The following is a 72,089-nucleotide window of genomic DNA, read 5'->3' on the forward strand; positions in this document are numbered from 1 at the left end:
AAAGGGGAGTTTATTCCCCTACATTATAGGAATTTTATACACCTTAAATGGAGAAATATATTTAAGTCAAGATACAACCAAAAGGAAATCACATTTCCACAATGACTTCCCCCTAAACTAGGAAAAACCAAGGAAAATGAACACAATAAAAATAACAAAAAAGGGATCTACTAACTCTAGGGTTGGTATGATCATATGATAAATCATGTATATTAATAATTATATAAAAATGAATTGATGTCATACCCAGTGGTAGTAGAACTATGAGAACAATAGAAGAATGCATAAGAGATAAGCACGAAATTCTTTTGGGGTTAGCATTAGAAAGACCAAAAAATATAGATGGTTCTTTGAATCATCCCCAAGATGACAACACAAAGACACATTTATGACAACAACACATGCATAACATTACATGTATACACCATATAAATGAATAATAAATAAATACATGAATGTCACTAGAGGTTGATCCCTTTATCACCTTGTGTTAATTGAGAAATAAAATTTGTCTAAATAAATCTAAAGAAAGCATATCAAAGAAACAAATCATAGGGAAACCATAACACAAACAAGAAGACACAAAAACAAATCCACTATTCAAGAGGAGCTAGACAATCTTATTATTTTTCCCACTTAATTATCATTTTTTTGGGAAGGTGTTTAGCTGTTAGATAACTAAGAGGGGAGGGGGGGTGGTTGAATCAATTATAACTAGTTATCCTACCTTAAAACACTTTTCACAATTTAGACTTCTTAAACTTTTAGATCATTAACTCAATAACTGGATCTAACATCACCATTCAAATTGATATAAAGTTTGCATCAAATTATCACCTTATTGTTCCTTAATATACCGAGTATTAGAGTAAACATCCTACTTATACTTAGTTACAACATTAAATAGTTAAAATTAAATAAATATGGAACACAATAAGCATTCACACATTTTAACACAAGTATTTAATGTGGAAACCCCATAAAGGGGAAAACCACCTAGGAATCGATACCCCAAATATTTTCACTCTTCTGAAGTGAGATCTATTAAGGTCCAACCTTGCTAAAGGTTACATACACATTAATAATGTGACATGGTTAGAGGATTTATACCAAATATCATCTAGAACTTATCACTCCTTGACATTTCGAAAGAGTGTCCTGCTCTAAGGACTTGTAAAACATTACTATTGAATATTACCATATAGGAGTTCAAAAGACTGTTAGATCCACTCAGTTAAGAGATTTTTCTGATACAATGGTAAGAAAGAAACAATGAAATGATATGTTAGGTTTTATTGTTATCTTGCTTTTTTAGATCTCTACTTCCCTCATTTCTTTTGATCCCTTTCTAGCTGATTCTCACACTTAACACTTCAACTTAGTACTTCCTTTTCTTGATCTTTCCAATACTGTTATGCTCAATTTACCTTATTCTTTATGTATCTTGATCAAATTTAAAATCAACATCATCACTAATAAACTCCTCATTTCATCCCTTAGATAGAAAACATTTGTCATTCCTCTAGAATCTTCCAAGTTTTTTTGCTTAATCATAATAGTTAGATCTTAATAGGATTAGATTCATTGAGTCTAGATGCTTGATAAATAGACATCCACTTTGAAATTTGTGCTCTATTTGAAACTGATAAATCTCCTTTGAATTTCTCCAGCCAATGATCTCATAAATGACTCCATCCTTATCCTTGTAACTTCTCGAGTATTCTTAATTTTCATCAAATTTCAGCCTTGGATAATATTTTCTAAACTTGTTCTTCCTATTCATAATAGATTGACATTAAAACTCACTTAGTCAATACTAGACTTGGTTAACACTTAACATCTTCACTTCTTTATTAAGTGCTTAGTAACAACTATAGTATCTTAGTTAATACTATATTCCATCATTCATCAACCAAAATGTCTTGCTTATTCATCTATATTGAGATCAAGTAAAGAAATCAAACGAACATTATGGTATTAGAATCTAGCTCATTCAAGTGCTCATTTAATACCTTACACTTATCAACACTTACATTATCATACTTTCTTCAAATCCTCATCATCAATCAATTGATATGGAACTCTATTGAATTAGCATAATGTCTAACCAATAAAAGCTTGAAATCAATGACAACATAAAAATTCATATGACTCTTATATATATACATTAATCAACATTATTAGTTGGGGATAACTATCCCCCCCTTTGGAATTGATAGAAACACATAAATATAAGATATTACATTACATCATGAAATAATCAAATGCCAACAAATCTTCAACTCTCTAAGTTCATTTAGGTTCTCTATAATGGGTTCAACAGTTCCACTTTGATAATTTCTCCCTCGTTGGGTGTACTTTATTTTTCAACAAAATCTTCAATATTTCCAACTCTCTCCATTTGACTCCATTATGATTCATCTACATTACTAGTTCATCTCTTTTATTATTTTTCTCCCACTTACTAGTTCATCTCCTCTGTTGACAACAATGCCAAAGATAACTATAAGTTTCAACCTAAAACCTATAAAACCTTGTAGTAATACCTTGTACCTTACATATGTACCTATTACATTAGCATCATTACAATATCTTTCATAACTTTAGGAAAAAATCCCTATATAGTGAACTTATTGCATCAACTCTAGAAAGATATATCACATCATCCATGAATTAATATAGTATGCATCCTTTCTTAGTGAATCTTGGATAAAGGAAGGGCCTCTTAGATACTCAAAAGAATCCTTAGGTAGGTTTTGTGAATATATCTATAGTTTCACCCTTAGAATTCACATACTCCAATCTTGCCTCTCTTGTACTTTCTCCCTCAAGTAATGATACTTGATAGATATGTGCTTTGTTTTTGCATGCATCATAGGTTTCTTGGATATGTTTATTGCACTTGTGTTATGGAAATAGATAATAATAGGGTTAGTAAATTCTTGCATTCTTTCCAATAGTTTCTTGATCCAAACTATGCTTGAATAGTTAATAGCAACAACAACATACTCGACTTTAGCTATACACTATGATATACAACTCTCCATGTAATCAATCTTTCTCTTAAAAAGAAATCTTCACCACTAGTATTCTTTTTGTCATCAACATTACCATCCCAATCAACATCAGTGTAAACTCTCAGTTAACAATTACTTTTTGATTTGTAGCACAATCCATAGTCTTCTATACCTTTTAGGTATTTGAATATCCTTTAAATTGCGATTATGTGTGTTTTCTTAGGATTAGAGGAAAACCTTGCAATGATACCAATTGCATATGTAATATCAGGTTGATCAATGTATACAACATACTATAATTTGCCAATAATTGATATATATTGTGTCTCATTCATGTCACCAGTAGTATCATCTTTAGATAATTCACATCTAGCAACCATAGGCGTGCCAACTAGCCTTGAATCATCCATACCAAATATCTTCAAGATCTCCTTAATGTACTTAGATTGAGTCACATATATACCAACTTCTATTTGATGAACTTGCAAACCAATGAAAATTTAATTTCACCAAACATAGAAATCTCAAACTCCTTGCTCATTTTATCAGCAAGTAATTTACACAAAAAATCATTACCACCAAATATTATATCATATATTGTATCATTTAAAAATTGAAACAATTCCATGTGAAGAGTTAAGAGTGTTTAGCCCTCTGAGTAAGTGGTATGACGTCATGTCAATCACCTTGAATATGTATTTTCATGGATTTGGCTATTTTTTCCCTGATCTACTTCTCCCTCCCTCTCTCTCTCTCTATTTCCAGCCTATTTCTGACAACTTTCTTTGGGAAACTAAGGACTTTAACTTTCTATAGGATGAAATGAAGGGTTAAGGTTGACCTTGACTCTGAACTAGGTCAAGAATAACCTTGACCTTAACCAAGGGCAAGGTTGACCTCGTCCTTGACCGTAGGTCCAATTTTCAAGTTCTAGGAGTTTCAAGATTTTGGGCTTTGGAAAGTTTCATTTTCCCACTTTTGGGTCAATTGTTTTGGGTTCCAAATTGGTAAACTCTTAAATTTCATTTAATCTAGGTCCATTTCTAGAGGTTAAGGTTAATTGGGATTTATTGCTCCCATGCCAACCTTCTCCAGAAGTTTGTGCCCTAGATCTTTATACAAGGAAGCCTCCTCCTCTCATTTTCTCTAAGACACATTACATTTTGAGGCACAATTGTTCCTTGCTATCTGGGTCAAGGTTGACTAGGCTCAGAAAAGAAAAAGATTTATGTGTTTTGAAGATATCACAATTTCGGTTCAGGAATGCAAAAATCAATAGTTTTCTAATACTATTTGACAGAGTTTTCAACAAGTTCTTTTTGAAGGTAAGTACTTTCATTTCTTTATTTCAATACTAGTATTTCTAGATTTACATTCCATCCTCTTACAATTCAAATGTATGTGTAAAAATATGGGTTTAGGGTCTCTTTCATCTACATTATTCTAAACCTTAGTCATCCATATTTTTATCATATACATTTTGGTGAACTCGACAAGCTTACCCCCTCTCTTTTGTGGAATTAGATGTTGTATTTTGTTTTTGGTGTTAGATTTCATTTTATATTATCTTGTTGGTGTTAGGTTTTTATTTTATGTTAAATCTTGCATGCTAATTAGATTTCTTTCATTTATATTTCAAAAATACAAAATCTCTTTAAAAATACAAAAATATTTACATTTTCATGCTTTTAATATTTCAATATGTATGATTGTTGTTTTGAATACTTTGATGAGGCTTTTATTGCAAAAGAAGATAGATTTCCTAATGAGGTACATGGTAGTGAGGATGAAAATGGTTTGGATAAGATCTCTGTTGATCCTATTCCTATTTCACACTCCTCCACAACCTCTCCAATTGACTTTTACCTTAGGGTGTGTGCATAGTTTCCTTCATGTTCCACTATTTACAATATTGATAAACCTAAAATGATATTTCCTAGTGTGTGTGATGTTTCTTTTTCCTCTTCTAAATTACCTTGTAAGGATATATTAGAGCAAGAAGATGACTTTAATCTATCTCTCCATCATATTTCTCTTTATGGACATGAGTTGAGGATTGATGTTAATTCTTTCTATGAGCCTACTTTAGAATATAATTTACCTTCTTCTCCCTTTTGGGATTAAGCTTTATTGATTTATGGTGCTCCTACAATGTGCTTTATCGATAGGGATGATAATCCTCCTATTTGGGATGAACCTTTGGATTTGGACATTGATTACTCTCTTCCTCATGAAACCATTGTGATTGAATCTACCTTTTTGGGATGAAACCTTGGATAAAGACATTAATTTATCCCCTCCTCATGAAGAAGCGTTGATACAAGGGGGTGATTTATTAATGGATGACATATTCATACATGATGATAACTCTTTTTCTAAAACACACTCTCCTTATGTAGACATTTTAGTGAAACAAGACGACATCATAGATGCTTTATCACCATTTGAGTTTCCTTCTACTGATGAGGCATTAGTGGCAAATGATATGTTTTACCTTAATGCTCTCTCTCTTAGTGATGATCTTATGGAGAATCAAGATTCTACCTCACTTTCTCCTAGGATGTCTTCTTTCTTTCCTTCTTGTGAATTTGTTTTTAGTGTTGAAACAACTAACATGGTTTATCCAGAACCTTGGTTGACTATCAAATGTTGTCCTTGCATTACTATCAAAGGTAAATCTATGGAGTCTTTGGAGTCTTTAAGTGACCAAAGTTCTATAGGCCACACATATCATACAAGGAGTAACCTTCAACCTAATTCGGTGGTTTCTACTTTATTGCCACCTTCTCAGCCCATTCTTCCTCCTCCACCACATCTTCCTAGCAAGGAGTATTATTTGATAGACCAATTGCAAAATACTACTGCCAAGATTTCTTTATGGGTGCTTCTTCAAACTTCACCTACCTACTATGAAGCCTTTCAAAAGCTCTAGAAACTCTTCCTACTCCACCTCCTAATCAAGAGAACATCAATGACTTCTTACAATGCATGCATATTACCCGAAGTTCTCCTGACATTGTATTTACTCAAAAAGATTTACCTTTTAAAGAAGTTCAAAATCAATATGATGCTCTTATGGTGGGTATTACTATCAATAAAAGTATCATTCGTAGGACCTTGATTGATAATGGATCTAGGCTTAATGTTTGTAGAATGGACATGCTCAAAGAAATTAATGTCGATCTTTCAACTATTCAACCTAATATTGTTCCTACATGTGGCTTTGATAACATTTCTAAGAAAACTTTGGGAATGATTACCTTATATATCAAAGTAGGTTTGGTCATCCTGAATACACCTATTCATGTTATGCTTGGACCTCTCAATTATAACCTTCTTTTGGGTAGACCTTTGTTGCATGAGATGCATGCTATTCCTTGCACCCTTCACCATAAAGTCAAATTTATATATAAAAACATGATGTATACACTTCATGTAGATGATGCACCAAATCCTTGTCTAAATATTCAAACCCACACTACTCCTATTTCTAATAGTAATCCTTCTTCCTCTAATGATCTTCCTAGTGATGAATGGGGAACCTTAGATTTTAGTCCTACCTTTATTGGAAAGTATAATGTTTCTGATCTTGATTTTATGAAGCCATAGGAGATTTTGAACAATGAGTTTTTACTTCTAAAGCTCTTTGTAACAACTTTGTTGCTTCTTCTATCCACAATGAAATTGTCAAACCTACTAATGATGACATAGTGACTAATGAAGTTCCATTAACTCCTTCTAATATGGCTTCTCATTATGGTCTCGATTATCATTTCCTACTTAAACAAGGCTTCAATGGTCAAGCATGTGGTAAGAATAAATAGGAAATTCAAATGCCCTTACAGAATGAGGGGCATGAGAATTCTTATGGATTGGGATTTAATCCTCAACAAAAAATCAATTTTAACAACATCTTAAATAACACTTCAAAAAATGATGAAACTATGAAGGATTTTGATCAAGAAGTTCTTTTGCCTAAACTCCTTCATTCTAAGATGATTACTAGACCTAAATGAAAAAAGAAATGTAGTCCACACTTGAAGACTTTTTGTTTTTTTTTGTATCATAGATTTCATGATCACTCTACTAATGAATGTCAAGCTTTACATTATAAGATTAGTCATCTCATTGATAGTAAATTTATTTATATATCATGTGGAAATGGGTTGTATTTCAATCATATTTTTTCTAAATAACATTTATGTTCCTATTATGAAGCTCCACATTATGTAAACAATGTTAGCCTAATGTTTGAGGGCTCTTTGTCTTGTATAGTGTTGCAAGAAATATAATAGGTCCCCTTTCATCCTTGTTCCTATGCTTGGGGAGCAAGGATGTCATCTCCTTCTTTTCTATCTTTCTAGGATCCACTTTTCCTTGGTTAAGCAATATTTATTTATTATGTGATATTCAATCATACATGAAAATTTTGGTTTGTATTGAGGATCTATGTCCTTAATCATAACCTATTTCATTGGTGAACATTCAGTTTCCATGGTTGATAAATCTCTCACCTTGGAAGCTAAATTTGTGCTATCCCTCACAAGGGTTAATTTTTCTCTTCTTGCATGATATGTCTTTATATTCATCTCTTCCAAGGCCTCATAGGAGATGTGACCTTCTTGGCTTGGAGTAGGTTTTGTCTATGAATATTGCCTTGATGTTGAAGAAGGCTTTATCCTTGTTCTTTTCTTTCCTTAACATGTCAAAATAGTATGTCTTTTTTTTCTATCTTAAGGAAGGGGGCATATATACGACCTCCCTGTTTCTACATTATGCATTTTTGTTCTAACCTTTTGTTTTGTAGCATGCTAAATCTGAGAAGGTAATGCACATATTTTGCTAAATCGTGAAGAGACACTCATTTTCAATATGCTAAATCTTTCAAAGGTAACACACATAAGTTTCTAAATCTTGAGGAGACACCCATTTCATATTCATAGTTATACAAGAAGGTGGATCTCTGGGTATTCCAAAAGCTGTTAGAAGACACTTTACAATTGCAAGCATATTTTATGTGTGAACTATTAGGTTTGGCCACCTATTTGGCTCTCCCTCTCCCTTGGTGATTCATGGTAAGGTGGGACTCTTACTAGATGAGGTAATCTCTCTCTCTCTCTCTCTCTCTCTCTCTCTCTCTCTCTCTCTCTCTCTCTCTCTCTCACACACACACACACACACACACACACACACAAACCCCTCATCCAAATAACAAAACCCTTTTTCTTGTAGATATAGGTGTGGAACAACAAATTAAAGTGTAGATTTGAATACCCTTTTCATCAAACTTTTGTGATTCACAAACAAAATTTTAATCAAAGTAGTGTAGGTCAAGGTTGACATTTTGGGGCATAATTGTGCCCCAGGGTAAGATTGTGCTGCACTATCTAGGTTAAGGTTGACTTGGCTCAAAAAAGAAAAATATTTCTAGGTTTTGAAGATCTCACAGTTTAGGTTTAGGAATGCAAAAATCAATAGTTTTTGAGACTATTTTCCATGGTTTTCAATAGGTTCTTTTTAGAGGTAAGTACTTTCATTTCTTCATTTCAATACTAGAATTTCTATATTTACATTCCATCCTCCTACAATTGAAATGTATGTGTAAAAATATGGGTTTAGGGTCTCTTTCATGTGCATTATTCTAGACCTTAGTCATCCATATTTTTATCATATACATATACAAATATTTGAACCAATCTTCATTATCAAGTGCATCTTTCATAGTTCATGTCTCAAACTCAACAACCAAAGAAGTAGTATCCTTCAACTTACTTCTTCTCATGAGTCCATCACTCTTATCTCCAATTATTTTATTAAGTGAATGGTTCCTTCTCACATACTTTGTTATGGCATGTTCAGCTCTTTGATATCTAGCATTATCATTGCTTAGTTGGGGCTCAAAATTCTACCTAGGTTGTTTTATCTATGGCTCAAGTAATGTAGTATATTTCTTGGTGTCTTTTTGTTGTTTCTCAGGTGTTCTACTAGATTCATCTTCATAAACATATGCAAGATTGTTGTAATCATCAGGTTCCTTTTTGTTCTCCTCATTGTTCTTACCTTCATACTCATCAACTCTAACATTTGTACTTTTAATCATAGTATTATTTTATTTATTCAAACACTTGTAAGTCTTTCTCCTAGCAAAGTAACATAAGAATATTCCTTCATCTCCTTTTGAATAAAATTTCCCATTCCTTGCATCTTTATGAATATAACACCTACTTCTAGATATTTCAAAATAACTTACATTTAGTGTATGACGATACAAGAGTTCATGTGGTGTCTTTCTTGTTCCTTTCTTCAACTAAAATTGGTTGAGAGTATATACTACAATGCTTATGGCTTCTCTATAGAATATTTATGAAACTTCCATTTCAATTAGCAGTGTTCTAGCACAATCAATAGTTGTCTAACTTCTTCTTTTTGCAATCCCATTTTTATGTGGTGTCCTTGGTGCAAATATTTGTTGCTCAATTCCATTCTATAAAAAATAGTTAGTTAATTCATCATGTAGACACCCTAAAATTTGCAAAGACCCAAAAAAACAAGAATTTTGATCAAACAATAAAAACTGAAGACACAATCAAATAGATGAGAAAAATAATAGACTTTCAAATCAATCACAACATCAAGTAACTTGAATGGTTAAGTAATTAATCACCTAAACCCTTGATCAATTTCAAAAAGACCAAAACAAATTTTAAAAAGAGGAAATCCAATTCATAAAACCAAAAAATAGAAGAAAAAAAAAGACAAAAAAAGGTAAAGGCAAAAGTTGAAAATAAATGCAACATTTAATAAATCAACTAAATCATTTACCCTCTCAAAAGTGAAATCCACCATTTTTGGAATTTAAAAGAATTGAAAAATCCCTATTTATAATCACAAACCAAGTCTATTGGACTATTCCTCTTGGGGTTTTGTGAGATATTTTTAGTTTCACTCTTAGCCCTAGTAAAAGGTAAAACCTATATCTCTACCCCAACCCCCTTATAAAATCCTATAAATAGAAGGGGAAATTCAGAGAAAAGAGACTCAAGTTTTTTGCATCTATGCTATAGGCATATTAGAGCTATCATTTTTTATGATCCATTTGGCATCATTGTTTTAGAGATTTAATGACATTTAGTGTCATTCTAGCATCATTTTAGTATTTATTTAGCATTACTTAGCATTGTTTAGTCTCATCCATACACTTATTTTAGCATTTTCATATTCTTATCTTGCTTTTTCATATAGATCTCATATATAAATTCATAGATTTGCATTACTCCCATTCTAGAACTATCACTAAGATGCTAGTCTAAGAGAAATTTCAGCAGTTGTAGTTAGGGAGACATGAGATGTTCACAGAGTCATTATTTGGAATTTTTTTCTTGGGTCTAGCTTAGTTCATTGTTATTTTGATTGCACTCTACATCAAGGTCTCATGAATATGCGATTCTTTCATGTACAAATTGGTGCCCACCGTGGAGCTGAGTTCTAAAGCCTAATTGTTCTTTAACTTTTCATTATAATATTTGAACCTTCTTGTAATGTTACCCTTATTTTTTGTGTAGATCTGACTTGTTGCAAGATTAACTATGTATGGGAAGACCCATAATAAGAGCATAAACCTTTCAAAGAGGCTCCCAAACTCACAATACAAGATCTAAGATTTTTTTTGTCATTCTAGTGCTTCTAAACACTATTTTAATGCTTTTAAATTATCTTACTATACATTTGAAGTGTTCTGTAGTGCATTTTCATGATCTAATAGCACATTTACAAGATCTTATAGTGCATTTACAATATCTTTTAGCACATTTACACATTCATCTAGCGCTTTTAGTAGATATTATAATGCACTTGAATAATCCTATAACACATTGTGCAGTTTTGTATCACATTTAGTCAAACCTAACATTTTTTATATCTAACTTGAAGATTTGATTTTTGGCTGCTCACAGGTATCTTCTAAACCTAATAGGAACTCCTAGGTCATTGAAGTTGTATAAAGGGAATGAAGATATTTAAAAATGCACCTAGTTTTTCCTAGCATCAAATCAGGTAGGCCTAAAACTTTTGTCATTTAAACTATGGCTTTTCAAGGTTCACAATCTAGTATAAGTAAGAAACTAGTCTCTTTAACCTACTTGTAAATTGACCTATGCTCTCAACTCTCTAAAGTTGATTAGAATGCTAAACCTTCCAAAAGTGGCAATAAGAATCAATTTGGGAATGATTAAACCCATTGACTAAATAGGAGCCTCTTGTTCTCCTAGTTTAAAGGCTCATAATTGAACATCTTGTTTGTTGTGTCTGAGAAGTTGGAGTACTAGGGATATTCTCTCACCCCTTTCAGGGTGATCAAATTTCCAAACCTGCTTTCAATTTTTATTTCTCATGTTTTTCCATAGGAAGTTTACTTAGCCATAGAAAGGCATACCTCCCTAGGTTTTCCTTAGTAAGGCCAGTGAGAGGGAAAGTCTTCCAAACATGTATTCCTAATTGAATGCAAGCTGATTATGTTGGAAACATAGCCTTCCTCTGGTAGCCTTGAAAGATTGTGCCAAACCTCTCTCATGTTGGTGGGAAGCTCTCTTTCACAAAGAGGTAAATTCAAACATAATCAGATAAACACTAAAACCCCTAGTCACTTTCCTTAGCAAGCCATTGTCAGGAAGCCATTTATTTTACATTCTAGGTTTGTATGTGAATATTTCATTTTCATTTCTACTATTGTTGTGCTTGAATGTGCCTATTTTAATACATGGTAAAGAACTTTAGATTACAACACTTTTAAGCAAATTTGGGCACGACTGCAAACCAACCCTAAATTGGACACAAATGCTACAATATACCTTAAAATTACACATATGTGCACTCCTATAACATATTTCCTAAATGAAACAACACATTTAAACAATAGAATAACACATTTGAACAAGAAAACAATGCATTTTATCTTTCTAATACCACATCTATATTTAGAACAATGCTCCCACACTGCAAAAGAGCACCTAGTATAACATGAAATAACACATCTAAATAATTAAATAACACATTTAAAAAAATTTATAGTGTATTTGAGAGAATTTTTGAAACAATGGCTACTTACACACATAATACCCTAAAATAGAGGGCATATCTGGATACCCTTTTCCTCCTTTAATACTCTACAAATCTAAGGAATTTTGAAAATGACCAATATCTTTAAGATCAAGCAACAAATTGTCCATAACCTTTGTCATTTAGGTGATCCTACCTAGGGAATTTATCAAGCAAATATCATCACTCCAACCCTGTACATTAAGTCAAATATGAAAGGACGCACACATCCTTTCATCACCTGACTTTATGGAGCTAGATCCTATCACTAATGGTATTACTATAAACATTCAAAACATAGCTTGATACTTCATCATAGCTTGGTTTAGAAAAATAATCCTCACAACATAAAAACATTGAAGGATTGAAGGGTTTTATTCACATCTCATGCCACTGTGCAAAACCAGTGTAAGTGCTAAACAAAATGAACTAAAAAGATTGCCCATGTATACAAGTAAGTGCCAAAATAGAAAAGAAAACAAAAAACATGCACAATCCTCAAGCACCATTGATCCTACAACACCCATTGATTGCTTTTCAACCACCATTACTAAAGAACTACCATTGTTTGAACAACAGAATCTAGAACTCACTAACAAAATGGGTTCATCCCATGCTTGGGGTGAGAATAGCCTTGAGTCAAAGATCAAATAATTTAAATGAAACACAAAACTTGTAGATATAATGGAGAAACTACTAGAACAACATAAAAAATGCTACTTTTTATCATTGGCACAACAAGGTGCAAAATTGCCTGCATATTTTGATATATCTAACCTTAGAAGGGATCAAGAAGATTCACCCTTAGCTCGATTGTTACCCAGAAGCTCCAAGACCTACAAATGGAAATGGAAAATATGAAATGAGGGAAATTCAAACTGACCAAATTTAATCTAGAGAGGATATGTCCTCTCCCATTTGATAAAGTGTCATCTTGACACCTTTTCCCCAAAATATACAAATACCAAAATATGAAAAATATTTTGGTACATCCAATCCCCAAGATCATCTTCACTAATTCTATACATTAAGTATGGAATTTTTGCATGATACAACCTACATTATGCATCTATTCCCTAGAAGTTTGGGGGGCCAAGCCATGGAGTGGATCTCAAAGATCTTCTAAAATATTAAATTGTTTGATCAACTAACCTATGTCTTCATTGTTGGTCCTTAGATAGTTTTAACATTTGAGTGTCAACACACTTAATTAATTTCTACATTAAAGCCAAGTACACTATGTATATTGAGCCACAGTGTGTGCTAAGTTAGAATTCCAACAGATGCCAAGTGACTTCAGGTGTCGAGTAGTATATAAGTGCCAAGTAACATATAGGTGTTGAGTCACAGTTGATTCTGAGCAAACTAGAATGCTTCATATGCTAAGTGAGCTAGAATCATATATGTGCTAAGAAAGATAAAGCAGTATATAGGTGTGGAGCAATCCAGGATAGTAGGTGCCAAGCATCAGTAGTCCATTATGTGCCAAGTAACATAGAATTAGCATATGAATTTGTGCCCTCACAAACTCATATGTAAACCATTTTTGGAGCCGACATAGAAGGATTTCGAAGGAGAAAAAGGATAAAAATGAATCTTTTACATTCCCTATGCGATCAGCATGCAGCCAATCAAAAATGGAGAAGGCATGCAACCAATGATAAAAATGCAAGGAATGAGCTGGAATTTGAGATTCAATATGGATCATAGATCCATACCTAACCCTAAGTCTTTACAATCTTTAAAAGGATGTCAAAAACCTCATTTGAATATGTGGATGAAAGTAGTGTATGGGGAGATTATAGAAAAAAGTTAGTGTGAAGAAGGAAAAACTTAGAGGAATAGAGCAGCAACTATACATCTAGTTGATCAAAATAGTACAAGGGACAAGAGACACGATCAAATATCAGATCTTAGAGGATAAAGATTAGAGAGAGTAGATCAAGTGCCTGAATCCAACAATTAGAGATTGCATACTATCAGGTTCATTGTTCTAATACTTTCTTGCCATTGTATTAGAATTTGAAAATCCTATATTGATAGGTTAGCTTAACAGCTAGGTAGGAGAACCTTTTGAGAAGGTGATTTAAAATCCTATTGTATTAGGTGGGTATAATAGCCTATTGTAAATCTTTTAATAGGATGACACTTAATGTAAAGTGTTTGTAAATCCTCTAATCAGGTCACTATTGACATATTGTAAAGCCTTTAACAAGGCAGGCCTTTCACAGGGTAGACCATCAGAATTGGTTGAACATTTATTGTTGCAATAATTTTGTGGGTATCATCCCCACCCCAACTTTACCTTCTTATTCTTGGAAGGTTTCTAGGTTACCAAATTCTATGTTATGTGTTATTGCATGTGTTTACTTTATGGTTATTTGATGTATTTACATGCATTCAACTTATTTTTAGTTATTTGATTTAAAGGATTAGAAAAGGTTAAAAGTGTGTTACTTCTAATTCACCCCCACCCTCTTAGAAGTGCTCTTCCCATTTTGAACATTCCAACAATTGGTATTAGATCTAATAGTTCTCACAAGGAGAAGCCCAATAACTTAGAGAAAAGGTCTGAAGACGGAAGTCTTCAAACTTGGGAAGATCATAGACAATTAGGTGATTGATGTGCTCCTAGCCCTACACAAAGTGGAAGAAGCCAGATAAGAATTGAGAAAGTCTTTAAAAAGAAGGAAGGAGATAGCCATAGCTGAAAATGACATACACTACAAGGAGATCAATACCACACAAGTATTTTTCAATGGATACTCCAAGGAATTTGATGCAACAATAGCAAAACTAATGGAGAAAAATAGAGCACAAGCTGAAAAAATTAGATTACTCAAGCTTGAACAAGAATCACAAGCCATAGTGCTTTGTGAAGTAACTAAACAAAAGAAGAGAGCCATTGAAGACAAGGCCATGATAGAATATGACAAGAGAAATCTTACCAATAGACTAGAAGAGAAGACAATTGAGTTTGAAAAGATTTCAAACATGCAGCTAGACACCTTAAGTCAGATGATGAATGTTCATCACAAGCTAAACATGAAGGATATTGACATTTCCACTCTGAAAATGTAGAATGAACAATTACAAAATGAATTGAAGAGAGAAAAGGAGATAAAAAAAAAGCTACAACAAACCTAATAAGGCTATCAAGTACTTTGAGCAACTACTGAAATCATCAAGGGCTAGTAATGATACTTCAGGACTTGGGTACACCAGCACTGAATAAGGAGAATCATCCAAAACTGCAAAGGAAAGAAGCAACAAAGGTAAGAAGCAACAAAGGTAAGAACACTAAAACTACTTTTCATTTATGTGGTAAAAAAGGACATACCTCTAATGTGTGCAGGAGCAAGAATAATCATCAACATGATAAACCTACAAATGCAAGCTTTTGTCACAAGTACAAAAAGCAAGGACATCAAGCACATGAATGTAGAACCAAGACCATGAGGACGTCAAAATTTTAAGGTCACTACTATAACTACAAAAAGTATGGACATAGAGAATTTGAATGCAGATCAAAGCCTATGTGGACACCTAATCAGCCTATAAGGGGAACCAACCATGTACATTACTACAACTAGGATTACAATACCAGGTATAGTTGTCACTATTGTCAGGAGTATGGAAACATTCCTGAAAATTGCATTAGGACACATTTTAAGGGGAGTTATAGTAGATGGCTAAGCCAAACTACATGTTTCAGTTGCTTGAAGACTGGAAATATTAGCAAAAATTTCCCAACAAAGTCAAAAGCATCCAAGATAAAAGTCAACAAAGGAAAATAGAAGGTGGATGTTGAACAAATAAGAGGGCAAATGAATAAAACTTGGAAGAAGAAAGATGAGTGCAACACAGATAATGGAGGGATCACTTCACCCAAAAGGTCAAGTGATCACACCTCCTCCAACTAAGAAAAAAATAGATGTATGGGATTGATATACAAAGTTACATCATACATAAGTCCCGAAGAACAAAAGAATACTACAAAGAATAAATCTTCATGAGCAAGATGCTAAGTAAAACTTTAAACAAGCTGCCGAGTTACCCTTATATGCCAAGTAAAGTTCCAATGGGTGCTGAATTGATAGTTGAAGCCAAGTGAAGTAGAAGTCTATTGGAGGCCAAGTAAATGAATTACAATGGGAGCTTAGTCATATTGAATCCTTCAAGTGCTGAGTTTACAACTGTATGCACAAAGAATTTAATGCTAGGTCTTTGATAGGTATAAGGTCAAATTTCATTCATTTTACGCCATTTAAATGAAGAGCAGAGATGAGAAGAGGGAAGAAGCAATCAAGCAACAACCTAATAGCCACTTGCATGGATTTCAACAACAATTTAGCACAAACTCATCGATTTAAAGGTATTTATCAAGTGTCGAGCTACGTAGAAGTTAAAGTTTTAATATATTTAAACCCTACTTCAGTGAAATGGCCTCTAATTCATGAAACCCTAAAGCAAAAGAGAGTCATTAGATTCAATTAGTCAGTAAAAAGTAAAGCAACTCGAATTTAGGCTAATTTCCAAAGTTGCCTATAAAAATGACCCAGCTAGAGCATTATCCATCATTCCACCTCAATTAGTAATGGTTGAAGATGTGAGAAAGTGCTACAACTGGAAAATTGGTGCCATAGGTGACTTTGAAATATTCCAAGCTTATGACAAACTATGTGAGAACAAGATTTTGAAGAAGAAATTCAAGATAGTTGAGAAATAGGGTTTGACCAATGCCCTAGTCTACCCTATAGGATTTAAAACTAAATGGATTCTCATTGTTTTGAGTCAAATTCATGATGGATGTCTATGGCTAGAGACATGACTTGTCAAGATTACCAAGAGAATAGTTCATAGGGTTACAGGATTCCCAACCCTAGATCAACTAGGGACCTTGAGAAGTGACAGAAAGGAGGTCATTGAGAAGAATACTAGAGCAAAGTGGAATAATAGGGGAATGACCATTGATACAATAACTAATCCACTTCTAGACTTTTCTATGAGAATTATATCTCAAAAATTCTACCAATCCAGTAGACCAAATAGTGTTCCATGTCTAGCAGTTGATGTAGCCTACAAACTAGTGAAGAATGATCATACCTATGATCTAGCAGAACTCATGTTGCAACAAATTAATGAGAACCTAGGTGCTATAAGGAGATGAAAAGGTGCTCAATGCAAATTTGGCTCAGTTCTTATGTGTATATTATTTTATGTGACAAAAGAATTTCCTTCTATAGGAAAGGTAAATTGGAACCCCAATAAAACTGCTATTACACAAATCAATGAGTTCATTGATCAAATGGGTGACAATTTTGAGGCACAGATCACAAGCTATTTTGAAGACTTTAAGAAGTCTATTAAGCAAAGAATGAGAATACCAGTTTCACTGGTAGAGAAATATGTCAATGACATATTCTTCTTGGTTGACATTGACTACACCTACATTCAAGTTGCAATACCAAGAGTAAGATGGCTAAGGCCATTGGGATATGAGCTTGATATAGATGAAGCCTCAACAATAATGACAACATTGCTTGCAGAAGAAATTGATAAGGCAACTCCTCACTTTGGGACATATGATGTTGTTAAATCCAAATTTGAAACTAAATTAAAAATAACTTCTATCATCAAGAAGAAAGATAAAATGGCAAGGAAGATAAAGAAGACATTTGGAGAAAACATTGAAGAAGAAGAAGTAGAAGAAGTAGAAGGAGACAGTGAGGAGGAAGGTTAGTAAGGGCAAGGCCCAGTTGAGCTGACACAAGCCAAGGAGAAGACAAGGAGGGAGGTGCCAAGGGAGAAGAAACCAAGGAAACACCTACACTAGTCAAGTAAAAAAAGAGAAAGGCAGAGACACAACCTTTAGCTCAACCAAAGCCGAAAAAGAAAAGGTCACCAAGGCAGCTCAAACCAAACCAGCTCTAGCTAAGCTAGCAACAACAAGGGCCACTACAAGGGCAACCACTCAAAAGGAAAAAGAGGCATCAAAGGAGAAGAAGAAATCCATTGATCACCCTATTGAAGAGCCCAAGAAGAGAAGAAGGTATGTTGCACAATGAGATACAAATGATGGAAGGAAAGAATTAGAGGACATTAGCCAATTTAAAGTGGTAAGCCATCCTCCTAAATCTACAATTGACAAACTTTGTAATAAGATTAAAAATACATATTTGAATGATTTAAAGTCTCTCAATTTTAATAAGCTCATTAGGGAAGAACAAAATAAAGTAGAGGAATCTTTGTATGCCATGATGGCAGAATTTGAAAGCACACCTCTAGAACTTGACAATACTATGCCAAAGGAATTGTATGAGATAGTTGAGAATAAATGGCATTATTGTCTAAAGATGGAAAGGGAGATCAAAGAATCTACCCTAGCTCAAGTGAAGCTTGACATGATAAAGGCTCAAGTAACAAAGGAAAACAAGAAACATAGTGGCAAGTTTGTACCCAAGTACAAAGCCTTTTGCATCCTTCAAAATAAGATTGAGGATGTTGTAAATATATCCACACAATTGTGCAAAAAAATTTATAAAATTATTGATGATAAGGTAGAGGAAACCAATAAGGTAGAAACCAATGCCAAATAGAAAGTAAGAGAAAAAGAAGGCAGAAGAGAAAAAAGGAGAGGTAGAGGCAAAGGAAATAGAAAAGAAAGAAGAGGAAAAGAAAGATGAGGAAGAAAAAGGAGAGGAAGAAAATAAGGAGAAAGAAATAGAAGAGTCAGCTAAGGGAGAAGAATTAACAATAGTCGATCAGTAGCAAGAACAACAAGAAGAAGAACAGAGTGTGCAAGACACACAAATGCCACCTCCTAGCCCCTATCACACAACCACTACACCTATAGAGATGATAATCATCAATGATGCTCTTGATAAGTTAGCTTAGAACATCAATCCACTTATTACAGAGGATCTCTCCAAGATCCTTCACCAATCTCCTTTATAGGTATAGTTGTGCACAAGCCCTATATTGTTGAGTGTAGATGAACTCAAAAAAGTAGTAGCTACACCACAAAAAGTAAAGGTGAAAACACAAGAACCACCTTTCACATAAAAAACTACTAGGACTAAAGTTTTGATGCTTCTACCACCACCTCCACCAAGTGCAACAAGTAATATTGATCAGATGTTGAGTGCAAAAGAAAGGAAATCAAATGAGAAAAAGGATACAACAAAATAAAAGGAGTAGGCTATTGTTAAAACAATGGTAGAATTACCAAATACTAGCACTCCTATTAAGAACATTCAGAAGCCAAGCACTAAAGCCATCGCCTTGCAATTTTCAACTCCAGACTCAAGTTCAAAAAGAGTGGCTAGGGTACTTCACTATGGAGACCCTAAATTAGATGAAGATATTGTGATTCCTTCTTATGATTCCAAGACTATAACAATGGCACAAATGACTAAAATTCAAAACGCGTTAGACAGAAGGATGAGGCAAGAAATACTAAGGAAAGAGTTCAAACATAAGCAAGCACTTCATGACTCTGCTACTAGATAATATATCACCTCTTTCCTGATGTCTACTTGATCCTCACTGATCAAATGTATCTCTTCTATCCTCTACTTTGTTTCCTCTTATTCTCCTCTAACTAATTCTTCAATGTATCTCATTTCATAATACCTTAGTCACCATGAATGATCTTTTTGTGCATGTAAACTTCTCTCTTTTCTCCTTTCACACATATAAAAAGTTTAGGTTTTGTCCTCCTTAAGAAGAGCTAGGTGACATAGGGTTAGGTATGAATCAAAATTATAATTCATCCATCTAGCTACTCAAAAAAATTGTTCAAATAATTGGTTGCATGTATTGCATAGGGATCCTCAATAAAGATTCACCCTTATCATCTAGGACCACAAAAAAAATCTTCAACTCAGCTCCAAAATAGTTTAGATAGTAGCTTGTGCCATTGCAAACAACTATGTCAAAAATGTATTACTCAAAACTTAAAGTGTCTGATGCTCGACATCCACATTCTCTTCAATGTTTTAACTCAGCCTCTGAATGAGTCAACATACATTGATCACTCAGTGTCTAAATGACTCAAAACTTACTATTTGCTTAGCACTTGAGTGACTCTACACTTACTAGTTACTTGGCATATACTATATATCTCTTGCTTGACATATACTGTCTAATAACTTATGCTCAAAATATATTACTTTGTTCAATATGAACTAAGTACATGACTTAAGTATATTGTCACTCATATGTCAAAACCAATCTGAAATTTACAAGAAAATCCTTAGAATGGGATATTTTTGGCCCACCATGGAAAGGTATTCTATTGACTATGTCAAGACTTGTAAGAAGTGTCAAATCCATGACAACCTCATTCATGCACTGGCTTAGGAACTCAACCCATTGGCCACACCATGGCCTTTTTATTAGTGGGGTTCTGACTTGATCGACATGATTAACCGACATTCATCCAATGGACACAAATAGATTATTACAATGATCGTACACTTCACCAAATGGGTCAAAGTAGTGCCACTCATAGACAATACTAGAAAAAAAATCTCCTCATTTATCTTGAACCATATCATTTGTCAGTTTGGCATACCTCATTCTATCCTTATGGATAATGCCTTCTATTTAAAAAACCATATAGTTGATGAGCTATGTAAAAAATTCATATCATTCACCATTCCTTGTCAATTTATTGTAATCCCCAAGGCAATGGCCAAGAAGAGGCTAGTAACAAAAACATCATTAAAATCCTCAAAAGAACCATCAATGACATTGGTCAAGATTGGCATTTACAATTAAATCATGCCCTATGGGCCTATAGGAACAAACCTATTCTCGTTTTTCTATGATAGTGAAGTAATTCTCCCCTTATAGGTTGAAATCCAATGTTTAAGAGTCGCCTTACGTGTGTCATGATAGATGAGGGCTATAGAGTGGTCCTCTTAAAACCACTGGAACTCTTGGAGGAACATCAACACATAACCAACAAACACCTCAAAGTGTATCATAATTGGTTGTCTAGACACTATAACAAGAAGGTGAAGCCACCTATCTTTCAAAATGGAGATTTAGTCCTTCATGAGAACCCTAAAAATTTGGTAGTGAGGGAAAATAAAGGAAAGTGGGAAGCCAACTAGATTGACCCTTATATCATCATAGAATCTTTTGGGATAGGTACATATAAACTAGCTAATTGTGATGGAGAAGAACTAGTAGAACCCATTAACAATATTCATCTCAAAAGGTTCTATTTCTAAAGCCTCGAGGAAACACATCATAACTGCAAATATCAAAAATATCAAAAACAACCATAAAAAATTATAGAAAAAAAACATTCCAAAAAAAAAGGTATAAAATGAGTGAGAGATTACACCTTTGGGCTTCCCCAACAACACAAGTGTTAGAGTAAATAATTAATTATTTAGTCTATTACTTAAGCTTACTTAGGTAAATGCATTTATTTAATATTTTGTATTTAATGCATGTAGTGGTTAGTTGTTGACAACACGGGAGTTTGTTCCCTTCTAGCATATTCCACCTTTTGTGGATGTGTGCTGAGTTGTCATCCTTATCTTCTACCACCTTCTAGCTTGTTCTACAAGTTTCCATGAGCTCTTTATATTTCATCTCCCTCATTGTATTGTCATAACAGATCACAACGTCACTTCTCATTGTAAATATATTTTCTCTTGTGTTTGCATATGTGGTCTCTCATGTTCGTTTAGAGTTTTTCCCTTGCTCCATGCTCTTCCTCTTCTTGGCTTCTCTTTGATAGGTTTTTGCATGCAGGTGATCTTGGGTATCTTCAGAGTTGGCTTTCCTCAACTCCAACATCGTATCAGAGCCTTCCTGCTGCAACTTCATTGAAGATTTTTGAAGTTGTGATTTGAAGTCACAAACCCTAGTTTGTTTGTACATTTTTTTCGTCAAATCAGAGGAACAGTGATTTTTTGGAGCACATTGGGGCCAAATGGACATTATCATTGGATCCAAAAGGCCATTTGTAGTTAGGATTCATATAAAACTTGTCGAATTTGGAGACAGAGCTCCGAGAGGCAAAAAAATTTTGCTTGCAGGCCCTACTGTATGACTTTACGGACAATCTGCGCATTAAAATTTTGAAAAAAAAAGAAATTTGTGGGCGCACTGTCACGGCCATTGTGGGGCCGCCTGCCCACTATTGCACTCTGTCCTTCCTCCTTCGTAGCACTCTACAGGTGGCACCTCTTGGTTTCCTCCGCTTCGCAGACGGTGACTCTACCACCACTAACTTCTCTGCCCCAAGTCTCTGTTGTTGACTTCGCTGCCGTGGGTTTCCTCTGCTGTCTGTGCCGCTTCAATAGTGTTTTGTCACTCTGCTCCATGGCCACTACTGCCCTCCTACAGCCCCACCATCTGTCAACCACCTGTGTGGACATTTGGTCTAGTTAGCTCCTGAGCAGCCAGTTTGCGTGAGACACGTAGTAGGGGTGCCACATAGCACATTGCCACGTGGACCCTACCACGTCAGCATTTTGCCACATGGCTGCTACATGGACCTACCATGTGGCTTGCCACGTGGTATCTTTTTTTGCTATAATGGCTAACAAGGCTGTCAAATTTTTTCCTCTAAAATGCTGACATCAGCACTGCATCAACCTTGCTTACACATCTCCAAGGTCACTTTTGGACCTACCTTTGGTTTTTTGGCTATAACTTGAGCATATAGAGGTATTTTTTTTATCCAAAAGAAGTTTCAGAAAGATGGTTCCGAGATGGAGACTTTGGTGTAGGTATTTTTAGGATTTGATGCTTTTTTATTGCCTTTTTTAAATTGAATTCTGAAGTCCTATTTTTGAATCCGGCATGCATATCTTTTGCGTCCCATGCGTTTTTTTGAAAACTTTATATTTTTGGAAAGCTGGTTCTATCACCTTTTCAAAAATATGGTCCTTTTTTTTAGTTTTTGGTCCTTGTTCTTTCTATCGTAGTTTTGGCATTTTTTCTATATGGTGGATATTTTGAGTGTTTTAGGCCCGAAGATCATTTTCCTGGCATGGTTTCCTTTGTTTTAGGTTGTACTTTCTTTTGTATCAGCTTTTTTTTAGTTTTGATCATTGTAGCTATCATTTTGAAGCACTTTTATGTATCGCATTGAGATAAAGTGCCACTTTTTCATTCTAGGAGTCATGAACATTGTTTTGAATCAATTGTACATGCACTATTTTCATAAAGCACCATGGGGGGGATAGTTGTTTTTTGTTTTAGGCATTCTCCCTTTGTCAAGTGAGTGTCCCTTCCATGACATTAGCCCCATGCAAAGTTAGTTTGATCGTTTCTTTATAGGTGTCTGTACCTCTTTCCCTCTCTCGTCGTTCTTGGTTTGTTTGCAGGAGATTTTGGCCCACCTTCTCAGTTGCTTGTCATCACACCCTGTCTACATTAAGGGGGGTTATGTTGTTGTTCTAATGCATTTGTGGTTTGATGGTTCGATAGTGTGAACTATGTATTCAGTGGTTGATCCTATATACAAGGTGATTGCAGTGGCTGGCTACCTATGCATTTCGGTGAGATGGATCATCTACCATATAGACATGATCGGTTCATGCCTTCTTCTTCCATGGAGGTTCTTCAAATTGACAGTTTTCTTTCTTCTTGATAGATTTGTGGCTTCTTCATGCTTCAGTGATGCTCTTCATGATCACTCTTTGTTCCTATTTTAGGGGACATTTCCCTAGTTGGAGGCTTCTTCAGTTCTTCACTAGGTTCTTACCTCTTTTTGGGGAATGGTTTTTCCCATATGGTTTTCTCTCTTTCCCCATTTTCAGATGTTGCATTTTCTTTGCATTGTTCTTGGGTACCTAAAATGGCCTTGTTGTCGGGACCCATTCTACATTTCATCTTAGTTTTGTGAGCTTAAGGCATTTCCCTAAGTTGCACTTAAGGGGGTGTATTAGAGTAAATAATTAATTATTTATTCTATTACTTAAGCTTACTTAGGTAAATGCATTTATTTAATATTTTGTAGTTAATGCATGTAGTGGTTAGTCATTGACAACACAGGAGTTTGTTCCCTTCTAGCATGTTCCACCTTTTGTGGATGTGTGCTGAGTTGTCATCCTTATCTTCTACCACCTTCTAGCTTGTTCTACAAGCTTCCATGAGCTCTTTATATTTGGGCTCCCTCATTGTATTTTCATAACAGATCACAACATCACTTTTCATTGTAAATACATTTTCTCTTGTGTTTGCATATGTGGTCTCTCATGTCCATTTAGGGTTTTTCCCTTGCTCCATGCTCTTCCTCTTCTTGGCTTCTCTTTGATAGGTTTTCACATGCAGGTGATCTTGGGCATCTTCGGAGTTGGCTTTCCTCAACTCCAACAAAGTCCTTCAATGTGAAAAATACTACACAATAGGGAAAACCATCCATGCCAATTTTTTTTATTTCTAGCCTCTCCATTGCCTACCTTAGTATTATCTAACACAATTAGTGGAAAACTAAACAAGGGGATATAGGGTGCTGCATTTGACTCGATTTTATACATACCCAATTGAGAAACACTTGTGGATTATTGTTTAGTGGTTTCTCAACATTAGAAACAATTCATAGAAGAGATAACCAACAAAAAGAAACAAATAGAAGGTGAGCAACTTGGAAAAAACATGGAGTTCAGTTATGTTTTAAGATATCATAGGAATGAATTACATGAAAATCAATGCACATCTCAAATATCCATAAACCCACAAATGGTCCCAAAAATCCATTTTAGTCTTCATAAATCCATACATGGTCTAACAAATCCATTTTCGCCTTCATAAATCCATATGTGGTCCCAAAAATCCATTTTAGCCTCCATAAATCCATATGTAGTCCCAAAAATCCATTTGTACCTCCATAAATACACATTTGCTCCTAATAACCCACTTTTAGCTTTCATAACTACAAACATGTTCCCAAAAAACCACTTTTGGTCTTCTTAATACTTTACATACCCCAAAACATCACCTTTGGCCTTCATGCCAACATCAGTGATCTCCATATTCCAAAAAATCTCACTTACTTCCTCTTTTTATTATTACTAGATCAAAAATCATCAAAAAAAGTCAAAAAATTATTGAAAACAATTATTCAATTGTATGTTATCTTTGGTGTTACACAAAATGTCAAGCCCTTCCTAAGTAGTTAGTCATAGTTGAGCTCACTCGAGTATCAAAGGTAGTTTCCTTTATGTATTGAGTGTTCAATTATAACAAAGTTTAGAAATAGTATTGACCAAGCTTAGTCAGTTAATGAAGCTAATTCTATATTGAAAAAGTTCAGTCAATTATCAAAGGAAAGTTAGAATGATGTTTTTTTCTAATTGAGTTGGGTTAGTTAACATCATAACTCTCATTCTAATTGATTTGGTTAGCAAATGAATGGATCCTCTGTGTTATCTAAGTACTCAATTTTGTATTAGCTGACTGTCAACATATTAAGTCTAATAAATTTATTGGTTAATACAAACCAAATTAAGAGATGATTATTGTTTGATCAAAATATTATTCAAGCCAACTTGACAAGTTGAATCATATAAATGAAAGGTCAAGTTGAGGATTGAAATGTGGAATTGAAGAAGATGAATTAAGGAAGTGAATTTGGAAGGATATATGTAAGAGGACAAAGTATCTGAGTTGACAAAGATACAAAGAAAATTTTGATCAATGAGGATCAAGTAATCAAGGAACAACAAAGATATAAATCAACAAAATCAATTGCATTAGCAATTAAGTCAAGTCATTATTACTCTCTAATAATTGTAGTGAATCAAATCTCCTAATAGAGTTAGACTAACAACTATTTAGAAATTCCTCTAACAAGGTGGCATTTCTAGATTGAAATGTCAAAGACCTCTAAAAAGGCCACTCCTAATAAGGTGAATTAAATCCTCTAATAGGGTCACACCTAACAGTGTGTTTTGTAAGCTTTAACAGGGTTGGCTCCTAACAGGGCTCACTTCAAAAGAGTGAAAAATAGTAACTAGTTGCACTTGGTGATTTTCCCAAATTTGGGTTTCCACGTTAAATCTTGGTGTCTCTTATGTTCATATTATTTCTTTTATGCTTCTTCAACTAAGTTAATAAAGGATAAATCACATTAAATATCTTAAGATTTAATTATCTTTTTGTTAACTAAGTAACAATGGAATATTTAGTATTAACTGAGTTTCAAAAAGGATTTGGTTTAAAGTTGTGTTGACATCTTAAGGGACTAGAATTTTTTTTTGTAGTAACTAATTCACCCCTCCCCTCTTAGTTACTCCTTTTCATTTTCAACAATTGGTATCAGAGATATTGGTTCTTACAGATAAGGTTTCAAGGGCCTAAGTTAAATATCGAGATGTCTAATAGAAGAGAAATTCCTAAGTTGAACCAAGATAACTTCCAAGCATGCCATGAACTTATGAAGCTACATTTGGCAACCATTGGAGACACCAGCCTAAAATACCTAGAGAACAAGTATGTTACACCTAATAGACATTTTTCTATGGACCAAATTATAAAAAAGAAGAATCACAACATAATGATGATTGGCATTGCTTCTGCTCTCAATTATGTTGAATTTGATGAAGTCAAATATTGTCCTATTGCTCATGAAATATGGATCAAGCTAAAAGATATCTATGGAGGAGATAAAAATGTGAGGAGAGCTAAGGTAGAAAGTCTACCAGGTTAGTTTGATCAAATGAATATGAGAGTAGATGAAAACATTGCACAATACAGTGAAATAATAAAAGAAAGTGTGAGTATAATTAGAGCCTCAGGAGGGAAAATAGATGATGTGATAGTGGTTAGCAAGGTACTCAGAACTCTTCTTCCTATTTATGTAATTAGAGTTTTAGTTATTCAAGAAATAAGATGCGATCCCAAAAATGATATAACTTTGGATGCCCTAGTGCGAAGGTTGGTAGCCTTTGAGTTAGACAACTTTGATAACTATGTTCCTAACTCTGGTAGCATTGAGTGTGAATTACAAGATAAACTATCACTCAAAAAAAAGGCAAAAAATATAAAGGCCAAACAGTCTGATAGTGAAGATAAAGATGATTCTGATGATGGCCTTAAAACCATTGAAGTCCTACTTGCAAAAAGATTCCCTAAAGGCAAAGAAAAGTACAAAGGTAAAATGCCCCTAATCTATTTTTCTTGTGAAGAAGTTGGTCACATTGCTACAAGGTGTCCAAACAAAGAAAGAAAATAAGAAAAGAAGTATAAACACAACAAAGATTTCAAAAGCTACAAAGATTACAAGGATAAAGGTGAGAAATCTTGTTACATGGCTAAAGACTCTTATATTAGTGATGATGATGAAATGGTTTAAACTACTATTAAAGATGAATCAAATGATGAAAATGATAAGATGGCCCTCATTTCTCATATTAGCAAGAATGACATGGATCATAGATAATGATTGTTCTCATCACATGACTAGTGATAAAACAAAATTTGAGCACTAGGAACACTATGATGATAGAAGTGCTAGACTTGGAAATGATGAATCATGTTATGTAAAGGGAGAAAGGTTGCATTGAATTTACTAATGAACTCAGATGTGACAATACGTACTAGGTTGAAGGACTGAAAAACAATCTACTTAGCGTGGAAAAATTGAACAACATTGGATTCAAGGTAGAATTCATGAATGGAAAGGCCAAGCTACTAGATGGAAAATGAAATCTAGTTGGGAATGACAATCAAACAAAAGGTAATCTATTCTATCTAGAACTAAGTGAAAGTTCATGCTTCCTAGCATAAGTAGAGGAAAGCTGGTTATGGCATAAAAAATTGTGTCATGTGAATTTTGATAACTTGGTCAACATAAGCAAGAACAAAAGAGTGAGAGGCATTACAAGTCTAAGGAAACCTAATATGGGCATGTGAAAAAAATGTCAAATTGGGAAGATAGGAAAGACAAACTTTAAAAGCTAGAATTATCATTCTGAAGAAGTTCAGAAGCTGACTCATACAAATCTTTGTGGACCTATTAGCATAGAAATCCTTCGAGGAGATAAGTATTTCATTTTATTTTATTATTATTATTCTAAGATGATCACAATGATGTACTTGAAAGATAAATATGAAGCCTTTCAAAAAATCAAGTGGTATCTGGCTAGAGTGGAGAAAGAAACAAGAAAGAAACTAAAATGTCTAAGGTCAAAAAAAAGGAGGATAATTCATCTCAAATGAATTCAATGAATTCTACAATGAGAGAGGAATCAAAAGACAAGTATCTACACCTGGTACACCTCAAAAAAATGATGCAATCAAGCGCTGGAAGGAAGCAATTAGTACAACAATTCATACCTTAAATTAAGTTCAACTAAAGAGAGATACATATCAAACACTTATGAATTATGGTATGGCTATAAATCTAATGTCTACTATTTCAAAATATTTGGAAGAAAATGTTGCATCTTAAAAGAAACAAGGAAAGGAAAGTTAGATGTGAAATGTGATGAAGGCATATTCGAAGGATAATCCAACCAAAGAAAAACATATAAATGATTGAATCTTACTACTCACAAGGTTATAGAAAGTGCACATGTAAAAAGTGATGAGTTTGCAGAAAAGAGTGAAGAACAAATTAGAAAAGAAATTGAAAACTACAAAAAAATTGTCTACTTTGGACCTGATACTTTACCTGAAATTCAAGAAAATACAACTAGAAGTTAGCAGTCTTCACCACCTGAGTCCCTTAAATCTCCAATTCAACCCAAGTTATAACTAGTGCAACCCGAATCATAGCTTGAGTAACCTAAGTCTCAGTTAGAAGGACCCATGTTACATACAATGGGACTGAAGCATGATTTAGAAGATCATTTTGTGCATGGTGAGCCAACTAAATCAAGTCCAAAATTTAGAAAGAAGGAAGTTATACTTGCTAGATATGTCAAAAGGCATCATGCACCTGAGAAAATCATTGGAGATCTGTCAAAAGGCACAATGACAAGGAATAAATTAAAAGTTACATGTTTTCTTGCTAAGTTTGAACCTAGAACAATTAAAGATGAATTAGACAATGAAAGTTGGATTGAGGCAATGAATGAAGATATTGAAAAAATTGAAGGGAACAAAACTTAGAATCTTGTTACGATACTCAAGACAAAAATTTAATTTTCACAAAATGTATATTAAAAAATAAGTTGAATGAAAATGGAAGTATCAAGGAACAAGGAAAGGTTAGTATGCAAAGGTTATACTCAAGAAGAAGGTATTGATTATGGAGAAATATTTTCTCTTGCTGCAAGACTATAAGGTGTTAGAACATTACTTGTTTATACTACACACAAAAGATTCAACGTATATTAGATGGATGTAAAGTTAGGCTTCTAGAATGGAATCCTTGAAGAAGAAGTCTACATTGAGTGAGCTAAAGGTTTCATAGATCCTAATAAAAGGGATATGGTTTGCAAACTACACAAAGCTTTATATGGTCTCAAACAAGCCCTCAGAGCTTGGTATGAAAGACTATATAGTTATCTAGTAAGAATTGGTTTTCAAAGGATAAGTGACAACAATAGTCTATACATCAAGGAAGAAACAAAAAAGAAGATATTTCTAGCATAAATCTTTGTAGATGATATGTTATTCACTAGACATGATGACTTATGCAAATATTTTTCTAAAGAAATGAGTAAAGAATTTGAAATGTCAATGTTTGGAGAGATTAAATTATTTTCTATCCTACAAATTCAACAGAAGAATGATGGCATCTACATTACTCAATCAAAGTACATCGAGGAGATATTGAAGAAATTTGAAATGGAGGATTTTAGACTAGTTGGAACACCTATGTCTACTAGACATAAGATTCACAAAAATGATGATTACAAAGAGGTAATTCAGACTACATATAGATCAATGGTTGGAAAACTTCAATATGTAGTACACACAAGATCTAATATTGCATTAGTAGTTGGTATGGTGGCAAGATTTTTTGCTAATCCAAAGGAATCACATATGATGGCAATAAAAAGAATTATGAGGTATCTAAAATGTACTAAAGATTATGGTTTGTGGTATAAGAAGGGAGGCAACTTTGAATTAAAAGCCTTCATTGATGCTTATTAGGAAGGAAGTATTGATGATAGGAAAAGCACCAGTGCTGGAGTGTTCTTTCTTGGAAAGAGACTGGTGTCTTGGACAAAAAAGAAATATAATTACATCTCTCAATCTATAGAAGAAGAAAAATATGTTGTAGTAGCAGTCAATTGTTCCAACATCATTTGGTTAAAACAACTATTGTCAGGTATGAATGAAGAAATCAAGGATCTAGTAGTTATCTTCTATGATAACACCAATGCAATTAACATATCCAAGAATCCAATGTTGCATAGCAAGACAAAGCACATTCCAATAAAATATCATTTTCTAAGAGAATTAGTGCAAGAAAAAGAGGTGAGATTTGAATATGTGAATACAAAAGAATAAATATAAGACATATTCACCAAGTCATTACCTAAGGATGCATTTTTGCATCTAAGAGGTAAGCTTGGGATCATTCCCCTATCTAAAGCTCACTAAAGATATATTAGTGATGCATCAACCTAGCATTTGAAGATTAGTCAAGTTGATGCAGTATTGCTAGAATAGATTGCATATTAATTAGTACATCAAGTATATGGAAAATCAATTGTATGTTTTCTTTGGCATGAATCATCAAAGAGGGAGAGTTTGTTGTCATATCAAAGAAATTTGTATTAGTAAGTTAGAGGGAGAGATTGTAGTCAGAAAAATTAGAGAAAATCATTCCAGAGGGAGTTCTCATGGATGAGAATAAGAATGAAACTAAGGATATTTTCCTTAATTCTATTTTTCTCTAAAATTTCTTTATATTATGACATGTTGTGTTGCCATCAATGCCAAAGAGGGAGATTGTTGAAAATAATTATTCAATTGTATGTTGACTTTGATGTTACACAAAATGTCAAGCCCTTATTGAGAAGTCAATCATAGCTAAGCTCACTCGAGCATCAAAGGTAGTTTCCTATATGTATCGAGCATTCAATTATAACCTAGTTCAGAAATAGTATTGATAGAGCATAGTCAGTTAATGAAGCTAGGTTTGTATTGACCGAGTTTAGTTGGTTATCAAAGGAAAATCAACATGAAGTCTGTTCCAATCGAGTTGGGTTGTTTAGCATCATAAATCCCATTCTAACTGAGTTGGTTGGTGGAAGAAGGGATTCTTTGTGTAAATTGAGTACTCAATTCTATAGGATTTGAGCAAAAGCCAATCAAATCCATGAAGCCCAAGAAAACCTGCAAGCAGAATACCTGTCACAGAGAAGAAAAAGACAAGAAGGGGCAAGGGTTTGATCTAAAAAACTCAGACAAAGAAGAAAAATATTATTCAATGGATTCAATTGAATTTACAAAGAGATCAATCCTTATAAAGGAGATCAAAACCTGAAAAGGGTAACCTAAAGCCTAAAAAAGCTAGGTTTGCACATTATAATTAATAAAATATTAATTATATGTATCTACAAGATAGCTTAAGAAAACTAGAGTAATACACAACTTATTTAATTAAATCAAAGTCATTTAATTAGTAAGTGAAAGAAACTAATTACTCTAACACCCCCCCTTAAGTGAAGCTCAGGAGGTAAGCTAACCTAACACAGCTATGAAAGCAGAAAAGTGGGTCCTGACAATAAGGCCTAATCAGGTACCCAATACAACGAAATCTTTGTAAATCAGAGAAATAGAGAAAACCACATTGAAAAAACCCTACTCCAAAAAGAGATAGCAAAGAATATTCCAAAAGATAAGAACAAGGAGAGATCATGAAGAGAACCATTGAAGCATGAAAATCCACGAAACCATGTCAAAAGGTGCTAATTTGTAGAAACTCCAAGGAAATAGAAGGCATGAACTGAGCATGTCTATATAGTAGATGATCCATCTCACCAAAATGCATAGGTAGCTAGCCACTACAATCACCTAGTATGTAGGATCAAGTACTAAATAGATAGCTCACACTAATGAACCATCAAACTATGGATGCATTAGAACCAACAATATAACCCCCCTTAATGAAAATAGGGTGAGGTGACAAGCAAATGAAAAGATGGGCCAAGAATCTCCTACAACATAGGAACCAAAAAAATCGACAGTGAGGTGCAAACACCTATAAAGGCATGTGTCATTGACACATTATGGGGCTAATGTCATGGAAGGGACACTCACTTGACAAAGGAAGAGGGCCTAAATGGCAATCAACTATCCCCCCCATGGGACTTTATAAAATAGTGTGAGTACAACAAATCATAATGATGAAAAGGATCCAAAAATGCAAGAAGGGCACTTTATCTCAGTGTGTTTGCATAAAGATGCTTACAATGAATATCAACAATGATCATAAAAAACATAAGACTGACACAATATAAGGTACAGTCCAAAACAAAGCATCTGAACCAACAAAATTGATCCCTAGACCTGAAATAGCTAGGATATCCACCAGAATGCAAAAATGCATAAGATTGAATAAAAAGTTCTTGGAGAAGAATCTAGAACAAAAACTAGCATCACTGGAAATAGCACAAAAATAACTTTCCAACGATATAAAGAATTCCAAAATTGTAGATTGGATGCTCAAGATATGCCTCCCACAGTGCAAAATAGAACATCCAACTTTGACTACCAAAATAGGCAACCAAATTGCATCAAAACCCAAAAAAAACCTATATTAGCATTTCCTTCTCGGAACTAGCTTTCCAACACATTTTTTGGATCAAAAAAATACGTCTGTATGCTCAAGTTACGGAAAAAAACCTCTAGGGCCTTTGGAATGCATGAAATTTTTTTTTTTAAATAAAAAAATAATTAAAAACAAATTAAAAATTCTAGCCATCACAAGCTGCAATGGAGTAGTGATTTGGTAGCCACTATGGCACCATTGTGGAACTGCAAGCAAAGCCACTAACAGTGACTGCTAAGTGGGCCGCTAGCAGTGACCGATGTGGTAGAGAGCGAAGCCACTAGCAATTTCCTAACTGCAACGACTCAAAATGCCATTTAAAATTTTATTTTTTTTGCAATTTTTGATATTTTTGCACCTCAAATTTCATGTCAAGGTCGTACGACCCCGTCAAGCAAAAAAATTTGCCTCCCAGATCAATGTTGTCCAAATCAAACAAATTTTATATCAAAATGGGGGTTTTGATGCCTTCTGAATCCATTCATGATGTTCGTTTGGCCTCAAACTACACTAAAAATTAGTGACCCCCCAATTTTATCAGAAAAAACTCAAAAAAATACCAAATCTGATCTACCAAACCCTTGTTCTCCCTTTTTCTTGAAAAACTGAACAAGCTACAATAGATCTGGCTCTAATACCATGTAGGATTTGAGAAAAAGCAAATCAAATCCATGAAGCCCAAGAAAAATTGCATGCAAAAAACCTATCACAGAGAAGCAAAAGACAAGAAAAGGAAAGGGTTTAATCTGAAAAACTTAGACAAAGAAGAAAAATATTATTCAATGGATTTCATTGAATTTACAAAGAGATCAATCCTTATAAAGGAGATTGAAACTTGAAAAGGGTAACCTAAAGCCTAAAATAGCTAGGGTTGCACATTATAACTAATAAAATATTAATTATATGTACCTATGAGATAGCTTAAGAAAACTAGAGTAATAGGCAACTTATTTAATTAAATCAAAGTGATTCAATTAATAAGTGAAAACAACTAATTACTCTAACAAATTCTGTATTAGCTAACTATCAACATATTAAGTCTGATAAATTTATTAGTTAATACAAGCCAACGTAAGGGATGATAATTTTTTGATTAAAAGAGTATTCAATATGACTTGACAAGGTGAATCATATAAATTAAAGGTCAAGTTGAGGATTGAAATGTTGAATTGAAGAAGATGAATTAAGGAAGTGAATTTGGAAGGATATCTATAAGAGGACAGAGTATCCAAGCTGACAAAGATCAAAAGAACATTTTGATCAACAAGAATAGAGTAATCAAGCTAGAATAGAGATCTAAATCAATAAAGTAAGTTGCATCGTCAATGAGGTCAAGTCATTGTTACTCTCTAATAATTGTAGCAATGAATCAAATCTCCTAACAAAGTTAGCCTAACAACTATTTTGAAAATCCTCTAACAAGGTGGCATTTATAAATTGAAGTGTCTAAAGACCTCTAACAAGATACTCATAATAGGGTGAATTATATCCTCTAACAAGGTCACACCTAATAGTGTGTTTTGTAAGCCTTAACAGGGTTGGCTCCTAATAGGGCTCACTTTATAAGAATGGAAAATAGTAACTAGTTGCAATTGGTGGTTTTCCCAAATTTGGGTTTCCACATTAAATCTTGGTGTCTTTTGTGTTCATGTTATTTCTTTTATACTTCTACAACTAAGTTAATAAAGGATAAATTACATTAAATATCTTAAGATCTAATTATCTTTATGTTAACCGAGTAATAGTAGAATACTTGGTGTTAACCAAGTTTTAGCAAGGATTTGGTTTAAAGTTGTGTTGACATCTTAAGGGACTAGGATTTGTTTCCCTCCCCTCTCAGTTACTCCTTTGCATTTCCAACAAAAACATTAAAAATAGTCAAAAAACATCAAAACTATTAAAAAAAATAAAAAAATCAAATGAGCGATAAAAATGTTCCACAAAAATTGTCATTAATTTTGCATATATTTTTCAATCTAATGATCTATTGATTTCATGATGAGCTGATGTCTATCTATAATTGTCACTCCTTTGAGATAGGTTTGCGTACCTTGATCAGTTTTATATGAAATAAATGGTGAGGCCCCCTATATTGAAAAATATTTAGATAATTAATGGCATGATCCTTGCCCTATTACTTCTAGAAAAGATGTCAAAACAAACCAAAATAAATAAATAAATTGAAAAGCAACGTCATTATGTCTTGAAACATATCTTGGAGCTTGGGAAAATCTAGCACAACATAGATAGCTGAAAAAATTTGCCTTAGTCCCTCTCACAACAATATCAAAAGGGCTTTCCAAACTTATTTATGTTGTAGAGGTATGATTGATCCAACATCCTTCAACAAATATATCAATGCTATCCTAAAAATTCTTTTGTGACCTCATGTCTCATCTCTATGATTTAGGGACATGTTGGTAATTTAGGCATTACTTAGATTGCCATAGATATTCATTGCACTCTTTCATTACCATCTAGTTAGGTCATCATCTTTTTGCACACCAACAAGGTTGCTAGCACTCTACAAGGTTGGCCTACTTCCCCATCATAGCAGCCCAATACATGAGACTAGATGTCACACAAGTCAAACCCTTGACCCTTGTTACCAATGGTGGCACAGAATAAGTAAGCATTTGATAGACTGCAGCAACCTCTGCACCATTATTTTAGGCCCCAAGCACCTTTTTATGCCATCAAGTACATGTTCGAGTCCTAAAGCACCTTTTTTGGGTTCCCTAATGCCTTTTTAGGCCATCTAGCACCTTTTGTAGGCCCAAACACCTTTTTAAAGGCCCCAATCACCTTTTTAGGCCACTCAACATCTTTCATAGGCCCAAGTGCCCTTATTGGGTCCCCTAGAACCATTTAATCCTTCTAACACCTTTTGTAGGCCCAAAAATCTTTTTTTTAAGGCCCCAAGTACCTTTTTAGACTACTTAGTGCCTTTTGTAGGCCCAAGCACCCTTTTTGGGTCCCCTAGCACCTTTTCAGGCCATCAAGTGCATGTTTATGTCCCAAAGCACCCTTTTAGGCCCACACACCTTCCTACTAGCCCTATAAGTATCTGTCTCAGTCCAGACCTAGAGAAAACATCACAAATTTGGTCCTAACTTATCTATAAAGGCTATAAATATAAACATAATTTTACAATCCAGTTCTACCTGTAATTCATGGGTTAGCACTTCCCACTTTTTCCATGTTGTGCACTTCCTTTGTCAAAATGTTACACTAGTTCATACTCATCTTTCATTGAGAGCCCACCTTTGATTCTTTTTATCATTCAGTTATCACACATAAGTGAAGGTTAATATTCATCTAAATATCCCATTGCTCACACATTTTGTGGATTTGGGCAACCTTCCACTCTCTCAAAAATACCAAAAACATCTAGAACAATTTCAAACATACTAAAAACATCCAAATCATCTCAAAAATACCAAAAACATCTAAAACATATCAACAAAAATACCAAAACAGAAAAATGACAATCATAATCAAACATTTTCAATTACATTGTACATAGACACGAAATAAGGACTAGTAACGATTTTAGTTTTCCATAAACAACACATTTCCTTTTTTATTATGGTGGTAAAGGTACAATTATGTCCAAAGAAATACCTAGAAAATCACTTATTCTATCCTTGCTTATGGAGGTGGCATGTTAGGATTTTTTGGCTTGGGGCATTTCCCTAGGCGTAGTCCCAGTAGATGATGCTCGCAATGTTGATCCCCCTCATGCCCAAACAACATCCATTGGTATCAAGAACTTCACACTGCATAGTTGATCCTTTAATAGTTGCATAAATTGTCTATCCATGAACTAGGTCTCCTGTCACTACTCAAACATGATCAACTAATAATATAGCCCCATATAATGTGGCTTCTCAGTGTACTTTCATAGTCCTTTGCATATCTATGAACACATTGTCCACCTACTTATTAATACCTGGCATAATGATTTCTTGTTGAGCCACATCCAACTCATGTTACATCTATCTAGTTGTCATTCTTCTACACTCCACATCCACTTTTGTCTCACTAGGTCATTGTTGCAACCACCTCACCTTTGCCTCACTAGCTGTCAACTGCTCTTGTAGTTATAATGACATGGTATTCATTTTGACACCACACCCTTAAAAGTCTTTGACTACACATGCAGTAACTTCAATTAATTTTGTGCACTTTCCAAATCTGCTTGTGCCATCCTTAGAGCATTTTGCAACCTTTGTGCCCATTCTCACTTAGTTTGAATCCCCCCATCTTTCCCCTCTACTCATGATTATTCCACCCATAGCTCAACTTCCAAAGATCCCACTTGTGCCCATTCTACATTCAACTCCACTTGGAGTCATCTAGCTTCTATTTGCACTCCATCCTCACAAGATTTATCCATCAAATATAACAAAAACATGACTTCTTATTTTCCATTCCCGACTCAACCTCTCTCCATGTCCAATGCTCTCTACAACTCCTCTACTTCACTTGTTTCTTATGGCACACCATCAGCCTCTGCCTTTGTCTCAACTACACCTAATGTTCCCATCTCCTCTCTTGTCAATCCCTATATCAGGATTCTAAGGCTAATCAATTAACTCATTGGACTTGTCACCTCACCTACACTAACATCCTCAGTCACCCTCTATAATTTTCATGTGGTCTGCCCAAGAGAGTCCATCTCCCCTACACCCATTACTGCTTCTAACACACTTTTTTCACCTTAGGAGGACTACTTTATGCTTGCATCATAGGATCACCACCCAATTCCTCCTACAACACCTATTGCACTACACTCCCTAACAACATTAACAATGCTGACAAAGGAGCTTCTTCCACTCGAACTCTTGAGCCCCTAGGTTGTGCCTACACTGATCCTATCTGACTTAACCCTCCACACTCATGAACCAATGCTTGGAACTTAGGCTGATATACTAGTTCACTTGACATATGATGGACATGCTTTTCCCTCCATCGTTGCCTCACCAACCCTCCCTAATTAACATCCCCTATCTCTATCTCATGTTGTTATTGGTCTGGTGAGCCTTCCATGCTAACAACCCCACACTCACTTCACCTCTCTAACAAATGAATCTCCAAAAAGTTGTGATACTTAGTCCTTCACCATGCTTCTTTTTACATGCACATGGTCATTTATTTATGGTCATCACTCAACATGACTTACACTTTTTAACCTGGCCACACATTCACACTATGAAACCCACCACACCAGTACCAAGTATACTCACCGCTCTACTTTGACATTGCTATGCCATGATACACCTACTCACCCCCTACTAATACATATCTTCCAAATTAATCATCATGCATCCCGCTACAAAATCACCATAGTTACACTCCATAGCTTGTTACACGAATCACACAATGGCTTCAATCCATAAAGAACTGAACAAACTTGACACTATTGCACAGAACTATTGGCATAATTGTCTGTAAATACTATCTTTTTCACTATCATGTGTTTCTAGTAAATTGATGATGTATTTGACCAGACAAACTGGGATGAAACTATGAAATATTATTTTCCTGCTTCTTTCACTATTTTGATCTAGTGATCCTTTAATTTTATGCATTATTGGTGTCCACTTAAAAGTGTCTCCTCTCGACTAGTTTTGCATAACATCTTAGCTGAGGTTCTTTATCTAACCTATGTCTATATGTGTGAGTATGTTGAGCTCATCTGTCTCTTTTCTTTTACCATAGAAAAACTTTTGTTAATGGGTACCATATTTTTTCTATACATTATTCATTTTCTTTGGCAATGATTAGCATGATAGTGTTAGAATATTGGTTGGAAGCATGAATTTTGATGATATTCCTATGGGGGAGTACTATATATATGTTACTATGATGATATGTTACATTCATGATAGAGTTTTTCATTAATGTCAACATAGCAGTATTCTATGGTATGTGACAGAAGAACAACAGAAAGATCAAGTTGGTACAGATGGCTAGTTGAGTGTTTACACTATCCAAGGTTATGGGAGATACTTCTAAGTATCTGGTATATGTAGTTAACATTGGAAGAAGAAAGGATAAGTCTAAAAGAAGTTATCTAAGTTTTGGTGATGTATATTACGAGATAGAGTTTATAGAGGCATGTTCTCGTAAACTTGTTATATCACTTAGTAGAGTTGTTATTCTGAGAATTGAGGTTGACAACATGAATAAGACATGTCGATGATGATGTGGCTAAGTTCTCTCATCATAATATTATGTGTATGGAAATTTATTCAAGTTGCAAGGTGGAAGATTTATGCTATTGCTAAGTGTAACATGTTCTTAATGTGGTCTTATAATAATTAATTGAGAAGGTCTAACAACCAACTCAGGAATTGTTTTGAGGACATGGTATAAAGGAAGAACATTTTCCTTTACCATGTTATAAGTGATAAGATGGTTTTATGATTGATGATAAGTAGTAGTAAGAGCAGAATGCAAAGTTGAGTAGAGTAGTGTGAAAGTGAAGGAAACTTCATTGCTAAGGTTTTGCTGAGTAATCTGAGGTTTGATATCTAGATCCAAGGTTTGTGACCTAGTCTACAAGGTCTGATAGTAATTGGTTAAGTTGATAGAACAAAGGAAATAAGAACATAATAGTAAATTACTTGTTTGGGCAGTAAGCTCTTCTTGTAGTTGAAATTGCATGTTTGGGCAACTACAACTCGTAACAAGGTTGGAATCTCCTAATAGGGATTCAAAGTCTCCTAATAGGGACTCTATGTACTAAATGTTGTAATAGAATCCTAACAAGGTCCATATTCTAACAAGGAATATTTATATTAGTACATCATCTTATGGGCATCATTCCCACCAGAGTTTCCCTCTGATCAAGGTTTTCCCTAGTCAACATATCTGGTGTAATTATCTATGTGCATTTTATTATGTTTTTTGTTCACTTTGGTTGAATGGTTATGTTTGTTTAAAGAAGATAAATGTTCTAATTGTTGTATAATTGATTCACCCCCCACCCCCCCCCCCCCCCCCCCCCCCCCCTCTCAGTTATCTTGGTGGACTATTGTTTCTAACATATAGAGTATTTATATTACCATAGCTGAGCTAGTGGTGATTGTACAATATCCATTCTTATTTAGGTACTCAATGATGACATTTAATTTGCATATCTTTACAAAATGTGACAATTAGTTGCATTCATGTAGATTACATGTCATATAGGGTTTGTTCAAAAAAATGGTTGGCACACAAAATGGGAATAAACAAGAATTCTTCCACAACATCGCCCAATAGATTGGTAAAAAAAATAAGACATGGCAAAAAATGATTGACAACAACATCACCATCACAACAAGCTTTCAACATTAAAGTATTGTGGACTTTGTTTCATCCCAATATCACTATGGTTCATCACACTTCATCACCTCATTATCCCATAATATCTATTTTTCCTATTGCATTATGTGACCTTTGAATCTCAAAATTTTTGGTCACATTCTTCCATGATCAATCATGTTCTATTTAATTCACAAATTCACATTTCTCATCTGTTTCATCACTTATTCCTTGAGATTTCTTTGTGGCCTTCAAATCTCAAAATTTGAGTTGTACTTCTATCCCATTAAACTCATTTTCATCTTCCATTATTCTGTATCATTTTATTCATCCCTTCATTTCATTATCATTCCATTATCCCATTTCCATCACATCCTTTTTTTATCATTTTAATCATTTCATTTTCTTTTCACTAATCTATGTCATTCCATTTCATTCTACCACATCATTTTATTTCTCATTACTTTTTTCATTTCATCATCCTTTTATTATTTTCATTACTTTCACTATCTCATTTTCCTATCATCCTCATTTCATTTTAATTTCATTATCTCCAAACTACCTCTTATTCATCTTGCACCATTTCATATTCATTTCAATCATTCATTATCATTCCATATTCATTTCATCCTACTACATCATTCCATAACCAAACATTAAACCATTGCTTTTCTCCTCTTTATTTTTATCATTTCCTTTCATTTTCCACCTAACTCCATTATAGCTATTCTCAATCATTTCCTATTCATTCCATTTCATAATTTCATTCATTTCATTTTTTTATCATTAACTTATCTCATTACATTCTATTTTCTTTAATCATTTTCTTCCAATCCATTTTCATCTCATTTCTATTTTTTTTTCCAATTTTATTTTTAATTAATCATATCATCTTTATTTGTTCATTTTACATCACATCCATTTCATCACATCTTTTCCTTAATTCATTTCATCTTATCACACTCATATTTTCTTAATTATTTTTCATTATTTTTATCATTTCATGTCATCATATTACAACATTGCATTCATTTTATCATTCTCATTTCATCATTACATTAAACCATTTTTATATCTCCAAATTACCATCCATTCCATTATCCTATTTACATTATCATATCATTCAATTGCATGCCTCAAGATTTCTTTGTGGCCTTTGAATCTCAAAATTTGAGTTGTACTTCTATCCCATTACACTCATTTTCATCTTCCATTAGTTCATGTCATTTTATTCATCCCTTCATTTGATTATCATTCCATTATCCAATTTTCATCCCATCCTTGTTTTATCATTTTAATCATTTCATTCTCATTTCATTAATCCATTTCATTCCATTTCATCGTCCTACATCATTTTATTTCTCATTTCCTTTTTCATTTCATCATCCTTTTATCATTTTCATTACTTTTATTTTTACATCATTTTCATCTTTTCATTTTGCATCATTCATTTCATTTCTCCACTCATATTTCATCATTTTCATAGTTTGATTTACATTTCAGTATCTCATTTTCCTATCATCCTCATTACATTATAATTTCATTATCTCCAAATTACCTCCCATTCATCTTGCACCATTTCATATTCATTTCAATCATTCCATCATCATTTCATCCTACTACATCATTCCATATCCAAACAATAAACCATTGCTTTTCTCCTCTTTAATTTTATCATTTCCTTCCATTTTCCACCTAACTCCATTATAACTATTCTGAACCATTTCCTATTCATTCCATTTCATCATTTTATTCATTTAATTTTCCTATCATTAACTCATCTCATTACATTCCATTTTCTTTAATCATTTTCTTCCAATCCATTTTCATCTCATTTTCATTTTTTTCCTATTTTCTTTTTAATTAATCACATCAGTTTTATTTTTTCATTTTACATCATGTTCATTTCATCACATCTTTTCCTTAATTTATTTCATCTTATCACACTCATATTTTCTTAATTATTTTTCATTATTTCTATCATTTCATGTCATCATATTACAACATTGCATTCATAGTCTCACTCTCATTTCATCATTACATTAAACCATTTTTAATTCTCTACATTACCACCCATTCCATTATCCTATTTTCATTATCATATCATTTGATTATGTTTCATTACTTCACCCATTTCATTTCTTTATTCATGATCTCCATATTATTTTAATACATTAAACCTTTATTCATCTACACATTAAAAATCCACATCACATCCACATATAAGAACATAAAAAAAACATATGCATAATATCATCCATAACATCACTGCATGCCACTATCCAACATATAAAGTCCATAATACAAAGACACAATAGTCCAACATAAAAAAGACATGCAAAAAACTTGATATGAATAGTCATATATTAAAAGGTCATTGCCAAAACTAATTCATCTTATAAGACAATACATGCATAACAAAATGATACATAAGATCACTCATGAGTCTCACCAATCAGGCCACCAGCTCCATCTATCTGTGTTTGATCAGGAGGTGCCTAATCACTAGGGGCTTTCATCCCATATCTTAGAGCTTAATCTAAGGAACCTATACCCTATGTCTTGGGAATGGTTGGGAAAAACTAACTAGTGGTCACCCCATCTTTTCTCAGAGGTAGAGGTGGAGGTGGAGGCCTCAATGTCATAGATGCTATGAATGCCCACACTGTGCTCAAAAACTGACTAATCTATGTGCTAATCAATCTGACTTATTCATCAATGGCACTCATATGAACCTCCATATTAGACAACCCACTTGGTATAATTGTTAATGGTATGGAAACTTGTGGTTTTATTTGTGGCTATGAGTTTTGTCCCTCTATAGAGGGACCTTGTACTCGAGGCCTCGATATCCTCACAAACTGAATATCATCTAGTAGCATGGCCCAAGTTGAACTATCCTACACTGATCCATATCATCATCCTTCACACTTGGCTCTACACCACTACCTGTGCCTTTTCCCATCACAATCCTATCTCTCCCATGGACCTCTCTAAGCTCACCATCACCCGCATCCCCTAATCTTTGTGTCAATATCTGCTTGTTAATTGGAACCTATGGTTGAACTCTCTATTTAAAAAACACCACTACCCTACCTCTACCTCCATACCTCCCTTGCACTATGGATCTACCTCTAGCCATGCCTCTTCCCCATCCACCCTCATCATCATCATCCTCCCCCCTCTTGATTTCTCCTCAATGTGAGGCATTGGCTTCATTGTATTTGTGTACCTTAGAAATGGATTCCCTCTAAACCACCAAGCATAGTTACCCTTTATCCCTGTATCCACCTCTCCATCCCTCAATAACCATCTTTGAGACATCCCTATCATCTACATGAAATCCTCTCAACATGCCTCATACTCCAATGTAGGACCTCGTACTGGTCTCCTACCTACACCCAGGCATAATGTGCCAATCCATGTGGCATCCCTTGTCAGTGACCAAATTGTCTAACTATCTTCATGAATTAAAATCTCTCAATCACAGAAGGGATTTGGTCAAAAAAATACTATGGAGAAAATAAATATACCATCTCATCATCATCCTCTACATATGGCTTTGTAAACCTATATAACCTCCACAAAACCTCATTAATGTCATCCAACAGGTGTCTCCAATATTTGTTCTTTCCCAAATATGGCTGGATAATAACACCTAAATACACATATATGTAAGGCATACCCTATGGTCGCTAATACACACATATTGACTATGTAATGGGAAGATGCTCCCATGTCCATATCTATAATAACACCACACCTGTTGAAAGTGATGCAACCCTTGAATATACCACCTAATGCAAATCATGATACAAGTGGGCTAAAATGAAGATACCCCATGAAAATCTTTATGGATGGCCAATCATATCTTGAATAATGCAACCCCATCATACTAGAAATCCATGCCTTGACCTATCTAGCAGAATAAATCCTCCTATCAATCCAACTAACACATCAGGCAATGGATCATACTATAATATTTGGAACCATGGCACACTATCATCCCCAATATCATCATCTAAAAATAGATCTTTGAAAGTTGTCCCATCATCTATCTAATCATAATAAACTAGATCCCCCATTGTAGAGATCCTAAGAATCCTATATACATCCCTTGGGGTGATCATCATCTCCCCAAGTGGCATGTAAAAGGTGTTGTGGTCCAAGTGCTACCACTCAGCCACCACTGTCAATAATCCTCAGTTCACCAAAAACTGAGGAATCTACAAAAGATATGTGAATCTATATCTATAAATAACTTGTCAATTAGCCACTGACAATCTACCTATGAACTCCAATGGCTACAGATAAAATCCCTAAACCATGAGCTTTTGCTCATGTACTTGTTGCACCAAAAAATTGAACAACAACATTAGTTTCTTATTACAAGTGATTATCCTACATCAATCTAGGTCAATCTTAAGCTATCCAACCAACAGTTTAATCCTAAGCCTATTTTTTTTGCACTCTATATCTTGAGATGGACATGTTATCTATTCCTACTCTATATCCTAAGGGGGCCACTTTTCTATCTATCCAACATACTTGATTGATCCTACATATCACTTTGCAACCATAAAACCCTATTATTTTGGTTAATTCTATGAAAAAGTTCACAAGTCAACATCAACCTTATCATCATCCATTGAACATCATAATTCTATTTTTGACACTAAGAATTCCTAGCATGTTCATATTTACCTATCTGGACACCTTTCTATTCGACAAGCCCTACATTTAGCCAGTGCAACATCAATTCACCCTTATAAACTTTATTTGCTACTCAGACACACTGCAATAACACATGAATGTGCTATACAACTCAAATATGCCATTTTATTGATCAAATGTGGTATTTCATGCCTCTAATGTGCTAAAACATGCATAAGTGATATATGATACAACACATGCGCTATTAAAAAACAAGCATGTTATTCCCTTGCATGGATGTGCTATGCTACATGTATGTACATTATACAATATTACAAATGCACTATTTTGCTACACGAGTGTGCTACACACTATGAATGTGCTAGGTCACATTGCATATGCACTATAGACCTCCAAATTTATAGATTTAAAGTCCTCACCTTGGTGCAAATAATCCCAAAAATCAAAGGTGTTATTTCTTCCTGTGTATGTGCTATAAGAAAATATGTATGCACTAAAACACGTAAATGCACTACAATTCTATGTGTATGTGCTACAATTTTAGGATATGTGTTATTTTTCTACCCTAGGTATTTTGTAAAAGTTCTTTTTCGAAACATGGATGCACTATTCTACATTGCATATGTGCTTAAATACTCTAAATGTGCTATAAAATAGTTTAAATGCACTAAATGTCACACACATGCATTTACTAACTCAAAGTGCATAAAGTACAAAGGTTCAAACAAGATTCACAAAAATTGAAATCACAGAGGTTCTCGATGACTTATCAGGGCTCCATAGTTGGTTGGATGCTCATATTTATGACCCTTGTCAATTATGTCCTCTCATAATGGGACCACCATCTTCACCAAATCAGAGCTCACAAGGGAGAAAAGTCAAAAGGACATGTGAAAATGAAAAGGGTAAAAGGTCTTTTGACCTGTTTAACCATCACTAAGGGCATTTTATGGCATATTTTAACATCTTTCATCCTATTTAATGCCTTTTGCCCCATTTTCTCGACCTAGGCATTGTTCCATTCCATTCAAAAACATACCTACACCCTAATTTCTCTACAAACTTTGTCATCAACATTTTTTACAAATAAAATAGAATCTTCATATATCGCTAGTCTATTTTTCCAATTAAATTTCCAAGGGGGCAACATACCTATATCAAATTGTGGCACCCCAGCCAAATTTCAACATCAATCAAATAAACTAGGACATCCAAGAAAAATATTCTAAACAAAGGATATTAAACATCAAATCATCAATAATTAGGCATCACACCAACATTAAATTAGCAAAACATCAGTAATTGAACATCAAATCATCAATAATCAAGCATCATACTAATGTTAAATCAGCAAAACATCACTAATTAGACATCAAATCATCAATAATCAAGCATTGTAACAATGTTAAATCAGAAAAAATTAGTAATTTGACATCAAATCATCAATAAGCGGGCATCATACCAACTTTAGATCAGCAAAAAATCATTGATCAGAGACTCAATCATCAAAATTTGGCTAAAAATCAAGAAATTGAGACATTCTTTGAACTAATATGCTTCACATATTAGCTCAAAGAGGGGTATTTGTAGACACCTAAAAATTTGCAAAGACCTAAAACAATAAGAATTTAAATCAAACAATAAAAATTAAAGACAAAATTAGATAAATGAGGAAAATAATGGACTTTCAAATCAATCACAATATCAAGTCATTTGAGTGGTTAAGTAATTAATCACCTAAACCCTTGATCAATTTCAAAAAGACCAAAATCATTTTTAAAAAGAGGAAATAAAATTCATAAAACCAAAAAATAAAAGAAAAAGATAAAAAGGTAAAGAAAAAAGTTGAAAATAAATGCAACATATAATAAATCTACTAAATCATTTACCCTCAAAAGTGAAATCCACCTTTTTTGGAATTTAAAAGAATTGAAAATCCCTATTTATCCTCACAAACCAAGTCTATTGGAATTTTCCTCTTGGGGTTTTGTGAGATATTTTTAGTTTCACTCTTAACCCTAGTAAAAGGTAAAACTCAAATCTTTACCCCAACCCCCTTCTAGAATCCTATAAATAGAAGGGAAAATATAGAGCAAAGGGACCCAAGTTCTATGCATCTATACTATAGGCATATTAGAGATATCATTTTTTATCATCTATTCAACATCATTTTTGTAGAGATTTAATGTTATTTTAGTGTTATTCTAGCATCATTTTAGTATTTATTTAGCATTACTTAACATTGTTTAGTCTCATGCATACACTTAATTTAGCATTTTCATATTCTTATCTTGCATTTTCATATAAATCTCATATAGATGTTCATAGATCTACATTAATAGCATACTCCCATTACAAAACTATGACTAAGATGTTGATCTAAGAGAAATTTTAGTGGTTGTAGTTAGGGAGATATGAGATGTTCATAGAGTCATTAATTGGCAATGTTTTCTTCGGTCTAGCTTAGTTCATTATTATTTTGATTGTACTCTACATCAAGGTCTTATGAATATGTGATTCCACCATGTACACATTGTTGGAAATACAATGGGAAAAGTAAACTCTAAGAGGTAGGGGGGGGAGAGTGAATCAACACATAAAAATTCAACCTTAAAATAATTCACCACACATCCATCTCACAATCTATGTATGTAAACTGAAATACCAAATTAAGCATATACATCCATAACTTGAAAGTAAATAACACTCAACACATGCATGACACAAGATATTTGGTTACCTAGAAACCCTCGAAGGAGAATGTAAAACTAGGGTGGGGATGACACCCATAAATCTCCAGTATTGTAGTAATAAAGTGTGTCCAAGGAAGGTTACAATGTTTGATCATGAAACATGATCTACCCTATGAAAGATCTGCCCTGTTAAAGGCTTACAAGATTGTTAGATCTTACCCTATTAAAAGATTTCAACACCCTACTAGATGTGTATCTGGTAAAAGAGCTTTAACTTATAATAAAGTAAGCACCCTGTTAAAGGATTTATAATAGTGTGTTAAGACTACTATGTTAAGAGATTTAATTGATTCACCTGTTAGAATATGTCAACAATGATCTCATAGTTAGCACTCTGCTAGTAGATAACAGATCACCTCTTTGCATGTATCCTTGATCCTTCTAATCAAATTTATCTCTTTTGTCCTCTAATTCATTTCCTTTATTCTCCTCTAATTGATTCTACAATGTATCTTAATTCACCATACCTTAGCCACCATGAATGCTCTATTTGTGCATGCAAATTTCTCTCTTCTTCTCCTTCTACATTCATAAAAAGTTTAGGGCTTATCCTCTTTAAGAAGACCTAGGTGACATAGGGTTATGTATGAATCAACGATTGTGATTCACCCATTATGTCACTTAATCCTTCCCTTTATTGATTGGCTACATGTTATGCATAGGGATTCTCAAAAAAGATTCATCCTTATCATCTAAGATCACAAAACAATCCTTAAGTTGGCTCCAAAATGGTTTACATAGTAGTTTGTGCCATTACAAATAACTATGTCAAAATTGTATAACTTAGCACTTGAAGTCCCTTATGCTTAGCATTAACTACAACTTCAATCATGTAACTTGACCTCTAAATGACTCAAAATCTATTGATCACTCAACATCTAAATGACTCGATACTTACTATTTTCTCAACACTTGAGTGACTCAACACTTACTATCTAGCAACCTATGCTTGACATGCATTACTTTTTCAGCATGAAATAAGTAAATGAATTAAGTATATTGTCACTCATGTGTCAAAACCAATATGAGATTAACAATCTCCCCATTTGACATGAGTGGAAAAAACACTTGGTCATGCATGAATGATCATAACTCACAAGCATAACTCAGATATTCACTATCTTTATTTCACATATATACAAAATTTCAAAATTTTACAAAAACTTGACTTAGCAGGCATACCTCAAAATCTTATAACCCCACTGAGTTGATTGTTTTGTTCTAAATTTGAACCAATACTCCTATTGAGTAAATATGCATATGTTGAACTGTGTTGTACTTTGCTTTTGTCTTTAACTCCCCCTTCGGTTAGTCTCCCAAAAAACTATATTTATTCTTTCCTTGGATTCATTATCACTCTTATAAATTACTCTCAAAACTTAGTGCTCCCCTTTACTTATTTCTCCCCCTTTTTGACACTTATGTCAATGGGTATTACACGTATAGTGCATTTATCCAAGAAAGGTTTATGGATCTCAAGTGTTAACTTCAGAGCTACATCCCAGTTATCACAACCTACCTCCAATTATTTGATTTGGATGGCTAACTCGGAAACAAGATGAACTAAGCCTTCAAGTGTAGAAAGATGGGGATCCTTCTGCATTAATGTATTTGTAGAGGCTAGCTCATTGTGAAGTATCTCCATGTGAGGGGTCAACATGGATTGTATATTGATCAATGTAGCTCGAATATTTTCATCTTGAGTATGCAGAGTTACCAATTGACCTTGGGAATTCATCAAATTCCTAAATAGATTTTGACTCTAAGCTAGAGAATTTAGTAGAGTAGTACCTATTAGCTTCATATCCCCCTCTAGATTTACAATATGGCATTGCACTTCTTGTGTAAAAAGAGTTGTAACACACAACTTGGTGTAAAGTGAGAAAATATTCTCTAAGACTTTCTTTACACTACCAATTTTGGTTTCTAATTCAACCTAACTAAGTGTAATAACACTTGATATCTTTTCATTGACTTTTCCTTGAAATTTTCTTTTTGACCATTCAAGTAATTTTGCATTTGAATCCAAGTCTGTATCATTGATCTGTTCTACAATATTTACCAACTGCTCCATGATAGGCTTGTCTTCTTCAGGTGCTAGTAGGATGAATGCATCAAGAAATATATCCTTGATGTCTTGTAATGCTTGCTTCTTCCTATGCTCCCTTTTGAGTAGTTCTTGATGCTTTTCCCTTGCAAGTACATCCTATAGTATGCTCATTTGTTCAATAGTGATTGTTGCAAGGTCAAACTTTGGTAAAACAATCACTTCATCCAAGTTGACATAACCAAATTATGTAACCTCATCTACCTTGGATGTACTAGGACTAGGCCTTGATGACTTTAGTGGTGTAACTTCTAAACTTGTCCTCTAAAGTTCTTGACTTGGAGGAGTAGCAATTGTTGGCAAAGTAACTAGTGTTTGTATTGTTAATTATTTCTTAGACTTTGTAGTCAAGTCTGACTCTTCAGTTCTCTCCTCTTCTTGAATTTTGATTTTAGTTGCATCTTGAACTTGAGTTGTAGGTACAAGAGTATCTACCTAACCTATTTGAACTTGTGTTCTAGCCTATGCTTCTATAGAAAATTTTGGTACAGACACAGTGGGCACCAATTTGCTGATGTTTGTCATGGATGTCTCTTTTCTTTCGTAAACTACAATGGGTAATGTAGGCTGTATCACAGTACATTGAGGGGTTGTTGATATGTCTTGTGCTTCCACCTCTGCAGACATCTTATCTACCTTCTTAAGTTCATCTAAAATCACCAATATAGGTTGACTACATAGTTGTGCCTTGTTGGTGGTGTCTAGCAATGTATTCTTCATGTCTTCCTCTGTTAAGGGATTGATGTTCTAAGGCACGTTGTCAGAAACATCCTTGATCTATATAATTTCAGTGTCTACTTTTGTTACATGTTGTGGACTGGCACTTGATATCTCTATAGCTGGTATACTCTATTCTATTTGTTGCTCATCTTCAGTTGTTGTCTTTGTATCTGCATTTGTCTTAATGCCTTCCACATGTGCATCTTTCCCAGTATCAACTTTAGTAACCTTAGTTACTTCTTGTTCACCTTTTTCATCACCGACCTTAATAGGTGTCTGCTCAATTGCCTTAGGTGTTGTCAGCCCATAGATTACCTTCCATATTTGGGTACTCTACTAAAAAACATCTTCAATTTTTTTCTGCAAAATATGGAATGCTTGATACTTTGGAGAAAATCTTCCTATGTACTTAATAGCCTTAGTCATCTCATATTTATCTAACTATGGCATCAATCTTACAAGTGTATTTTCTCTTATATTGCTCTTTGTTGTGAGACTATATTTTCATCTTTTCTTAACTCTATCATATAATTTTTTTGGTAGAGAGTTGGCAACCTCAATTGGAGTCATCTTAAATGTTTCCATCATGGCATATACTGACTCTTCTACTTTATCCATTTCTAGCTTTCCAAGCTTATCAAATTCAATATGTGAAAATCCACTCAAATCTGCATTAGTCTTTATATTTTCATAGATTATCCAAATCAAAATAAGGAATGTGGCTTACCACTTTGAATTGGCTATTATCATTATATTTTTTCCTCTCCTCATCTGATTTGGTTGGAGCCATGTACTTTCTCCTTTGTCTCTTCTTAGACTCATCATCTTGTAAAACTTTCCTAGCCTTCTTTTCTTTTGGTTTTGCCACTTCTTGAGATTTCTTAGAAGTAGCTCTTGTGTTGGTTTAGGTAGCTGGAACTGTAGGCTTAGGTTTTACAACCTTCTTTGGTTTGCTGACTGCTAGAGCTTTAGCTTTCCTCTTCTTCTTCTCTATGGCTATAGGTGTTTCACTAGTTTCTTCTCCCTCAACACCTTCTTCAAGCTTAGCTTCTTCTTCACCTTGATCTTCTCTTTGACCTTGGGTTAGGGCTAGTGGTGCTTGAGCATGGACATCTTATTCTTCATCATCTTCATTGTCTTCATCTTCTTCATCTTTATGAGACCTCGCCCCGACCCATCGTAGCATAGTTGATACATTACTATTTTGATACTCATGACTCGATATGTCAGAACATTATTTGATGCATTGAACATTATTATGTTATTTTATGATGTGTGATGCTTTACTTTTAGATAATTGATTTCATCATTTAATGCTTTATGAACATGTATAATGATGAAGTAAATGAATGTAGAACTAACACTTTGATTATGAAATTTTAATGGTCAAAAATATGAGTTGAATGAGATAAAAAATTGATTATTAGAAAAATGGATGTTTTAAATTTACATGATTTTCCTAATACATAATTTACATATATGCATGTGATTTCTTGAACTACTGATGTGTGCAATTAGTGTGCATGATATTTAACCAGGAAACCTAATGGAAAGATGAAACTAAACCCCTTGCTATTTGTGCTAATTTGCATTGTCTTTCTTAAAAGGTTGTTATATAGTCTTAAAACTCTCCTAGCTTTTTTTGGGTTCTATTAAGTCTTTAAGGCCTAAAAACATTAAATTTAAGTATCCTAGGGGTAAGGGTATGGGTTGGGAGTACTTTCCACCCCCTTAGCCTCTTAGGTTGACTTTTAGGGTCACTCAAAAACCCTACTTTTGGTTGATTTCTAAAATTGATTTGTCTCCTTCATGAGTTGGTGACTAAAACTCCACCTTGGGGTTACCTAAAGCCTAGTTGAGTTAGGATCATATTTAGAGGCATTTTGGAGAAGTTTTGGGGTTGTTACCCAATCTCTAGTTTTTTTTTTTTTGAGAAGTTTGAAGATTGAAGGAAAGGAAGGATAAGCTCTTCTCAACTTGTCATTTTTCCATAACTTTCTTTTTTGAAGGTAGGGTTCTTCACTCTTTTTATCATGTTCTTCATATTGTTCATACTTTGATTCATGTATAAGGCATTGTGTTGTTCTTGTATTGCTTGTATGTGTGTTGAGGTTGTTTGGGAGGGATCTTAACTTGTCCTTGGATGGCATTCTTATGCTTTGCTTTGAAATTTTGAGGGGATTTCATGGGGATTGTTTTGGCATTACTCACCCTTGGATAGGGAAGAAGTGGCCATGTATGGGGGAAGGGCCTTAGTTGGACATCAATAGTTTAGAGTCTTCTCTCATGGTGAGAAGAGGAAAAGAGGGTAGGGTGTATGGGCCCCTACTTGTCATCACATACCTTGTATGAATATTTGAATTCTTGAAGAAGGGAAGGAATGAAAATCCTTGTGGTATTGGCCTCGAAGGGGCATTTGTAGAAGAATGGAAGTTCTTGAATTTTAACCCCAAAAGGGCTATGTTATGGTATGGTGATTGACGTCTCCTATTGAGAAAATCCACCTCCCCTCTATTTTGGTTCAATGTTGAACCTATTGTGCAAAACCAGGTTGGGAATGCATGCTTGAATTGTTTATCATAATATGTTTGATTTTTCTTCGAGTCAGTTTTCATTTTCTCCATGATCACCGTGATGTATTCAAGAAATTGAGAAGGATCCCTTGTTAAGGACCAAGAAGAGAATTCAAATTGTATTGAGATCCTATGTAAAAATATATTTAAATTTTGATGTAGTGGCAAGGATGTCAGGTTTTATTATTGGTTCTTTCTCAACAGAGCCTTGAACCAAGTTGATTAATAGAAGAGAAAAGATTTAGTAGCATTTTTGCATTGTATCTTATGTTATTTCAGTTATGGATATGTGAAATTAGGAATGGATAATGTGGTGATGTTTAATTATGCAATTTTCAAGTTTAATTATATTAAGTAAGAAATTAATTATGTTGAATTTTCAATCCAATTTCATATGTATTAGGAGATATAATAAGTCTCTCATTGTTGATATAACGAATTGTTCAAACATCTTGTTGAACTATGCATTTGGTAAATTCATTTAAAACAAATTGCATAGAATCCTACCTTAATTATCTTATAGATTTAAGGAATACACTATTAGTTTTTTTTTTTAGGCTCATATGGCACATTAGGAATTATAACTCCTTGGTAATATTATCAACATGTTAGCTTTTCAAAATATGATCCAACTTAGAGAGATTAATCCACCTTTTCATATCATCTCAAGGAGAAGATGCATATACTTTCAAAAAGGAAGAAACAAGAAAATTTCCCAAAACACCCACCTAAAGGATCCTGGAATTTGTATGAGAGAATTAATCTATTCCTTTGCTGAGACAGAGTATATTTCAAATTGATTCCCTTAGAAAATTTGTTTCTTAAATTTAATTAATATCAAAATGATTTATAAGCAATTAAATAAATCTATTGTATTAGCTACATCTATCCTATCACTTTACAAATTCATGTAACCTACCAACTTGCCTCACCTCTCCCCTTACCCTGTGCGTTGATATCCCACCTTTTTAGCTGTTATGCACTGGGTTAACAGGCTGAGAGTTGTGTTAATGTTGTTTGGTTTCAAAGGTCAACACAACATTGTTATAAAGCCTTAAACAAAAGAAAATTCCAACCACTAGTGCCCAACTTGGGGGGCAAAACCTACCATCTTAATGCCTTCGATCGCATGAAGATTTCTTAGATATTTTCCATGAATGGAAGGGTAAGGGTGGGTGGTTAGAGGTGGAGTAAAAGTTTTATTATATCATCTTTCTTGCCTATGATTTTGTTCTACTAGCAAATCATATTGCTTGGCTTGGGACACGTATAGCCCCCATCCCACTAGTCAACGCATGGTCTATTGGGGTAGCATGCAAGCTCCTTGGGAGTTAAAAGAGTATGATTCAACTCATGCCTTTAAACACTCCATCATACCTTCCCTGTGATTTGTTTGGCCATCAACTTTATTGCTGACTTTGGGAAGGGCCACGTACAACACCCCCAACTTGGATGTGCACTTGGGAATGCACCCAAGTGGGAAAGTATAGACCCACGTGGGTAGTGAGGTGGGGATTAGAATGTTGTTAAGTGTAGGGGGTTAGAAAGTAGAGTGGTTAGTTTAGTTTAGTTGATTTTAGATTTGGATTGGTTTAGTTAGTTAGAATTAGATTATAGTGGATGTTAAGTTTAGTGTTGACTTAAGTGGTATTAGTAATTGTTTTTAGGAATAGTTTTTTTTTAAGTTGTTTTATTAGTTAGTTTTACTTTATTAGTATTTTAATTAATTTGTTTAAAGTATTAAATTATATGTAGTTAGTGATGTTAGATTTGGGATTTAGTTTTAAATTAAGTATAGTTAGTATATTTAGCAATGACATTGTTCTCATTAGTATGCAATAAAATGTTAAGCTTAAATAGTATTGGTTAGTAAGCTAATGTGTAGGTTTGTTTAGATTTTAATTAAAGTTTTGAAGTTAGATAGTATTTTTGTAAATAGCTTTAATTTAGATGTTTTAATTCCTTAGTGATTTATTTGCTTGCAAATTGTTATATACATTGGAAGCACCAATACCTTATTTATTTATTTAACTTTTATTTAATTTTAGATGTATTATTAATTTATTAGAAATGTTTTATTTTGAATAGGATATAGGTTTAAACAAAATTGTTAATTGAATAAAGTTTAAATAAAGTGTATTTGATTGTATGTTAGATGTTACATTAATTAGTGAGTTCATTTTATTCAAACATTTTGAATAACTAGAATTATTTTATTTAAATAGTCATATGAATCAATTAGTTATATGGTTAAGTGATATTTGCTTAATAGATATGTATAGGTTAATGTTAATAGGATTAAAATTAATTGTAAATTATGATTACTAGTAAGCTTAATACTATTGTTCTATGGATGTAATCTTTTAAGGGGTAATTAAAAATAATAAAGTGTTAGATCCTTTAATTAATTAAATCTAGTTTTTTTAATTTAATTATCAATTTAACAAGGAAAGCTTGATTTAATTATCCATTCCTACATGATGTTTTTAAATTGAGTTGTAATATTGAAGTATTGTTAAGAGATCTTGTGTCTGTCTCTTAGTGCACTTAAGTTTTATTTTAAAAAAATAAAATTTGTGTGTGTGTTTTGCCCTAGATTTTGGGCATGACAATCTTCCTCTGCTTCTTCCCCAAATTTTTCCTTAAGCTTCTTAACAATATTGTTCTTCTTTCTTATTACTAATGTTGTCTTCAAGTCCATAGTTATCTTTGATTTGCAACATCATAATTACCAAAGATTGTAGCCTTACTATCTACTTGTTCTACAAGAAAAGTTGTAATTGCTGCAAATGCCTCATCCACATTAATCTCATATCCTAGAGGTCTTAACCATCTTACCCTTGGAACTGCAGCCTGTACATATGTAAAATTAGTATCAACTAGAAATAAAACATCATTAAAATGTTTCTCAGCTAGTGACACTGGAATCCTATGTCTTTGTTTCATTGAATTCTTAAAGTCCTCAAAGTAACTAGTTATAATAGACTCAAGATTCTCTCCCATTTTCTCAATGAATTCACCTCTTTGTACTGTGATAGATCTTTTTTTCTTCCACGCCACTTTAACAAAGGAAGGAAATGTGTTTTGTACATAGAAAAATATATACACAAGTATTGATCAAAACTTGCATTGTGCACTTTTTGTTTTCCTTATGGCTCCCAAGTTTTTTTTATAATTGTTGCAACTGTAGCTCAACAAGGTCATATGAATGATCCTTCTTTGTTATCTTGTAGTCTATGCCAACAAAAACACATGGTACACTATCTAATTTTCTTGATTGAAAGAATTTGTGTGAAATAATCCTTACTGCAAAAGCAATTAGGGGATCTATGATGGTATAAAATGTCATTACTTTCTTGTTCCATATTGCCCTTGTGTTTTTTCAATAACATATTGCTTCACTTCTTATGGTTTTGAGTCTATCTAGGGTTGGATACCCTATTACCCTCTACAAAATCTTCTTAGTAATCTTGATAGGTCCATCTTCTAACTATACATAATTTTCATGAATTCTACTCAAAACAATCTATATCCACTTTGTCTTTAAAATGTTTGGAAAATCTAGGGCACGAGTTAACCCTTTTCTTTCTATAATCTTGAATTCTTATTTTAGTATTTCATTTTCACATAGTTTTGCATATAGTTCGCTGAATTCCATGTCACCTATGCTATCCACCTTGCATGTGTAATAGCATCTCACATCTTGTATCGTTAAGACTTGTGGTGGTATCATGGATAATGCACCAGACAAGTCTTGTTTATAAGAAATGTCAGGAATTTCCTTGAAAGTTGGTTGTCTAATGTCATTGCTAATTAATTGAACATTTAAAACTCCCTTTCCCTCTTTGACCTTAGTAGTAGAAGAACTAGACACCATATTTAATACCTAGGGTTTGCATAAATTCAAACAGTGTAGCTCAACACATGATAAATACCTTCACAAATCTAATAAATGTTGTTGAGTAGTGATTGAATTCACTCTATAAATGCTTGGAATGATCTCTTCAATTTGCATTTCACTCTTTGTGCTCTCTCTAGATTTGAATGATGTTAACTAAGTCAAAAATCTATCATATAAACCTTAAAACTTTATAATTAATGCTTAGTGCTTACACAATTATAAGCTCGGCTTCAATAGATATTTCAACTCACTTGAGTTTCATGTAGTTTTCTTTAAGCTTAGAAACCATTATGAGCTTAGTTAACACTATCACTTACGATAGCTCGACATTAACTAGATTTCACTTGGTAATTTAAGTGAAACTTTTCATGCTTGATAGTAACATGAAAATTGACAAAACTTAAAGTTTTCTTCTAGATTCTAAACAACACTTTGCATCTTTCTTCATAAAAAAAAATCTTTTTAGAACTATAACCTTGGAATTGATGTATAGTATATCTTTTAAATATTAGTCCCACACATACCTCTTGATTGCTTAATCGGAGGTGGTGTGATCACCTGACCCCTTAGGCAAAGTGATCCCATCTAAACTTGATGTGCTACAAGCTTCCTTTCTCTTCCGTGTCTTGTTGATCTTATCTATGACATTCTCAACATCTGCCTTTCCTTTTCCTTTTTTGAACTCACTGCTTGGTGCTTTTGACCTTGTTGGACAATTCTTGCTTATGTGACTAGTCCTTAAGCAACTAAAACATGTAGTTTGACTCAGCCATCTTCTATAGTTAGTTCTAAAATGTTTTCTAATGAATTTTTCAGCACCATGTCCATATTATTGACAATAGTGACAACTAAACCTAGTATTATAATCCTAGTTATAAGAGTTGCCATTGCGCTTTACCTTTCTCTGCTTGTTTGATGACCATTTGTGCTTAGATCTACATTCATATGCTCTATGTCCATACTTCTAACAATTATAACTATATACTTCAAATATTTTTGTGCTTATGGTCTTTGTTATGCATTCATGTGCCTAATGTCCTTGTTTTTTTCATTTGTGGTAGTGACCCATGAACTTCTACTTAGGATTTTGATTTGTAGTCTTGCTCCTACAAACATTAGCAGTATGTCCTATCTTACCACAATTATGACAAGTAAGTTTTGAGTTCTTACCATTGTCATTCCTTTGTTCACTACTTTAGATGATTCTCCTTCTTCAGTACTAGTATAACCCAATCCAGTAGTATCACTATAGGATCTAGGAGATCTCATCAATTGCTCAAAATACTTGATGGCTTGACTAGGTTTATTGAAACTTTCAACAAATTATTTTTCTCTTTTAAGATCATTTCTTAGTTTTTCATTCTGCAACTTCAGTGTTGTGATCTCCATATCATTTCCATTCAATTCATGATGTGAAATCATCATTTGATTCAATGTTTCCAATTACATGTGAGAAATCTTATTCACATCTGATGTCTTTTCTTTGAGTCTGTTGGTCTGTATGTTTTTGTCATCTTCAATCATAAATTTTTCTTCCCCAACTTTATTTTTCTACTTGGTCACCTCACATTGCAATACTGATTGGATTTCTTGCTCTATTTTGAGATTTATGACCTCTTCAATTAGGACTCCATTCTTTTCCATCAGATCTACAATTGCTACATCAAATTTACTTGTGTTTCCTTCAATGAATAGTCCACTAGTGTCAATCTCTTGGTATTGTGTGTTATTATCTTCAATGGCTATAGCATTCCTTCTCTTGAGTGAATGCTTTAGATTATCTCTTTTTTCATTTAGCTGATTTAGGGAAAGACGTATTTCAATCTTTTGGTTCTCAATAATTTTTCCCAACTTGTAGATTTCCACCTCCAAGATCTTTCCTCAAAGTTGCAAAGCTTTACTTTGCAGAGAACAAGGCTCTAATACCAATTGTTGGAAATAAAATGGGAAAATTAAACTCTCAAAGGGGGGGGGGGATGGGCGGGGGGGCGGGGGGTGATGGAGGGGGTGAATCAACACTTAAAACTTCAACCTTCAAATCATTCACCACACATCCATCTCACAATCTATGCATGTAAATTGAAATACCAAATTAAACATATACATCCATATGTTGAAAGTAAATAACACTCAACACATGTATAACACAAGTTATTTGATTACCTAGAAACCCTCCAAGGATAAGGTAAAACTAGGGTGGGAATGATACTCACAAATCTCCACTACTGTAGTAATAAAGTGTATCCAATGAAGGTTACAATGTTTGATTATCAAACATGATCTACCTTGTGAAAGATCTACCCTGTTAGAAGTGTACTTGGTAAAAGGAATTTAACTTATACTAAAGTAAGCACCCTATTATAGGATTTATAACAACCTATTAAGACCACTCTATTGAGAGATTTAACTGATCCACCCATTAGAATGTCTCAGCAAAGATCCTATGGTTAGCACTCTATTGCTAGATAATAGATCACCTCTTCACATGTATCCTTGATCCTTCTAATCAAATATATCTTGTATGTCTTCTAATTCCTTTCCACCATTCTTCTCTAACTGATTCTATAATGTACCTCAATGATTCTATAATCAACACTTAAAACTTCAACCTTAAAATCATTCACCACACATCCATCTCACAATCCATGCATGTAAACTAAAATACCAAATTAAGCATATACATCCATATCTTGAAAGTAAATAACACTCAACACATGTATGACACAAGATATTTGGTTACCTAGAAACCCTTGAAGGAGAAGGTAAAATTGGGGTAGGGATGACACCCATAAATCTCCAGTATTACGGTAATAAAGTGTGTCCAAGGAAGGTTGCAATGTTTGATCATGAAACATGATCTACCCTATGAAAGATCTACCCTATTAAAGGCTTACAAGATTGTTAGATCTTACCCTGTTAAAGGATTCCAACACCCTATTAGAAGTGTGTCTAGTAAAAGGGCTTTAACTTATAATGCAGTAAGTACCCTGTTAAAGGATTTACAATAGCCTATTAAGACTACTATGTTAAGAGATTTAATTGATTCACCTATTAGAATGTCTCAATAATGATCTCATAGTTAGCACTCTACTACTAGATAACAGATCACCTCTTTGCATGTACCCTTGATCCTTCTGATTAGATTTATCTATTCTGTCCTCTAATTCATTTCCTCTATTCTTCTCTAATTGATTATGCAATGTATCTTAATTCACCTTATCTTAGTCACCATAAATGCTCTATTTGTGCATGAAAACTTCTCTCTTTTTCTCCTTCTACATTCATAAAAATGTTTAGGGTTTGTCCTCCTTAAGAAGACCTAAGGTGACTTAGGGTTAGGTATGAATCAATGATTGTAATTCACTCATTATGTCACTTAATCCTTACCTTTTTTTATTGGCTACATGTTATGCATAGGGATTCTCAACAAAGATTTGTCATTATCAGCTAAGATCACAAAATAATCCTTAAGTCGACTGCAAACTAGTTTACATAGTAGTTTGTTCATTACAAAGAACTATGTCAAAATTGTATTACTTGGAACTTGAATTCCCTGATGCTTGACATCAACTACAACTTCAATGTTGTAACTCAGCCTCTGAATGACTTTCCATCCATTAATCACTCAACATCTAAATGACTTGGCACTTACTATCTGCTCAACACTTGAGTGACTTGACACTTGCTATCTAGAAACTTATGCTCGGCATGTATTACTTGTTCAACATGAACTAAGTAAATAAATTAAGTAAATTGTCACTCATATGTCAAAACCAATATTAGATTAAAACACATCACACATAAACTCACCATCTCTATTAGATTTCAAAAATTTCAATTGTTTACCAGTTTTGTTTTTCACTCTAGCTTTATACCACTTGACCATTTGAAAAGCATCATATTTCAACTTCAAAGACATCACTACCATCATTCTAGAATAATCATCGTCAAATATTTTAAAATACCTATCTCCATAGTAGCTCTCAACTCTCATTGGACCACACAAATCAGTATGAACGAACTCTAGAATATCATTAGTTGAATGTATCTTACTTGAAAAATTAGATTTAGTCATCTTAAAAAGTTTACATTGTTTGCACATAGCATTCTCAAGTTTATGCAGATTTGAGAAGCCTCTTAATTTCTTCTTTCTACTTACTTTGACCATATTCTCAAAGTTAACATTACACAATCTCATATGACACAACCATGCATTTCTAAATTTTGAAAACAAACATGTCCTAATAGTAGGATCTAGGTAGAATTAATTACCTCTTGTTTTCTCTCCATTACAATTTAGATTTCCTTTATCATCATAGATCTTAACTTTTATGTTCTAAAATTTTAGCTTGTGACCTATATTATTCAACTATGCAACACTCAATGGATTATATTTTAGTCCTTGACCCAATATGCATTCTCACATCTAATTTTATCATTTAGCATCAATGAATCTCTACCTTTCACATGGCATGGAATATCATTTCCAAGTTTAACAATTCCACCTTCATACTCTTCTAGCTTGTCAAAATTACTTATATCACCAATCGTGCATGTGAACATCCACTACCAATAATCTATGTACCACTTTTACTAACTTTAGAAATAGGGGATTTTTTTCCTTGTACCTTTCCTCAATAGGGATTTCTTTAACAACGATATATATAGCTTCTACTTCTTCCTTCTCATCATTAGTGTCTAGCTGAGTGTGCTCTTCCTTAGCAATGTAACATGACTTCTTCCATTTGTCCTTGTAGTCCTCATTCTTTTTGTATTTGTGCTCCTTCTTAACATTTTTATCACTCTTGTTCTTTTTAGGAAATCTAGAAGAAATATGACTAACTTCATTGCATTTAAAACATATCAAAGGTAACTTACCTTTCAATTTTCCTTTACCTCTAGGCAACCTCCTTGTAAGTAGTCCTTCAATCTCATTTATGTCTTCCTCTAAGGATGAATCACTTTCATCCTTAGTGATGTTTTCTTTATTTTAACTTCCAATGACTAGTGATGAATTGAAATCATTCTCAATCTTATGCACATTATTATTAGTAGTACTCAATTCAAATGCTATCAAATGACCAATTAAACCTTCAAGAGTAATATCACTATCGGGCATAGCTTTGAATCCCTAAATAATAGATACTCTTATAGCATTAATAGTAAATAGTGTTCAGATAACTTTACATACAACTTCTTCATTACTAATACACCTCCAACATTTTTGATAGCACTCACAACTTCCTTGATTTAGTTCACATACTGAACAATATTTTCTCCATCTTTCGTCTTCATCTCATCATATTTGCCTCTTAGATTTTCTTCTTTAACTCTCACTATATTTTTATCTCCACCACAAAAAAGTATCATGTTATCCCACATTTCTTTAGTATTACCATAGTCCTTGACATAATCAACCTCAACATCATTCAATGTGGAAGCAATCCCAATCATAAGACTATTATGTTCTTTCTTTTGGCTCATCTCTTCAACTATCATAGGAGGGCTAGGAGCAATGTACTAGTTGCCCAAATAGTATAGAGAATCGTCTTCAATACCATATAGATAAATCCTCACCCTTCTTTTCCATGAAGAGAAGTTCTCCTTGTTCAAATTTGGTAACTCTCTCTTATACATCTTTAGATCTTTAGCTTAAGTCCCTTCAAACTTCTTCCTTCAAGCACTCATCTTTGATGCCAATTGTTAGAGAATTCAAAAAGGGGTGAATCAATTATAACTAGTTATCCTACAAGCCTTAAAACTCTTTTCACCAACTTGGACTTCTTAAACTTTTAGATCATTAACTCAATAACCAGATCTAACATTATGATTCAAATTGATATAAACTTTGCATCAAACTATCAACTTACTATTCCTTAATACACTAAGTATTAGAGTAAAAATACAACTTATACCAAATTGCAACATATATTTTTTAGCATGAAATAAATATCCAACATAATAAGAATTCACATATTTTGACACATGTATTTAATGTGGAAACCATGCAAAGGGAAAAACTAGTTGGGAATTGACAACCAAAATATTTTCACTTGTATGAAGTGAGGTCTGTTAGGAGCCAACCCTATTAAAGGTTATATACACATTTTTAATGTGACCTTGTTAGAGGATTTACACAAAAAATCATCTAGACCTTATCACTCCTTGACATTTTTAAAGATTATCATTCTATAAAGGATGTATAGAACATTACTATTGAATGTTATCATATAGGATTTCAAAAGGTTGTTAGGTCCACTTGGTTAAGAAATTTTTTTGCTACAATGGTAAGAAAGAAATAGTGAAATTGTCTATTACCTTACTACTTAGTGAATTCTCTCCTATCTAGCCTTAAAGCCCATGAGCATAAGGATTCTAGACCTATCATCCATGAGGGTCTCATCCTTCATATCACTAAGGTTTTTTGAGATAGTATCCCCACTCACTTTGTTTCTACCAACAAAGGGCCAAGGGAAGTGGATGGCACACCCAACAATAAGGAAAATGTTGGTGACTCTTTGATGAAATAAAAAAGTAGTCGCAAGTGAGCTCTAGTGATGGTAATGGACTTTGATCAGAGCTCCAAATATTTGGAGGTCGTCAATGCTTCCCTAGATGATGACATCTTCCAGACTACGAGTGATAGTTGTTCTTCTAAGAAGAGGAATTTTTCTCTCAACCTAGATGATATCTCATCCCATGATTCTCCGCTTTCTTCCCCTATTACTATCAGCAAGCTAGGTAAGCACTTTTCCAATAAGGGTAAAGTTATGGATAATGTCCCTTCCTCAAAGTGTAAAAGAATAAAAAGAAACAATTCCAGTCTTGAGAAAAAGGATATTATCATCAAAGAGGATAGTGGAAAGATGGTGAATAAAGAGGTCTTGCATTAAAACAAAATTTGGAAGGACACTGAACTAATGACAAAGATGGGTTATTCAACCTAGTTACTTAGAAACTGGACTTGGAGTGTGTTGAGATCTCCCCTATTAATACTACCCTTTCCCTTGATCTAGTGGCTACTATTGATTCTCTGGCCAAATGTGTTCATGATGATACTAATCTTGATATAGATAATGAGAAAAAGACCAAAACCTAGGACTTCAAGGAAAATCTTCAACAAATTGATAATTTTGAGGATGCCTAGGATTTAAAGGGTGATGATAAAGTTATAGAATATTTGAATAAAACCAAAGAAAAAGATAATATTGGGCTAGAGATGGACAACTAGATGTATAATGAAATTTAAAAACTTCACTTATCTATTTCTTCCTTGCAAGAAAAATCCCATTTTTATAGGTGAAGTTGGATGAGGAATGTAAGAGGTGAAGGGAATATTTGGTTGGGAACATCCCAAACAAACTCTAGGAGTATGAAGCTTCCCTTAAAAAATTTATTAAGGATAGTGAGATGGGTATGCAGAATGTTACTTCATCCATCTTGGTTGTTGCTACCTCTTTTTGGAAAGTTTCTCTAGATGAAGCCAATCTAACCAGTCATCCTCTACTACTAGCTGGTGGTTTGAGAAGAAGAACTAGACAAAGCATTAAGAAAGTTAACCTCTAGCTTCCTATGAAGAATATTCATGATTCTCTCAAAGAGGTTATTGTCTTAGGCACTTCTATTATAGGTGTTATAAAAGACTTGATCTAAGTTTTTTATCTTGCTTTTTTCTAACTTTTGGTCCCTGTTGTTTTGTTAACTTATGTTGGTTGTTGGTCCCTATAAAACTAGTTTGACCTAGTTTTTGGTCCCTATAAAACCATCCTTTGAATTTTACTTTGTTATTCTGGGTTGCTAGTCTACGTAAAATTAGCTCCTGAATTTGGTTCCTTTTTGTTTGGTGTTTCGGGTCCCCTTCAAACCTACTTTTACCTAACCAAAATAGTGAAATTTTCTATTAGGTTCTACCACTACCTTTCTTTTTCAAATCTCTATTTTTCTCAATTGCTTTCTTCTAATCCCTTTCCAGTTGATTCTCACATTTCACACTTCAACTCAACACTTCCTTTGCTTGATCTTTCCAATACTATTCTACTTATTTCACCTTATTCTTTCTATAATTTGATCAACTTCAACATTAGCATCAACAATAATAAATATGCATTTGATCCCTTAAATAGAAAATTTGTATCATTCCTCTAGAATCTTCTAGGTTTTCTTATTTAATCACAATTGTTAGATCTTCATCGGGCTCAAGTTTATTTAGTCTAGATGCTCGAGAAATAGACATTCACTTTGAAATTTGAGATCCGTTCTAAATTGATAGATATCCTTCATTGGATCTCCTTTGAATTTCTTCAGTCATTGATCTTATAACTAAATTCATCCTTATCATTGGAATTTCTCAAACATTCTTAATTTTTAGAAAATGCTACCCTTAGATTTCATCTTTTCTAAATGTATTCTTCCTATTCATACTTAGTGATCATTACAACTCACTTAATCAATACTAGACTCGGTTAGCACTAAACTTCTTCACTTCTTTATCAAGTGCTCGGTGACAACTATAGTGGCATAGTTAATATTGTGTTCCTTCATTCACCCAACCAAACTATCTTTCCTATGCATCTATATTGAGATCATGTAAATCAATCAAACCAATATTATACTACCAAAGTCTTACTTATTCAAGTGCCCACTGGATATCATACACTTATCAACAGTTACATCATCACACATTCTTCAAATCCTTGTCATCAATCAAATGATATGGAACTCTACTAAATTATCATAATATCTAACCAATTAAGGCTTAACATCAATGACAATGTAATAACTGATATGACTCTTACACATACATTAATCAACATTATCAGTTGGGGAAAACATTAACATGGAACACGCACCACATTGATACAATAGATAGATCAATTTCAAGTTTTAAAAAAGGACCATGTTCAAATGATGAATCATTTTATTTGTCACAAGGAGCAAGGATAAAATTAATGAAAATGTAGTAGATAATTCATGATTTATTTCAATAAAATCATACATTTCATCAAAATATTTATGATCAACATTATTTTCAACATTAACATTATTATCATCATCAATAGTAGTTTATTCATCTAGATAAATAATAATAATAATAGGATCTTTAATGCAAAAGAAAAAAATTCATGTCTAGAAAAAATAATTTTCTTTAGATTTATTTCCTCTCTTGGGTTACACATAGGTTGGTCAAAGGAAATTAAGGTATTATTAGGTAATTCAGGAGAGTAAATGGTTTGGGAAGCTATCTCATGGGCTCTAGCACTACATCTATGGTGATAGTCATGGGCACATCATTTGCATTTGGTTTTTCTTCATCTTTGAAAAGGTTCAAGATTAATAAACATTGAATAATTTTCTTCTTTAGGTATAAGAACAAAAGGAACCTCACTAGGTCAAGAGATAGAGGTTATGGTATGCTTGTCAGATATGGGAGGTGGAACAAAAGTATGGGTAGGAGGAATATAAGGTGTAGGAAGGATTTAAATTTTAGGACAAGGAGATAGGACATTCTTATGAATGCTCAATTCAAAAATATTTTAGGCTTTGAGTTTTTGGTGGGACAAGAAGAGATGACATATGTGTGGTTGTATTGGTTTAGGCTAATAGCATCGTCTATGATTAACTATGATGATTTCTACATTGTGGAACAATTTTGGACTCAATGGTATGAGAGACAAAACCTTTTGTAGTGATGAGCTAGACCAAGTATCACTTGGAATTAATAAAAAGTTGGGATGATAAAAAGGGTAATATTTAAGCATTTATTGTCAACTTCTACAAAAAAAAAGTCATAAAACCATGGGTGGGATATGTAAAACCATTAAAATTCATAATAATCACATATAATTTGACATAATATTCTTCATGAAATTTTCAAATGTAAAGATGATCATTAGTTATAAAATTCACCATGCAAGTAGGATCAATAGGCACTCCTCAACAAGAATTATCATTAATCTTTGTAGCAATGTTAAAAGGACCATTGATTTTCTTAACAATCTCCTTATGATAAAATCTAATTCAAATCATAGGCTTAGATTTAGGTTTGGTTTTTCATTTAGATTGATTAATGACATTAACAATATTATTGTTTGTATCACATGTATTATCAAGAGTCATGGTAGTCAGTTTGTGAGGCACAATAACACTGGTGAAAGAAGGTAATGATGTAGCTCAATGGCATTTGACAAAATGAGAATGTAAATGATTTTTATAAATTTAGAAGTTTTTCTTAGGGCCCATGCAACACATTTATTTACTTTATCATTCACATCTTTAAGAGTTATGGTGTTGTATTAGGTAAGGTCTTGGGTAATGTTCTTCAAAAAGAAGCATTTTTTAGTATCATTATGAAGATCACATTGGTATTGAAACAAGGCCTTGTGATCATGATAAAATAGAAATGGATTAGAAGATTCAATCATTTTAACAAGAGGAAGTCTTGAAAGATTAGCATTTAAGCACTTCATCATAAATATTTAGAAAGAGATTTAAAAGTATGAAATAGTCTAACCATAGATGACTAAAAGCTACACCTAATGTTGTAAGTATCACTTGTGCATCAACATTGTTGGAATAGATATTGATCTGATCATACCTTTGTTAGGGTTTTAATAATTTTGAGCATATTTAGGAGAGACATTACTCTTATCATGTGGATGCATAAGTATGGAGGACTCAAATGACTTACTTGAAGTTGATAATTATGAAAAACTATACACTATTGGGAAAAATAAGAAAACCAAAAAATAAATATCTTATCCCTAATATATTTTTGCAAATTAGAGATGAAAATGTAAAATTTTTCAGCTATACTTGCATAGATATATTTGAAGAAAAATGTAAAATATGCAAAATAATAGATCAAGAAAAAAATAGAGCTACTCAAAATATAAAATACAATTCCATGTTCAATTCATTTCTATAATTACAATAATCATATAAGGATGCTTTATAAAAATCAAACCACCGTTAAGAAAGCATAATGGATTGGAATAGAAGGTATCATCAAGTTAGAATTAACTAAAACTAACACCAACCCTCCCCCCCCATTCTCCAAAGAGAGAAAACCCACTGGGAATAATTTAACCTCCCCTCAAAATCTACATAGAGAATTTTTTGTGGCATGAGAAATTAAAGATATCTATTAGAGCATAATTTCCAAGGTGCTAAATGAAGAACTTCCTTTGAAATCAAGATCAAGATCAAGATCATTCTGCATAAGTTCCCCCAAAAACACTACTTGAACAATGAATAGATGGAAAACAAAGGAAAAACATTTCTGAATTAAAGATGCGGTAGATAATAAACTGCATATGTGTTCCAAAATAATGAATAGAGAAAAACAAATGAAAAACATCTATCATTCATTGATGTAGATGACAAGTGAATCTATACAAGTGACCCTAACAACAACACTCAACCATGCAAGAATAAATTATTGAGATTATGTGTGTTGCACATATTGCATAATATTGTTATATTGTATTATTTTATTTTATTATGTAATATTTCATGTAGGAGCACCTAGGTGTGTGCATAACATGGAGAGATTCACACAAGATATCCTTGATGAGTTGTATTGTAAAATTGTGGTAATATTTGATGTAATTATTTAATATTGGGGAACAAAATTAAATGCCCAAAATTAAATGTGGGCTCAATGGTTTAGGTAGCACATGGTTTATGTAATACCACTCATTGGTTTTGTGGGAGCTTGGTATCATAAAAGAAACCACACGGGTAGTTGTAGATGTATAAGGCAAAAGATAAGAAAGGTAAGTTGGAGATCATTTCCATAGCAAGTCGAATTGTGATATTGCTATCAGGATTTAACTATGTAGTTTTTGAGTCAAACTCATTGACCCATGTTTCATGAGTAGTGATTCAACATGAATCCATCTCTCATGAGAATAAATGGAACACTTAGCACTCATTGGAACTAGGTGATGCTCACAGAGGCAAAGCATTGGGACTTCTCGAGAGGTCACCCATCCTAGTACTACTCCATCTTGAGCGTGCTTAACTACAAAATTTCCTCCATGGTTAAACTCATTCTTCTTTCAACCCAATTTGCAAGAAAGAAAAGTTGAGAAAGAGAAGGTGAGACAAGTTAGCCAAGGGTGCATTTGTGAATGTTGGAAGCATGGCATGTGATGTGTGGATTCATGCTTGTTCACATGGATTTCTTGGTTTTGGCTATGACTTTGAAGGCTTCCATGGTTGCATTGCAATGATATTCTTATTGAATAATACATGATGATGGATGATTTTGGAGGTTGGGTTTTTTTCCCTCAATGAGGGTTTTCCAGGATATATCTTGTGTTACATTTTTGTGAGTATTTTGTATATTCTCTTGCATATGGATTTTAAGTGCTTATTTGTTTCAAATGTATTATGGGTTATGTAGAAAAGATAATATCTTTGGTTGTAAATTTCCTTAAGTGTGGTACTAGAGCTATGGTTTTGTTTTTGCAAACCTAGATTGAATCTAGGGGAATGTATGAAAGAATGAAAGAAATGAAAAGATATATGGGTTTTGTATGTTGTTTATTGCAAATTTGAGGGTTTTGGGTTTGTTGTTATAATGGGTTGTTGCTAGATTTTTGGCATGATAAATTATTGAACAAAAGGGTTTTCTGGATGTTTCATTTAAATGAAGGTTTTAGGGGGGAGCTTACAAAAATGACCTCCTAGGTAAAGTACACCACACTATTAGATCTGGGTCAGCCTTTCCATATATTTTAATATATAATATTGCATAGTTTGGCCATGTTGATAGAAAATGAAAAAAGTTTTTAGTTTTAGGTCATGACAACTGCCAAATTTAATCTCATAAGAATTTTCATCAAAAAACAAATTTCTTTGAAAGTGCTCAAAAGGTTGTCTTGGGGAAATGGCCATAACATTTTAGGATATCAGATTTTGGATTTCTTATAGTCATTGCAAAGATGATCCAAAGAACTAAAACTTTATATAGGTTTGATTCTGTGATTTTGATATTTTTAAAGATTTTATGTGCCCAAAAGTTAGATGTTATTTATTTTGATCATAAATTTGGGCATAACTTGGGCATATGGAGTTGGACTTTGGACTTCGAATAGTCAACAAAAAACTCTTTGAGAGATCTATACATTGGGTCAGATTTGGTGCAAGTTTGGCATGGTTTATTAGGTCATATATTAATCTAAATAGTATATGATTTATTCTGACTATGGTAACATTATCAGTTTATGACATGGTGTATGATTCAAAGATTTGAGTTTTGATGTCATTTTATACTCAATATGTATCTAAAATTGGTCTAATGATGACATGGATATTAGTTATTAGTTTGGATATGTATGATGAATTGTTGGGTCTAAAAGTTGTGCAGTGTTGTAAGCAGTCTATACTTATAGGTTGCATTTATGGCTTGGATATAGGTTGTCTTTACCTGTTGATCTATCATTATTGATGCATATTCATATTTGTAGTTTAGATTTGGTTTTTTTATGTCGTTAAGTAATGATTTATTAATTTATCCTCATGTAGAAGGGATGAGATGTTGCTACTAGGCATAGTCATGGTGGAGGATTGTGGTTGACTATTTTATGCTACCAAGTTGGACACTTCGAGAGTTAGATGCTCAGTTCATGGATGTGATCATGGTGCCATGTATTTTGTATGACATGACTATATATATAAGTAATTAATTGGTGCTCATTGGTATGGATTCTTGATTTGGTTATGGTGGTATATCTTCTTAGTTGAGGATCATGGTTATTTTATTTCTTTTGAGGAGCTCATGATGTGCACTTTGAGTTATTTGATGGTTAGATGCCTTGGTTGATTCCCATGGTTAGAGTCATAGTTAGAGAATGGTTTTTAATCATGATTTCATGGATATATTGGATAAACACTTTAGTGGGAGCTTGTGATAATGATTAGGTGGTGGAGGATTACTTCCTGGTTTGGTTTATATCTTCTTGGTTTGGAGATCTTGGCTTCACTTGGCACTCACACTTTTTTTTTTTTTGTAGATTTAGAGAATCATCATGTAGGAGATAGACGTTATGATGTTATAGGTGACTCAATACCATGGTTGAGCAAGAGTTGTTGGCATTGATATATTTATTGAGTGTTTGTAGATGTTGGAGGAAGTCTTAGATCATGTTGTTGTAGAAGTTTCTTTGACATTTTCATGGTGCACTTATTGGTGGTGATGGTTCTTCATGGTGTGTGGATATTGTTTCAACTTGAGGGCCCATGGGGTTCTTGTCAAAGGTGTGGTTTATGCTTTCATTTGACATGTTATCCTTGGTGTTAGAATGGTTTTATTATTAATTCATGGTATACTATTGATACACATTTCAAGTTTTTGACATGTTATGGTATGTTCATATGGAGCATGTTGTCTCTTTTCAAATGGTTAGATTATGTTATCTCTTTGGTTGAGATGGTTAGATCCTAGTTTCATGTTTATGTTCCTAAGGTCATGATTGGAACTTTGACATTGATCTTGGTTTATTTTCTTGGTATTGAGTGCATTGATCTTTTGCTCGATAATTCTTAATATTTATATGTTGCATTTGGGGTTAAAATTTATTGATTGGTTATAGATTCTCATGAATACTTAGAGATGGTGGTGATTCTGATTTCTCTTGGCTTAGAGATGTATTTATTGGGACAATTATTTGGTTTTATTTGAAATTTTGAGGGGCATTAACCTGATATGGACTTGAAAGGATATTTTTCTTAGAAGAGTATTGGTTGTAGACTTGGATATATTGATGAGCATTCTCATTCCCCACTCTTGGTCTACTCAAAAAATTTCTCACTACTACATTTGATGTTATTTTTCAACCAAAAATGTTGACCTTCAATTAAAAAGGTTTATGTTGGTCAAATTGGAGAAGGGAAAAATCATCTTTTCAAAAATCTAAGCCCGTGTTGGTCAAAATTTTGACCAACACGGGCTTAACTTCAACATGGAAAAACATTTTTCATTTCATTGATGTTTGAGAGCACACGAAGGAGCATTTCATTGATGTTTGAGAGCACACGAAGGAGCTAGAGCTGTGTAAGGGTTTTCTGCTGCATTGTGGCAGGAAAAGATATGAAGTCACAGTCCATCATTTTAGATCCTGAATCCCATCCAAAAATTTAACAAAGAGTTTCCCCTACCTCTCATTCCTCCTTTCCTACTCAAAAATTTGTTTCAGTCCCTGGCTGGTGCTCATTGTCAATGAGAA

This window comes from Cupressus sempervirens, chromosome 10, assembly GCF_028749045.1.
Source record: "Cupressus sempervirens isolate cs-2001-9-10 chromosome 10, ASM2874904v1, whole genome shotgun sequence".
NCBI lineage: Eukaryota > Viridiplantae > Streptophyta > Pinopsida > Cupressales > Cupressaceae > Cupressus > Cupressus sempervirens.